The 52,526-nt window shown below is 45.6% G+C and overlaps 1 protein-coding gene across 1 annotated transcript; it reads right to left on the bottom strand.

Annotated features, from left to right (window-relative positions):
* Positions 1-41,631: 41,631 nt before the first annotated feature.
* On the bottom strand, positions 41,632-52,195 carry CKAP4 (cytoskeleton associated protein 4). Its single transcript, XM_039471937.2, has 2 exons — positions 51,471-52,195; positions 41,632-44,115 (listed from the first exon to the last, which is right to left on the bottom strand). The coding sequence occupies exons 1-2, from the start codon at positions 51,915-51,917 to the stop codon at positions 42,790-42,792; spliced, it is 1,773 nt and encodes a 590-aa protein (XP_039327871.1). The 5' UTR covers positions 51,918-52,195; the 3' UTR covers positions 41,632-42,789.
* Between the last annotated feature and the right edge of the window lie 331 nt (positions 52,196-52,526).

Below are 52,526 nucleotides of genomic sequence, written 5' to 3'. Positions count from 1 at the left end.
CGGATTCAAGCAGTTCTTTTGCCTCAGCCTCCCCAGTAGCTGAGACTACAGGCAGGTGCCACCATGCCCAGCTAATTTTTATATTTTGATAGAGACGGGGTTTCACCATGTTGGCCAGGATGGTCTTAATCTCTTAACCTTGTGATCTGCCTGCCTCTGCCTCCCAAAGTGCTGGGATTGCAGGCATAAGCCTCTACGCCCAGCTCGGGAGGGAGGCTTTCTAACCAGTATTTTAGAGATAAGCAACCGAAGCTCAGCGATTACATGTGGCTTTTCCAGGTCAGTACCTATTGTCTAACTTAAAGACCTAAGATCTTCCTGCTAATATCCACAGTCAGCTTCCACCAAATCCTGGGAACCTAGAGATATCAGTGTAGGAAGATATCTCAAACTTAGAGAAAGCTTTATTATGTACAAAATTTACCCCAGGACTATGTATACGATTAGAGAAATTTTATGTCATATTTTCATATTTTATGTCATCTAATACTGCCTGGCCCAGTGTGGGCCCTTCAACAAACACCTTTCAGATGAACAAAAAGGAACTAGTTAAAGAAATGATGGGCTTTAACTGTCGAAGGAGGTGAAGTACGTCTCCAGCTACTCAGCGTATTTGATGCCCTTTACCAAGTGCTCTAAAGAAGAGTGTATGATCATATCCTAAGGGCTTGTTATAATATTATAGGAAAAAGCTAGGTACACGATTTATGTATTATATGATCTCAATTATGTTCAAACAAACACATTTCATGTAGACAAAAAATGCAAGAAAATGTGAAGTAAGAGTTTACAGTCACTGTATTTGGCTGTCAGTTTTAGACTACTGAAGATTTAGTTTTTTCTTCTTTCCTATTTTCAATAATCATAAGTGTGGATCATTTTTATAACAAAGAGGAAACAATTTATTTAAAAGAAAACCTGGCTTTCCAGAATTCCAGTCTCAGACCATGAAGACATGGAATTGGAGCATACTGAGAAAAGTGGCCCGGCCAAACGGCCAGTCCAGCAAGCAGGCGCCAGGGAAGGGGCAGCTGCTCTGGGACAAGGGCTCACGGGAGAGAGCAGAGTTGACAACAGGGGACATCTGCAAGGGAGAAGAACATTTTTTATTAGGGTATGGTGCAGGAAGGGCCTGGGGCTAGGCAGGAAGGGGTAGCCACAGTTACACACATGGAATAAACAGATAGGCATTTATTGAGCACCTACCTCACGCTACTTCTAGGGAAACAGGAACCTAGGAGAGCCAGAGTGACACCATTTTAGAAATCAACTCCATCTTAAAACTAGCAAGGACATTCCTGCCAGTCATACGGTCCTAATATAGTTACAGTTGAGGAAACAGCTTAAACATGTCTGCAAGGACACACTCCTACAGCTACGGAAAGTCGAGGTGTCGCAGTGCCCATAACAAGTTGTGCTTTTAGGATAATTACAGTTATGCTTTGATGTATGTACACACTAACATGTCAAGAACAGTTTCCTTTAAATCAATAGAACAATCCATTTTGTCATGCTGCCTGCTCACCACAGGTAGACAGAGCTTAGTTTAGTCTTTACATAGACAAGACCCCTATATGAGAAAAATGTAAAGACAGTGTGTTCTTCCACTTGCTTTCTGAGGATGCCCCACTCTGTAACGGAGTAGCTTTCCATGAACTATCTCTTCTCACTGCACTCTGCGACTCACCTTGAATTCCTCCCTGCAGGAGATCCAAGAACGCTCTCTTGGATCAAGACCCCTTTTCCAGTAACACGATTATGTTTTCATTGTGCATTTACTATGTATGGGGCACTATGCCCATATTATCTCATTTAATCCACCCTACAATACTGTAAGTTTTATTGTTTCAGTTTGACAGTTTACAAAATAACTGATTTGGAGCCATTTTGGTGGGGGTGGGGGGTGTGCATGCCTAAGAATTGATGCCTGGCAGGAATTCCCAGACCTAACTGTCTATCAGAACCCCAGGGATACTTTTTAAAGCATAGAGACATCACACAGCTAGCAAAAGTAATATTGTCATTAAAACAGCACCGTGTAAAATGTAAAATGACTAAAAGTCACTTCTCAGAAACTGGCTTCAAAGTCATTTTTCAGAAATTAGAAAAAAATAAAACAGAAACAAGGCAGGAAAATCACAACTGATCCAAAATGAACAAAGGGAAGGTCCAGGGCTCAGCCAAAGGAGGTAGAAATGGTCAATTTATTGCAATTACACCCATTTTCCATCCTTTAATCTAGATGCACGCTGTCATTTTATTGGCTTGTCAACTTTTAGACAACTCGACCCTGTTCTTCATTTATTCAGTCACCACTGCAGCCCAGAAGGAAGCACGTGGCCCACTAACTCATTGTTTTTCCTGGGGCTCTGTTTGTTTCATTGCCCAAGGAGCTGTCCATTTCTCTACTTGGTTACTTTTCATTTTCTAACAACCCTCAATGCCACGTTTTGCGCACCACCCAGGAACACAGACTTCAGAGTCAGCCTGAAGTTTAGTTTTTAAGCCCAGCAGGGCCATAAAGGTTGACAGTTGCCTTGGATACTGGAGTTTTCAGAGTCTCGGTTTCCCAGTCTGTAAAATGGGAAGATGGGAATAACAAAATTACTCGTTATTTTTTGCATTCAATAAATGAGATTATGTATGTTAAGTAGCCAGCATATAGTAAGCACTCAGTAAGTACTGATTGCATTCCCCGACACCATGTGTGACACACATATCATTGTTTTAGCTCAGGATACCTCACTAGTTATCATTCAAAGTGCCACAGAAGATTACAAGTTCTTTAAGACTTAGAGAACACAAAAGGGGAAATAGTTCTCAAAAAAAATTAAAAAGTAAGGTTTTCTCTTTTAAGATATCAGAATGGCCGGGTGTGGTGGCTCACACCTGTAATCCCAGCACTTTGGAAGGCCAAGGCAGGCAGATCACAAGGTCAAGATATCGAGACCATCCTGGCCAACATGGTGAAACTCCGTCTTTACTAAAAATACAAAAAAAATTAACCGGACATGGTGACACGCACCTGTAGTCCCAACTACTAGGGAGGCTGAACTGGAAGAATCGCTTGAACCCAGGAGGTGGAAGTTGCAGTGAGCCGAGACTGTGCCACTGCACTCCAGCCTGGCGACAGAGCAAGACTAGATCTCAAAAAAAAAAAAAAAAAAAAGACATTAGAATTGGGAATCCTAAAAAACATGACTGGAAATGGAGCTGGATATAAATCCAGAACCTAAAGGCACTGAGAAGTTCAAAAAGAAATCTGTGTCCCTTTGCTTAACTAAGACTTTTCTAAGCTTATTTGACCATAGAAACTTTTGTCAAGTAGTACCTATTAATTTCCAAAAATCCACATGACCATAAAACACTTTGGAACTGTGGCTAATTATTTTAAGAATATTTATAGCTATCACTGGTCAAGATGACCCTGTATGTTAGGTATTTCAACAGCTTCATCTCTGCTCACACATACACTGAAGTCATTGTTGTGCATATGAGGAAACAGTCTCTAAGGCAGGTGTCCCCAAACTACGACCTGCCGGCCGCATGCGGCCCCCTGAGGCCATTTATCCGGCCCCCCGCCGCACTTCGGGAAGGGGCACCTCTTTCATTGGTGGTCAGTGAGAGGACCACAGTATGTGGCGGCCCTCCAACGGTCTGAGGGACAGTGAACTGACCCCCTGTGTAAAAAGTTTGGGGACACCTGCTCTAAGGAGCAGCTCAGCCTCACACAGGCAGGACAGTATCAGGTCTATACCCGAGTTTACCAACTCGGAAGTCTGCGGCCTTTCCCCCATACCATCTCCTCTCAATTTTGTCTAATTTCCGACCCCTTCTTCTGAAGCTAAGCTGTAGTCACTTTCTCTTTAAGTTCTATTGAATCCAGCACTTTTACCATAATGCTGTGATCACGCTGATATAGAGTGTGCCTTAGTCAGCAAAGAAGCACCACGAATCTCTCAAGGCATCATCCAGACTTCCTGTCCTTCCGGACCTTCTTTTCCAGACCATCTCATAGACGTGCTTCCAGAAACACTTAATTGGAGTCTCTAAGAGCAACCTCAGTAGAGGTAGAACTCTGCTTCGTGTGATCAAGTCGTGATTTTTCCTCAGTGTGTGACCACAGTAGGAATCAGAAAGGGGGCTCTTACGAAGCTCCATCTCAGTCACGGGTGTGTCCTTGAGCAAATCCTCAAAACTCCTGCTCCCTAGAATTCCCATGTACCAGCTAGAAAATAAACAGGGTATACCAGATAGCTAACTTTTGGGCTTCCCACCCGGCTCATAAATGATGAGATAAGCTGAATTTGCTATTTCATAGGGATTTAAGTTCTGAAGTCTAACTGCTTGGGTTGAAATCCTGGCTCTACCACTTACTTTGTGACCTTGGGCAAGTTACTTAACCTCTCTGTTCTTCAGTTCACTTATCTGTCAAATGGAGTTAAATCACAGAATTTAATTTGAAGAGCTAAGTGATTAAAACAGTGCCTGGCACATTCCAAGTGCTTAATAAATGTTATTAATATTAACCTTAGCCTGTGGCTCAGCGCTGCCTAAGAGGTTAGAAATCCCCAAATGCCCTGGTTCCTGAGCAGAGATGACCCCTCTCCCACAGAGCTCACCCTCTCCCCGCTTCTCTTCCCCTCCTCCTCCACACTCCCCTCCACTCCCCACACCTGCCCTTCTCAGCCTCAGAGTCCCTCAAGGAAGAGTCCCCAAGGAGTGTAAATGGAAGCCACCCTGCCTGAGGGGAGAGAGGCTGACCTCACACAGCTGGACCAGGCTCATAGTGACCAAATGAGCCATGCAAGGTCTGGGACAGCAGTGGGGTGACCCAAGAAATTAGCCAGGTCACCAGCCCATTCATGGCCACCTGGTGTCCTGCCCATCCCCAGCCCTCAGGGCCCCTGGGGCTATTGTGAGGGCAAAGTCCTCCTGCTCTGCTGGGCGTAGCCCCTTGGACCCCACAGAGGTTCTGGCTGCCCAGAGCTGCCCCTAGAAGGGGCTCACACCCATTGCGGGGCCTCATTCCTGCACCTGGACTCAGAGAAGAGCCAAAGCAGGAAGGGGGAGTAGGGAAGAGACATGGGCAACAGCTAGGATTTCTGCCACCAGCTGAACTATTTACGATGAAGGGCAAGCCCTGAGGAGAGGAACTGCCCAGTGCAAACACAGCTGCCTCAGACTGCCACCCCAGCCACCAAGCCCCTCCACACTTCAGCTTGCTGAGAGGATGGATGAAACGATGTGTGGAAAACTTAAAAAACAAGAGAAATACACAGTAAATCTCAGCTACTATTACCAAAAGCATTCACTTACTCCTCACAACAATGTTCTATTAGAAAGAAGTAGAAAATGTTTTATTTTCCTGATGAGGAAACTGAGGCTCACAGAGCTCCTACATTTGGGACCTGGGTTCAAACGCAGCTCCGACCCCCATGTTTATGCTGTCACCACGGCACCCTCTGTCCTGGGATTCCAGGCAGCCCCTCTTCAGCACATTCTCCTCTGGTGGAGACAAAAGCCATAGGGTTTGTCCATTCAGCCAGGATCTGGGGTGTGCCAGGCACCGTCTCAGGTGTCGGGGGTGTAGTGGGGGACAACAGACGGAGTGAGGGAGTATAATTCCCACATAAAGTGAAGATCCAAAGCTGTGCTGTCCGAAATGGAAGCCACTTGCCATAGGGGGCTCTTTAAACTTTCCCTCCATCTCTTCACAGAGTCTGGGTCAATCCTTTCACCTAAAAGAATATAGGCAGCAGGTGTTCATTTGGGGAGGTCTATGATCCATGTCATTTCCTGGCTCCAGATTATAAAACAAAACCACTTAATTAGGACAGTATCGAGTGAAAGAACAGGACAGGGCATAAGAGGAAAGGCTGATTCAGTGAAATACAATGCTTGAATGAGAAAGCCTTATGCCTCCGCAAGAATCAAGTATTTTAGGTTTTCATTCTTCAGATCCTAACTTTCATTAAAATATGAATTAATTAAAATCAAACAAATGAATAGTCCAAGTCTTCCATCACACCAGGGCCAAGTGCCCAGCAACCCATGTGGCTGGCGGCTGCGTGCCGGACAGCACTAACAGACAGCATTTCCCTATGGCCAAAGCTTCCACCGGAGGGTGTTGCTCAAGAGGATAGGAACCAAAACCATGAGCTCGGGGGACTCAAACACTGAGAGGCTCCCCTGAGGAAGTGGCATTTGAGCCAGGACTAAAGGATGGGGAAATCAAGTGGAGGAAGGTTGGGGATGGGCAGGAATGCCCTGTAGGAAGGGGAAACAGTGCCCATAAAGGTCAGCGGTAGGAGGCCCCCCTGCAACTGGAATGAAGAGAGACTGGAGTGCTTCAGGGCCCAGTCTCCCCAGGACTGGCTACCTAGGTCTGTATCCCAGCCCTAGCTCTTCCAAGCTGTGTGACCTTACATAAGTTACTTGACTCCTCTGTACCTGTCTCCCCCTGTCAAATGAGGATAATGATAGTACCTCCCTCCCAGGCTTGCTCTGATGATTGAAAGAGCCCCACACATGCTTAGCACTGGATGTGTGTTTGTTGTTAACGATTGCTGGCCCAAGATGAGGTCAAAGAGGTAGGCAGAAGTCAGACTGTGCAGGCCTTGTGGGCTGTGGAAAGAATCTGGTCTTTATCCTAAAAGCAAAAAGAAGCCTGACAAGTTTTAAGCATAGAGGCCAGAGGGTAGGCGGTAGAGAACCACAGCCCATCTGAAATGAAGGCTGCAGTGGCCTCCACGCAACACGAGCCAGGAGCTGGAGTATACAGTAATGAACTCAGCATCGCCTGGCCTTCCACAGGGCTGGAAATTGATTTGTTGTTGTTTTTTTTTTTTTACATAAAAATCTCCTAACATTTCAAAGTAGGCCTCTTATTCTCAAATTTTTAAGTACCTTGAGGAACAAACCAGGCATCCACGAGGACATCTGGTCTACCCCACAATCTGCAGCTCCTCAAACCTCAACAAACCAAAATCCATAATTAAAGTCATATCCCCAGATGAGCCAGGTGGCTCCAAGAAGAAGCCAATAGACCACCTGGAACAAAAATGGCACATCAAAAAAGCTGCCAAATTAAATCTGAACCAAACTGCTATATAATTGGGCTTGAGGATCCCAGTGCCTGAGTAAAAGAGCCCATGGATAAAAGCATAAACAAACTGAACAGTCTTTTCCTTTTTGACTTTTTGGTGGTAAAAAGAAAATATATGAAAAATCGTATTCTCTTCACTCTGAGATTGTGAAATGATTTTTTTTCTCCAACCATTCCCAGAGTCTCGGTCAATCCTTTCACCTAAAAAAATAGAGGCAGCAGGTGTTCGTTTGCAGGTCTACGATCCATGTCATTTCCTGGTTCTAGACTATAAAACACAACCATTTAATTAAGACATAGTATTGAGTAAAAGAGCAGGAGATGGCATAAGAAGAAAGACCGATTCAATGAAATGAAATGCTTGAATGAGAAAGCCTTATGCCTGAGCAAGAACCAAGTATTTTAGGTTTTCATTCTTCAGATCTTAACTTTCTTTCTTTTTTTTTTTTTTTTTTTTTTTTTGAGACGGAGTTTCACTCTTGTTACCCAGGCTGGAGTGCAATGGCGCGATCTCGGCTCACCGCAACCTCCGCCTCCTGGGCTCAGGCAATTCTCCTGCCTCAGCCTCCTGAGTAGCTGGGATTACAGGCACGTGCCACCATGCCCAGCTAATTTTTTGCACTTTTAGTAGAGACGGGGTTTCATCATGTTGACCAGGATGGTCTCGATCTCTCGACCTCGTGATCCACCGGCCTCGGCCTCCCAAAGTGCTGGGATTACAGGCTTGAGCCACCGCGCCCGGCCAGATCTTAACTTTCATTAACCATTGCTTTTTTGTAGAGTTTTTTTATTCCCAAAATATTGAGTATCTAACATGTGCCCTGGAAGCTGGAGCACTAGGAGAACTGGTAGTATTTTCTAGTTCTCCTCCAGTTGATGGGATATGCATCCTTTCACCTAAAAAGTATAGGCAACAGGTGTTCACTTGAGGGTCTATGGTCCATGTCATATGCATCCAGTCAACCAGAGGAAAACTAGTGAATACGTCGGTGATTGCTGTTACGCCAGATTAAGGGAGAGACCCTGCTAAGCAGTTGTTCTAGGTGATAAAACATTTCTAACAAAGATAATAAAGAAAAATCATGACGAGTTTTTGTATGTTTTTCTCCCTCCCCAGTCCAGTCCTCTAATCAGGAAGAAAAAGTGGGCATTGAATTTCCAAGGGAATTTTTTTTGAATACTGAGGGAGTGCTTCAGAAGAAAGAAGCTTCTAACACTTTCTCTAATACTGGACCTCCAAGCATTAAGCTTGGGAAAATGCCATTTAGAAACACTAGATTGCTTTCTAAGAAGGATGGGGTATTTTATTGGGTAAAGTTTGTTGGTTTGGATTAGCACTGAATTGACCTGAGATTGGAGCCGAGGCTTAGGGTCGCCAGCAGAGATTTAAACTCCTTTCCATCCCCCTCCACCACCCCAGCACTTCCTGCAGGTGAATGATGGAGAGGTAGGTTATGTACTGGCTTAAGGTACCTTTTTGCCCCAGTTCAGTTTTAAGAGAATTGAGTGTCTGAGTCATGATTCAGAGACATACACAGAATGCTCCCAGATCCTAGATCAAAGACATCTACTGAGTCATACTAGAGCAGAGTTATTAACCTACAGCCTGTAGACCTGTAGATAGAATTTACAGGCTCCTTGAACTTGGAAGAGATAAAGATTGTCTTAATGTTTGCTAACCTCTAACTGAAATGAAACACACTCTTCTATTATGAATGTAGGCAACAACCTCAGTGGTATTAAGAGTACCCGTGACTTTGCCAAAAACTGTAATCACAGATATTGTCATATCATATTTCATTGGTGGCAGAAACCTTGAAATCACATTGAAGTCCATTATTACATGAAAACCATGGCATTTATTAGACCTGCTGCTGGGTATTGTTATATAATGCAATAATAATGAAGCACATGTGTTACTATACCACTAATTCAGTTTTGTTGCAATATAGTTCAAGACATAAAAAGATTAATGGCCCATGAACTAGGGATGATAGCACAGTCTTTTGAATGACTGCTTGCTTGAGTTTAAAGGGCATGAATCAAACCAGGCAAAGGAAAACAGTAAGAGGATGGCATTTGAGGCTAGGGAATAGCATTTGTAAAATCACATGCTTTGCAAATACTGTAACTGTTTGGTGTGACTGCAGAGAGCCTCTGAAGCCGAAGGGAGCTGAGGGGCTTGGGAGTGTGGCTGGACCCCCATTCAGCCTGGGCCTCACCATCACAGACGGCCCCAGATTCAGACTGGACCCTAATCAACAAATGAGATTATATAAACAGTGAACTTTTACTGTGTGTGCTAAAAGTGTTACTTAACCAAAACATTGATGCCACAATTGTCCTGACCCTACACTGGTGTGCCCTCATTGTTCTTCAGGGAACCACTAGCCCACGCATCTTTTGACTTCTGAGGGAGTAAATTTGGCCAAGAGAGAAGGATTTACTGGAGGTGGGGAAAGACTTGAGTCAGCAAAGTAAACAAGAGTCGGGATTGGTCGATCTTGAAAATTATGCGTGTTTCATTTAAGTTTGTAGGAAAGTGACATAATCAGTGTAGGATTCGTTTGCTGATTTCCCTGCCCAAACTGCTTATTTCCACTCCCTTTTTTCTGCCAATAGTAGCTAAGAACCTCTCTACAACTCTTAGAGGTAGGAAGGAGGGACATGTGACACAGACCTGGACAATCAGAGCAGAGAATTCCTAAAGCCACAGTGATCGGCTTAGAAGTAAACTTATCAGAATAATTCTATCCTCTGACTATAGGGAGTGTTTCCAGGATGGATATTTACCCTAGCTGGTTCAACCAGAGTAAATCTTGGGATTTGCATGGCCACTGTTGGTGAAAAGATGGTTTTTTTAGGCTGCATTGTAACTAGAAGGACTTAGGTCTATAGAAAGCAGCTGTTTTGCTACCCTGTAAGACTGAGAATGAAATCAAACATAGCAGAGTCAAGAGATGAAGAAAGATAGGGTTATGATGCTGCTGTACCTCTGGATACAGAGGCCAGATCACCCCTGGATTGGGCCCAATCAATCACATCTTATTTTAGAAAGAGCATGCCATCTGCTGGGAGAGGAATGATCAGGGAAATCCTGCAGTAGAAGCAGGAAGACCCAGAACTTCAAATTTGAAGACTGTACAAGTCCATTTTCCTTAGGTAAGGCTGCAGTAACAAACAGTCCCAAGCTTCCAATGGCTTACAACAACAAACGCTCGTTTTTCGCTCACATCACATGTTGGCTGCAGGTTGGGACTGGCTCTGCGGCTCCACTCCAGATGTCTACAGCATTCCAGGATCCAGGCTGGGAAGCAGCTCCTATCTTAGTCTCATGGAAGAAAGTAACAGAACACTATCTGAACCACACCATGGCTTTTAAAGCTTCTGCTGAATGTGGCTCTGTCACATCTGCCCACATTCCACTAACCAAAGCAAGTCCGTGGCCAAACCCAACATCAATGGGAGTCACTGAAAGTTGTGTGGCCATGGGCAGTCATGTATAATCCTCTTACGAGAAGCACTTGGCTAACTGGAAACAATAATGTGACCCACTGCCAAGGCTTTAGACGTGATTTGGTTCAAGCATCTCATTTGAAAGATGGGGAAACTGAGGCCAGGATTAGTTAAGTAAATTGCTCACAATCACACAGCATTGCCAGTGGTAGAGCAAAGGCAAAGACCTAGGCCTCCTGCCTCCCAGTCCAGGGTTCTTCCCTGCACCCCAGGCTGCTCCCCTGCAGTTTCACTTTGGCAAGTAAGGAAAGATTGTTCACAGTTGTCCTCTTCAGTTCACTCGAGCAGTATGTTTCCTAGCACAGAGAGCTGGCTGACAGTCAGGGCAAAAGCAAAACTTCTCCAGATTCATTCTTTGAGCTTGTTTCACTTAAGGCATCAGCAAGAAGATAAATTTGGTTCGGGGTGATTGAACAGAGCCTTGGAAGCAAGCACAAGAAATGACAATACTGCAATGTTTTTAGACTTAGTGATTTGGATCTGGAATTGGGAATTTGGGGCTCCTTCCTTTCATTCTGATTTGTCTTGTTTTGCTTTGTTTTGTTTTTACCAGCTTTTAATCCCACAAAGAAGAAAAAGTAATGGCTATTGAATATCTAGAAGGAATGAGAGTGAGAGTTTTGATACATACATAATCTTTATTATACACATTTTCCTGAATAAGTAGAAATTTTAAAAAATATATTTCTTAAGTTATGTGTTTCTCTCCACCCTCCATGCTTTTTGATTATTCAAATATTTTATATACCATATTTCAAACACTCAAACACTAAGCATGTAAACTGATGATAGATGCTAAGAAGTTTGCAGCAGTTACCATCTGAACAACCCATTTACCTTGGTGAAGCAGAACTGATGGGGGCAGGGCACCCGGATCTGTGCTCAGCTTCTCAATGAGGATTCCACTGGACTCAGTGACCTGCATCCCATCCCAGAACCATTTTTAGCAAAAGCTCTCTTAATAGAGTTAAGGGGAGCCTATGTGCCCCGTGCCGAATATTGGAACCAGGTAGGAACCTTCTCCAGGTCTTCCCACCCAGACTGCTATGTCTCTGATCCAGAAGAGAGGAGGCACTAGGCGACAAGCTACTACTTGAGGGAAGTGGATAAATTCTATTCTCTTCATTGGCCTTCACCATATCGTTGCCTCTGTTCCCATGTCTCTGTTTTCCTTTCTCCCCAGTCACCATTGATTCTCTAAAGGTCTCTCTTTACCTAATTGCTTCATTACCCAGCACATTAGCTTCTCCGATGCCAAAGATAGCACTACGTGATAGACACTGTTATCTCCATTGCACAGATGACGGAAGTGAGGCTCAGATCAATTTGGGCCATGGAATTGTCAAGCCAGCATTTCATACCACATCTGTCCGACTGCATCCAAAGCCATAGATGCTGAAATTCATTCCTTCACAAATATTACAGAGCACCTACCGTCACCAAGTCCCGTGTGAAACTGGAAATAAATGGTGAACAAGATCCAGTCCTCGTGCAGCTTATTCAAACTTCACTCGGTAAATATTGTCTGAGTTCCCACCATGTGCCTGGGCCATAGTCATTTATAATCTGCTAGCAAATGCAAACAAAATTCACATGCAACTAATAGTTCAATCTGGTAAGTGCTACAATAGTAAATAAAGGGACAGGTGAGAACAGAGGAAGTGAGTGAGAGACACATTTTCCACAACTTGCCTTGTGCTGAGTTTGACAAACTTGCAATAAGCCTCCCAACCCCACTCTCTCCTGCTCTAATTTTCCCTTTGCTTAGCAGCTCATCAAAACCAGGGATGTGCAGGGATTTCGGATATACTGGTTTTTGGCATATTCTTTGCACTACAGAGAAATGTACTGGAGCAGTGCCTTAGGCCAGAATCAATTTCCTCTCCCCTCCAAGAAGTCAGGCAATGTGCTTGCTACTTAGTAATGGGAGGGAGTGAGGAGAAAGTCTGAGATCATTCTAGAGAAGTCCAGAGATGGTTCTGCAGTCAATTACTGATGATGAGTGAAAAATGAGGTCAGCTCCCTGACAGCAAGGCCTGAGAGAGGCAGCAAAATACCACAGAACCCCCATTCTCTGTAGCCCCAAGGACACACATCTAAAAATAGACATACAATATCACTTGGATCTGCCGAGGATTTCACAACTGCTGGCCCAGCACAAAATGTGTGGCTTTGGCCAAATCAAGATGCAATGCAAACCAGCCAAGAAGCAGAGCATGACCAAGATCAACATTCCCCAGGACAACAGCCACCCCTGTGTCCAGAGGGCCTTGACCACAGCAACAGAGTTCCCCACTGCCCGGAGTCCTTGTTTGACTTGCTGTGCAACTTACAGAATGTTTGTCATGCATGCCAGGGACTTTCTAAGACACTTCATTTCGGGGACATTAGGGCACGGGTATTTGTGGAAGTTTGCCCTGACAACTAGAAAATTGGTGAGAAATGTTCATGATTTTAATTTAAGGGGAAACACAACTGCGAGCATGGGATGGAGATGGAATGGGACGAGAAAACATTTGAAAGAAAATAATTACAAACACATGAGAAGGTGAAAGAGCATGGCCCAAACTAGAAATGTGTAAGAAAATAAAACAAAAATAGGAAAAGATTTGGCACTCTATTCATGGGTTTAAAACCAACTTTAAAGGTGACAATTCTACTCTACTGGCAACCGTTTATTTCTGTAATTTATGGGACATTATTTCCTGAGTGGGTAGCAGGTGCCAGAAGCTGCCCTCAACCCTTCATAAGCCTCTTCCAGCCTAATCCTGATGCTAAACCTGTGGGGCAGATACTAACATTATTCTCCTTTTTCAGATAAGGAAAGCAATCTCAACCCTTCAAAGTTTGAGCAGCCCTTAGCAGGCATCTTAGCCAGTGGTTCCTCACCTGACTTGTGCATCAGATTCACCTAGGAAACCCTAAATACTACAGATTTTAGGACCTAATCTAGACATGGAATCAGACTTGATGGGAGTAGGCCCAGGAATTGGTGTTTACAGAGCTTCCCATATGATTCTCATGTACACCTCCATTTGGAATCCACTTAACAATCCAACTTACCTCTTCACTTTTCCAGACCAGAACACTGAAGCACAGGCAATTCTAGTAACATGCCCAAGGTAACCAGCCCATTGGCTGCAGAGCCTGGGCTAGAACCTGGGGCTTGTTGTGTGGTGCTGTAGACATCAGATCATGCATCTTCCACTGTCCCAAATGGGATAAAGGTGTGGTTTCTTTCTCTCTCACTAAGTCACTAGACATGGCATTGCATTCACCCAACTCTTGCCCAAACCCTTCAACTCAACTCAGTGCAATTAAACAAATATCTGTTGAGCAGCTGCCATGAGCTACACACTGTGCTTAGTGCTGAGAATCATGCTTTCTTACCCTCATGGAGCTTAAAGTACAGCAGAAAAGAAGAACATTTTAAGGACTATAACCAGCTTAGTGAATGAACTGGGATTAGCAAAAGCAATTTGTATTTTCTCATTACTGCTCCTTCAAACCTTCTCTCTCTTTCTATTCCCCACATATCTTACATATCTTAGATGGATTCTATAGCTATTGTGGTCACTCAGGCATTAAAAAATGCCTCAGTTTTGGATGATGTATAAAGTCTCATTCATTCTAAGGTAAGGCTGCAATCTCAATAAATTAAAAGATCTTCTCCACTTTTTGGCTTAGGACTGGCTCTTGCTGAGAAGCTGCAGAGAGAAGATTGTGTGGGTTTCTGTACAGTTCTTGCCTTCCTCTCTCATTCTTTAGTCTCCTAGGGGGCCAGGGCAAGAGGCCCAAGGAGCAGGAAGGAGTGATGCGAGAGGTAAAGAAGGTGAGGAGGTCATTCAGAGCCAGGGCCATCTGTACTCATTGAATATCCCCAGTCACAGAAGTTGTCCAAATGCTGCTTATCTCTCCCATGAAGGCTTCTTCTCCACTCCCTTCTGCCATTGATAAAATTAGCCGCCTGCGATTCCCTGACACAAGCCACGCCTCCTCCAGCTGACCTAGCCCCTCCCTACCAGCATTCTATCCTACTGTTGATCTCAGCCAGAGGCCAGGAAGAGATCCAGCAGCCTATCCTAGTTAGACACTGTTGTGGTCACCTTGCCTCTCAGTGAAGATTCCCTCCTTGACCAAACTTTAACCAAGCTCCTCTGAATCCTCTCTTTGACTAGACCTCAGCCTTGGCCCATAGAACTACAGATTCTCAGCATAAATGATTTTGGACAACCCGTTTCCTCCCCACCCACATTAAAAGGCTTAAACACCAATGCAGTTTCTAACAGCTCAAACCTGAGTCCCTAGGATGACCTTAGCATCCCATCCCCCACCCCCTACCATAAAGTGCCTGCCTGAGAAAGCTTAAGGCTGCCAGGAGAATTTTTCAGTCTTTCTCCTTCAGATCCTTCAGGCATGAGTCTGCACCAGTCACTAAGCACTTCAATGCCAGGGATTTTTCCAAATGATTCTCAGAAGCCTTCCTCATCTGGCTTGGAGAAACGGGAGAGAAGCACACCCCTTTCTTCCCCTGTGAGGTGGGAAAGGGAACCACACACACATACACACACACACACACACACACACACACACGCACACACGACACTGCTACAACTTTCACAGCAGAACTGCTCACTCACTCTTCCCTCTCTCTCAATATGTCCCCTGGCCTCTCCCATTAACGTGCTCCATGTGGACGACAACCTAAAAACTTTTTTAAACAACCACTGATTTTGCAATCTCTTAGCATGTACTGCACAGATGGTCTCAACCCTTGGATACTCTGCCAAAACACCAAAAGTCAAATTTAACATCCCGTTATGTAAGAAATTACAAATTCAAAGTGGCAAGGGAATGTACAACAAGGGCATTTGGGGCCAGCTGATAGTTTGTAGGGTTCATCCCTCACATCCCTCTAGTAAGGAACCAAGACATTCTTTTTTTAGGCCTGCACAGAAACTGGATTTCCAGAGGGCAAATGAGCAGCTACTTGCTGTAGCTCAGGATTCAACCACCCCATTCCACCAAAACAACCACTGATTTGCATTGGGCAGTATATGCTTAACATTATCAATGTGCAGGTTCTGTGTAGCTATGTAGATCATAAACTCCTATGAAGGTATCCTAGGGCATCTCTAGGATGACGTGGGAAGTTTCTATATATGATGGTGGCAATGATGATGATGATGATGGTGACAATGATGTCGGTTACCCATCATGAAAATGATTAGGGATGAGAGAGCAAAGAGAAATGACTGGTTTAGATATCCTCTATTTTCTGACTATTAAAATATTGTCCAGACTTCTATATCCAATTCAAAATTTATCATTTCTGTCAATTTCGTTCCAAACACATGAAATACCTTATGAGTACCTCCTATGTGCTAAAGAGTGGATCATAGTAAGCAGCCTCCACAATAGTCCCCAATGAGCCTCACCTGAGATCCACTGCTTTGTGCAGTCCCTTTCCACATTGAATAGGGCTGACCTGTATTACCAAAAGACTATTCTGGAATTGATAGTGTGTGTGTACGCATGAGGGACCACAGACCTAGGAAATGAGCCACGCTAAGAGGGCAAAGATTCTTAACCTGGTGTGGCAGATTAAAAATGACTGTAAATTCTTCAACATCCATCCCTTGAGAAATGGAATCTATTTCATTTCCCCTGAATCTGAGCTGTCCTGTAACTGCCGTGACAAATGGAACTGATGCTATGCCAAATCTGGGTCCAGTCTTTTAAGAGGATTTATAGCATCTTCTTTGGTCTGTTGGAGGGTCCAGATCAGACCACTCATCAAACGAGTGCCACCAGGCAATTCCAGGCAACACCATGTGCAGCAGCAGAATTGCCCAGCTGAGCCCTGCCCAAACTCCTGCACACAAATTTGTGAGACAGAATAAAATACTGTTGTTTTAAGCCATCAAGTGTTGGGGTCATTTATTATGCTTCACAAGATATATCTGGAATATCTTGGAGTCCACATATTACAAAGTGCTGATGGGTAGAATTCAAGAAGCCCATAAATTTAGGGAGAAAAAAAGTTACGTCTTTATTTTCACTACTCTATAACCAAATTATGGCTTTGCGTGGGTTTTTTTTTCTTTTTTTCTTTTCATTTAGAATGTAGGCAGCAAACCACAGTAGTATTAATGGCATCTGTGACTTTGACAATGTTTTTTTATAGGCTTTTCCAAACTGCCAAATTTATTCATTGTTACACGTACATATACACATGCACTCAGGTACACATACATTTACACACACACACAGCTTAGGAACACTGGAAGAGAGGGTGAATGCCCACAAGAGAAGGTCCAGGGCAGTGGGCCAGTGTAATAGGGAAGCAGGATGATTCTGAGCATGGGAGTCTATTCCCAAACTGTCTCTGACTCTTGCCTGAGCCGCAGAACCAGGGGGCTACCCTGAGAATAGCCAAAGGAGCTGTTTTACTGAAATCACTGTGAGACCTTGAGTCTAAAGTGGCATTGACACAGCAGCTGAAACAACTCAACAGGAGCCACAGACAAGCAGAGAATGGGGCGAACATCTCCAGGCGGCTGAAAGGACTCTGTGTACACAGGCTTCAGAAACCACTGGGGATAACTCTGAACTGGTCTGTAGATCAAGAAAAAAAAAAAGAATAGAAAGATATTCTTTTCTGACAGTTCAGTGACACCATTTTCTCCCCAGTTGGAATGGCTTGGAAAACATGAATTGTTCGTATGACATAGGTGTAATTATCCATTATTCTTTGCAGGAAACCCAAAGAGGTTTAGAAACTTAACAGGAGGCATCAGAGGTAGTAAGTGGCCTAACAAAGATTTTCTCCGGAGTCCATGTGATGTGCCTTACGTTGACCCATGTCACCTCCTCTCACTCCTCCCCAAGGTTTCTTCATCTTTTCAATCACACATTGAGTTTCTAAACAGCTGTGTTTTTGCCCATCTTGTTCCCATTTGCTGGCTGTCCTTCCCCAGTTCCTCCTACCCACCCCCACCAGCAGCCCTGAAAATCCACTTTCTATGAAGCCTTTTTTTTTTTTTTTTTTTTTTTTTTTTTTTTTTTTTTTTGAGACAGAGTCTTGCTCTGTCACCCAGACTGAAGTGCAATGGCACAATCTCAGCTCAATGCAGCCTCAGCCCCCTGGGCTCAAGCAATTCTCCTACCTCAGCCTCCCAAGTAGCTGGGACTACAGGCACCCACCACCACACCCTGCTAATTTTTGTATTTTTAGTAGAGATGGGGTTTCACCGTGCTGGCCAGGCTGGTCTCCTGGCCTCAAGTGATCCACCTACCTTGGCCTCCTGAAGTGCTCAGATTACAGGAATGAGCCACCGCACCCACTCACCTTTTCCTGTTCCATCAGAAGAATTTATTGTTCTCTATGTTTCCATGATGCTTCATGCATTATAGGTTTTATCATGTTATAAAATTTGGTCTATTTTTCTGCCTGACTAGATTACTCACAGTATTATTAATAATAGTAACTAGCTATCATTTACTGAATATTTGCTAAATACAATTCCAAAGACAATAGCCCCGTAAGATAGGTACTACTGCTATCTTTTTTTACAGACATGAAAACAAAAACTCCAAGACTTGGATTAACTTGCCCAAGGTCACCCAGCTACTATTGGGCAGATCTGGGATTTGAACCCACATCTGACTCTTGGGCTTATGTTCTTAAACATTAGATTTTTAAGGCAGAGATTATACCATATCTCTCTCTGCTTTCTCTGCACCCTCTGCACCCAGCACAGGATCTAGCCTTCAGTATGTGCTCACTAAATAACCGCTGGATGAATGAGGGAATAAACGCATCATCTTTGTCTGTCTGCTGCTGCATCCCTAGCTCCAGATCTGGTGCCTGGTACAGGGGAAAGATGCTCAATAATAATTTGTCGGTTGACTGACTGAAATAAATAATCAATTTGTTTTCAGCTCTAATACCCGTGAAGACGTGGCAAGAATACAGAAATGAAATCATCCTTCTCAGATAAGAGTTATTATAACTTCTTGATTCTGAAGACTCTATTCTTTTCTGGGGCCATCGCCACCAAGGACTATTTTTTTTTAAAAGCATAGCAGAACCCACGTCCCACAGAGTTCTTGGACTGACTCCTCAGGGTTCAGGGGGAGTCAGGTGAGTGAATTAAAAAGTGACTGAGTGGGTAGTGTGTGAAGTTCACTCTAAAGTTATTTTCCAAGCCAGACCCAGAGGCCTGGTCTTGAAGCAAGCCAAAATTCATAAAAAGCAGAGTTAGCATTCTCCAGCCACTACTTCAATAAAACAATAATAATGAGTTGAAAGAATAACTGCTTCTAGGCCATTATTTATGAACCCCGGGCCAACCAGGAGGCTTCAGTGTAAAGCCTTCTAGGTGACACATGTGATAGGAAAAGATGAGGTGTGGAAACAGACGGAAAAAATGGTCTATTTGGCTCTCTTGGTGTGACCTCTCATGGTTTTGCTGGAGGTCTGGTCCCAGTCAGATGCACATGGAAGCCACTTTTCTTAACCTGGCTTTAATCAACCACTGAGGTCTCAGGAGTGCCTTTTGACCTGCCAGGTGCATGGCAAAGTGGGCACATAGAGAGGGAAGGAGAGGCCCAGAGGAAAAAAAATGCGGGTGCATGCAGTTGGGGTTTATTTTGAAATAAAACATCAGCCATGAAGTTAAATTAAATAATAGTCATAAAAGAGCCAGCCCAGGACTTGGCACAAGATTAAATGCTTAGGAGGTGTGAGTTCCCCTTCCTTCTGCAAATTATAGCTACAGTAACAGAGACCTTCACTTTGGCAATGCCTGTTCTCCAAACATGCTTAATACACTGTTAAAGGGAGAGTATAAGATTTCCAACTGCGGCATTTAGTGTCTCAGTCAGGGCTAATATTCAACCGCTTTGCCCAAAAGGCTATACCAGTTTGTTTACAATGAGCATCCATCCCAACTGGATCACATCTGTGCCTTCTAGTTAAGAAATAGTTTGAATATCACATCTGGTTCCAAGTATTCATTTATTTAATACATATATATTGAGTGCCTCTTCTATGCCAGATGCTGGTCAAACAGCAGGGAAAGACTGGATGGAAAAAAAAAAAAAAACTGGAAAATGTCTTCTCTTCATGGAGCTTACATTCCAATAGAAAAGACAAGCAGAACAGAGTACAAAACGTGGTAGGTTCAATGGTGATAAGTGCTATGGAGAAAAAGTCAGGTAGGAAAAGGCATAGCAAGTGCGGGAGTGCACTTTTTAAACTTTTCATTGGAGTACATACATGCAAGGAAAAGTGATCAAGCCAGAAGTGTAATAGATTTTCTCAAAGTGAACATACCCGATATGGTTTGGCTCTGTGTCCCCACCCAAATCTCTCCTAGAATTGTAATCCCTGCATGTTAAGGGAGGGACTTAGTGGGAGATGATTGGATCCTGGGGGCAGTTTTCTCCATGCTGTTCTCATGATAATGAGTGAAATCTGATGTTTTAAAAGTGTTTGGCAGTTTCCCCCTCGCTGTCCCTCTCTTGCCTGCTGCCATGTAAGATGTGCCTTGCTTCCACTTTGCCTTCTGCCATGATGGTAAGTTTCCTGAGGTCTCCCTGGGAATGTAGAACCATGAGTCAATTAAACCTCTTTTCTTTATAAATTACTTAGTCTTGGGTAGTTCTTTATAGCAGTGTGAAAATGGATTAATACCCATGTAACCATCACCCAGTTCAAGGCACTGAGCACAACCAGCACCTATGAGGTTCCATTTTTCAATATGGTATCAGAACCAACTCTCTTATGATGTGGGACTTGTTGTTGGGGTTGTTGCCCAAATATTTCCAGCTCACTGATTCCTGTTCTTAAGGTAGGAATGCACTTCACTGCTGCCCACCAGGTGCAGCCATTGACTTGCTCTGGTCTGTATGAGCAAAAGTGATGAGTATTACTTCTCCATGGTCTCTGTTATGCTGTGGTAAACTGTGGAATCTGTGATGCAATGGAGCTTCCATCAGCCTCAGTCCTGAGTAATTCTGTGGTGCAAAGCAGCACTGCATACCATAGAGGGCATGTAGTATGAAGACAAATACATCTTTGGTAGTTAGGTTCAATGAAATTAATGGCGTGTTACTTCGGCATAACCTAACCCAAACTGACTGAGAATCAAGAGGATAGCTCAGTAAAGATCTGAAGAGATAAAAGAGTGAATCTTCTGGAAACTCAGGGGAAGAACAACCCAGAGACAGCAAATGCAAAGTTCCTAAAACAGGAATGTGTATGGTGTATTTGAGAAGCAGCATCTGCTGTGGTCTGAATGTTTGTGTCACTCCCAAAATTCACATGTTGAAATCCTAACCACCACAGAGTGATGGTATTAGGAGGCAGGGCCTCTAGGAGGTGATTGAGTTATATGGTCAGAGTCTTCATGGATGGGATCAGTGTTCTTATAAAATAGGTCCAAGGGAATGCTTTGGCCCTTCTATCAGGTGAAGATATTGAGAGAAGATGCCATCTATGAACTGGAATGTGGACAATCATCAGACACCGGATCAGCCAGCACTTGGTTTTAGACTTCCCAGCCTCTAGAATTGTGAGAAATAAATTTCTGTTGTTTATGTCTCTTATGTTTAAGCGTCTCAGTCTATGATATTCTGTTATAGCAGCCTGAATGGACTAAGACAGTCTTAAGCAAGAATCCTCCAGAAGTAGACCCTGAGACAAGAATTTGAATGTAAGTAGCTTATTTTGGTAGGTGATCCCAGACACACTGAGAAGAGAGTGAGAAAGTGAGAACAGAATGGGAGGAAGCTGCTATAGGAAGGATTATGCAATGACCAGGTTACCACTATGGGCAACTGAGGCTCAGTACCCTGGGGACATCAGAGAGATGGCACAGAATATGCTCCAGAGTTGTCCCTGGGGTCTGAGGAGGCTGAGGCCTTATTCTTCAGCATTGGCTACCGGCTGAGGCTGTTCCCAAGTGTTAATGCCCAGGCACTCCAGACCTGCTGTGGGGTAGCCAAGAGTAGGCTAGCAGGCAGCACTCCAGGTGCCTGTCCCTGCCACAGGGTGCACCAGGCATGAAGGAAAAGGGCAGGGCACTGACAGAATCTGCTAAAAGCAACAAGGAGGCCAATGTGCCTGGAGAACAAATATATACCTATACGAAAGTGTACATTACAAGGCCCACCCAAAAAACCATCCGCAGAATCCCCAGGCTAAACAGATGATTCAAGTTCTTACCCGTTATCTAGACTATATAATACCCTATCTATTACCCCTGCTTTCCACCTTCCCCTGGTCTAATCCACTCTGCATACTCAACCAAAATGATCCAAAAATCATAAGAATCTGACAATGACACACCCCCACTCAAAATCCTTTGGCAGCATGTAGACCCTGATCCTGTAGCCACACCAGTCAGTTGACCACCCTTGCTGCTCCCTGTTCTCTCAAAACTCCATGCCTTTGTGAAGGCTATTTCCTCCAGCAAGAGTCCTAGACTATCGTCCCTCCATCTTTGTCTACCTAGTCAACTCATTCATTCAACAAATATGTGTTCAGGCATACCATGTACCAGGCTCCGGGAGACACAGCTGGAAATAATCAGGCCCGGCCCCCACCTCCCGACTTTCAGTGAGGCTTATGGGGAGTGCAGGGTAGAGACCAATAATTTTAAAAAGTAAATGAATAAGAAAATCAAAGAGTAGTAAGTTTGAGGAAACAAAAAATAACAGTGTTATGTGACAGAGTGGAAAGCAATTGGGTATTCAGGGAGGGCCTCCTGAGGAGGTGACTGGCCTGAATGGCAAGAGTGATCAGCCACGCCAGAACCAGGACACAGTGGGTGAGAAACGCAAAGGCCCTAAGCTAGGAAGGAACTTGGAGTGTTGGCATCACAGAAAGAGCACTGTGGCAGGGGCATAGCAAGTTGAAGGAGAGAGGCAGGAAATGTGCTTAGAAGGCAGGATCAGGGAATACTGGAGGCCTTTGCTGGCCACACAGCACTGGACTTTGTCTTACCGTCTTCAATTCCCGCGACACCTCTATGTGTGTCCTCCTCTATCCTCCAGAGGGTGCTGAGGAACAGAGGGATCGCTTCTCCTAGCATCCTTTACATGCACCATCTTTATGGCTGAGACCCTTAACACAAAGTTCCCCATAACTGATTTGCTTCTGGCATCTATTCTTGGCCTTGCTTCTGCCTGGCTGTGTGACATTACATAAATTATCCAACCTCTCCATGCCTACAATTTCTCCATACATGTCTGTTCCATCTGAATGTTATTGAATTAACTTAGCCTTGCAGGTAAATCAAGAAGAACAGCAGAATTTTCTCCTATCAGAAAAGTGTGTAATGAGTCTTCCCCCTTTACCACAGTCATGAAGAACATGGGCTTTGACATCAGACAGGCCTGATTTCGCATCTGGTTTCACTGCTTTCTTGGTCAAATTATTTAATCTCCCGAAGTCTAGGTCTTCTTAGTTGTAAAAAGGAGCTAATAACTGCCCCCCCTGGATAGTGCTCTGGGAATGGTTCTGTGAAGTAGGGCCTCTGATCACTTACCTTAGTCTTTGCACAAAGTGAAGCTCAGTAGATAGTTTCTACAATTTTTCATTCGATCCTTCCGACACCCTCTGGGCTTAGAATTGCTTCCTCTCCAAAAAGGCTGTGATGTGCATTGCAAGAATCCCTCAAAAGTTCACCTTCAAATCCTAGTGCAGTGGAAAAATAGGGAGTTGTAAACTAGGATCCAAATCCCATCTCGGCCACTGACTGTCTTTTCCATTTAAAGCAAATCCCCTCTTTCCTCACCACATGACTGAAAGAACTGCCTTTCAGAGCAGCCAATAGTAGGCAAAATCATGGCCCTCTCACCCTGCCAGATGTCCACATCCTAACCCCTGAAGCCTGTGAATATGTTGCCTTACATGGCAAAGGGGACTTTGCGTGTGTGATTAAGTTAAAGTCTTGGAAGAGGACATTATCATGGGTTATCCAGGTGGGCCCAAGCATCCTCATGAGGGTCTTTACAAGAATCAGAGAGGGATTTGCAAAGAGAAAAGCAAAGTGTCAGAGGAACGTCAGGCTGATCTGAAGACACTGCACTGCCAGCTCTGAGGGGCACCAAGGAATGCGGGTGACCTCTGGAGCTGGAAAGCACAAGGAAACAGATTCTCCATAGAGCCTCCAGGAGGAACGCAGCCCTGCCAATGCCTTGATTTCACCCCAGTGAGACTGATCTGGAACTCTGACTCCCAGAACTGAAAGAATAAAATGTATGTTGTAAGGCACTAAGTTTGTGATAATTAGTTACAGCAGCCAGAGGAAACTGATACAAGGCTGCTCTATGAAAGTTCTTTAAAAGTCACTCTCTGGCCGGGTGCGGTGGCTGACACCTGTAATCCTAGCACTTTGGGAGCATGAGGCAGGCAAATCACTTGATGTCAGGAGTTCGAAACCACCCTGGCTAACATGGTGAAATCCTATCTCTACTAAAAATACGAAAATTAGCTTGTGTGTGGTGGTAGACACTTGTAATCCCAGCTACATGGAAGGCTGAGGCAGGATAATCGCTTGAACCCAGGAGGCAGAGGTTGCAGTGAGCTGAGATCGCTCCACTGCACTCCAGCCTAGGTGACAGAGGGAGACTCCATCTCAAAAAAAAAAAAAGAAAAGAAAAAAACAGTCACACTCTAACTGCTTGCTTACACACATACACACACACACACACACACACACACACACACACACCATGGCCACTGCTAACATTTAAAGTGAGTGACTTGGCAGATCAGCCGGTAGTACACACTCCAGCAGAGGGGAGAAGTGTAAACCCAACACTTCAATACCCAGAAGTCAAGGGTCCCTGAACCCTCATTAGATCAGACCCAGATGTCACAGAAACTAAACTGGGAGCTTCCTATTCCCAGCCCCCTGGGAGACCCAGAGTCTGGAGAAGGTCAAGGAATTTCCCATCTTTCCAACAAACACTTATTATGCTTTCCACCCTTACTCAGAACCATAAGATTTTGTCCCAACCAGATCCATCCTGGCAAAAATGCACCATCCGCAGGAATTTAGCACAGCCGTGGCTATTTTGCATCCAACATGAAGAATACTAGGGGAAAAAACGAACCTCCTTCCAGTGGTCGCTGACAGAGTTTCACTCCATCGTCTGTAATTACCCTGTGTTACTGTTGGTGTCTTGTGTTTTTCTTTTTGTCCCCCATAAACAATGCAATTTGCCTTTGCTTTTTGAGAAAGGTCCTTGGAGAAAGTGCAAAAAAAAAAATGTTTTTCGGGCTCCCTCCCTGTAGTTTCAAACTGCTCGACTCCAGATTTTTCTGGGGAAAAGTTTCATAAACATTCTGCCACGTGAAGAGTTCTTGCCTGGCACAAGGAGCATTGTTTTTGGCAGCCAGGCGTGTTGCCGGGGTACACCTGCTAAAGGCAGCCCTCTCTCGTGCTCTGCAAAAGCTGAAGTTAGGTGAGGAAGTGGGACGTGAAGGTGGGCAGGGCAGAGAGGGGAGCCACGGGCTGGGGCTGGGGCAAAGCTTAATAGGAGACACCTGCTGGAAACAGCCTCGCAAGGGAGCCCTCAAGTCAGTTGGACACTTTTCAAGACCAGGTGCTGTGAAAACGCAGACTGAGATATAGTGATAATAAAAGGGGTAGAGTCTTGTGCAAGGAGAAGGGACAGTGGGTTCGTGAAAGCCAGTGGAAATGGAAAAAGAAGAATGGAGAGAAAGAAAAGGAAGGAAGGAAGGGAGGGTGGGAGGTACTATTAGTGTTGGGGTTATACATATTATTTTTTAGAATTTATGGCTGGGAGAAACACACACACACACACACACACACACACACACACACACACCCCACTTAAATGCTATCCTGAGAGGTCAGTGTTCTGTGGAGCTCACTTCAATTCAAGGTCTTCTTTTTTCTGGGACACTTAAGATGCCGGGGTCTCCCTCTTCATAGCTCACCCTCCATGGCTGAGTCCCCCGGGCTCTGTGGAAAGACGACTGCTCAGTTCAGGAGAGCGAGGAGCTGCTCCCTAGTCTCTTGCTTTTTGTTTCCTTCTGCAGCCCCCTCCCAGTGAATGGAGGGCCAGGGAAATGGTGCCTTGGAGAGGCAAAACCCAAGTCCCAAGTGAGCCTCTAACCACCAAAATGTGCCAGCTGCAGGCTAACCAGACCACATGGAGGAAGCTGCCAGGCTGCGAGGGTTATACACCGGGCTACGGGTCTGAGGCCTCAGTGACATGGTAGGTGACGGGTAGCCAGGGAGAAATGCAGGGAAGGAACATGTTTGAAGCTGGTGATCTTTGGCTGAGCGGATTACAGGGAGAGAAAAGGAAAAAGTGTGAGAAACAGGAGAATTTTGTCACTTTTCTATAATAAAAGGAAAAGAATGACAAAAGGAAGGGCTAGAAATAGCGGCTTTACAAAAACAGACTGATTGGCTTTATCTTTCTCATTTTCATTCTGGAAAAAACAGAAAAGGATAATAAAAATAAAAGCGATGAATAATCCTACCATCAAAAATTGTTTTGTTAACAGCCTTCCCAAAGTACAACTAGCAGACAATGAAGGGCATGTGTTTCAAGTATAGAATTTAGTAAGTTCTGATATATGTCTACACCCATGAAACCATCACCACAATAATACAATGATCATGTCCGTCTCTCCCAAAAGTTTCTCCTATCCTCTTGGAATACCTCCTTTGGAATTTTATCTTCCATGGTGGTTTATTAGCTATAACTTTTTTTTTTACAATTTTAGTGTATTTTCTAGGGTTTATAAAATACACCTTTAACTCACAGTCTACCTTCAAGTAGATAATGCTGCTTCACATATAAGAATCATACAACTGTCCTATTTTGCCCTTCCTCCCTTTTTGTGTTCTTGTTCTCATGCATTTTATTTCTATACATGTTATAAACTCCACAATAGCTTGTTACTTTCCAAATTTAAACAGTCAATTGTAGTTTACAGAATTTAAATAATGAGAATTTTCACTCAACATAATTAACAATTCTCAGGCTCCTCATTCTCTTACACAGATTCAAATGTCTACCTAGTAGCATTTTCTTTCTGCCTGGAGGACTTCCTTTAATATATTTTTTTCGTTTTTTCTTTGAAGTAGGGTCTCACTCTGTTGCCCAGGCTGGAGTACAGTGGTATGATCATGGCTCACTGCAGCTTCTACCTCCCAGGCTCACAATCCTTCCATCTCAACCTCCCAAGCAGCTGGGACAACAGGAGAGTGCCACCATGCCTGATTTATTTTTTCTTTCTTTCTTTTTTTGTAGAGACGGGGTTTCGCCATCCTGCCCAGGCAAGTCTTGAATTCCTGGGCTCAAACCATCCTCCTGCCTTAGCCTCCCAAAGCACCGGGATTACGAGAGTGTGAGGCAGTGCATCCAGCCTAATATTTCTTATAGTACAAGTTGGCTGGTGATATTAATAAATTCTTCAGCTTAATTTTGCCTTCATTTTTGAAATGAGTTGATGGTTTTTCTGTCAATATTTTAGATATATTGCCCAATTCTCTTTTACCTTATGTTGTTTCCAAGAAGATATCTGCTTTTTTCCTTCTTTTTGGTAGAAAATGCGTTTTTTCCCCTCTGGTTGCTTTTAAGATTCCCTATTTGCCACCTGTTTTATGCAATTTAATCATAATGTATCTTAGTGTCATTTTCTTCATATTTCTTGAGGTTTAGCAAGAATCTTGGATTTGTGGGTTTATACCTTTCAACAAATTTGAAAAATGTCTGCCATTGTCTCTTCAAATATTTTTCTGCCCTCCCCTCTCCTCCAGAGATTCCAATTACATGTATATTTGGCTACTTGCAGTTTTGCCACCTCTTGCTAATGTCGTTCATTTTGGGAATCTTTTTTAATGTTTCATTTCCAGTAATTTCCATTATTATGTCTTCAAGTTTATTAATCTTTTTTCTCAAATGTTTAACCTGCCATTAGCACCATCTAGAACATCATTGTTTTCACCTCTAGAAGTTTGATTTGAGTCACTTTTATAACTTTCCTATTTCTACTTATGGTGTTCAATATTTCCTCTAGCTTCTAGAATACATGGAATACATTTATAATAATTATTTTAATTCCCTTGCCTATAGCTTTTAACATCTGTGTCACTCCTAGGTCAGTTCCAATTGATTGAATTTTCTCTTGACTATGGGTTGCATCTTGCTGATGTTTTGCATCAGCCCAACATTGTGAATTTTACCTTTTTGGGTGTTCTATATATACATTTATTATTATAAATATTCTCAAACTTTGTTCTGGGACACAGTGAAGTTACCTGGGGTCAGTATGATGTTTTCAAGAATTGCTTTTAAACTTTATTGAGCAGTTTGTCTGAGGCTAATTTTCTTTTTATCTGAGTCTTCTGCCTAATGTACTGTGAAGTATGAGGTTTTGACTTTTTCACATTTACTGGTGGGAACAGAATCCTAACCCTACATGAGCTCCAAAAATTATGGCCTCTCATTATTTTTTTGTTTGTTTGTTTTTGAGACACAGTCTTACTCTGTCATCCAGGCTGGAGTGCAGTGGCATGATCTCGGCTCACTGTAATTTCTGCCCCCTGGGATTAAATGATTCTCCTGCTTCAGCCTCCTGAGTAGCTGAGATTACAGGTGCATGCCACCAATTTTTGTATTTTTAGTAGATTCGGGGTTTCACCATGTTGGTCAGGCCAGTCTCGAGCTCCTAACTTCAAGTAATATGCTCGCATTAGCCTCCCAAAGTGCTGAGATTACAGATGTGAGCCACTGCACCCAGCCACACTCCAGCCTGGACAACAGAGCAAGACTCTGTCTTGAGGGAAAAAAAAAAAAAAAAAAAGGAACATAGCCTCTGGAATGTCAGCATCCTGACTCTGCCTTTTATTACCTAAGTGACCTGGTCACATCAAGTAAGCCATATGAAACTCAACTTCCTCAGGTGTAAATGGAACTAATAGTAGAAGCTGCTTCACACACTTATGAGGGATAAATGAGCATGAAAAAAGCATGAAAATAATAACATGTAATGATCACTTATTATGTGCTTATTACTTAGTTGTTCCAGACAGGTGGGTAAATCCAGTCCCTGTTACTCTACCTGGCCAGAAACAGAAGTAGAGATCTTTTTTGTAAAATGTATTTTCTTCCAAGATTTTTTTTATCAGCATACATCAATCTGCATAATATACACATGCACGTATATATTCAACAAATATTTGTTAGGTGCCTAATAATAAATAATGTTCTAAGCACTTTACAGATTTACTTCTCACCAATACTCTGTGAGGTAGGTACTATTATAATCACCTCATTTTCCAGGTGAGGAACAGAGGCAACAAGAAGTTTAAGTGCTTGGCCCCAAGTCATACGCCAAGGTGGTCTAGCTCCAGAGCCTAAGTTTCTAGCCACGAGGCTATCCTGCCTCCACCAGCTCCAGGAACAAGTCCAAGAGTAATACCAGGACAGTGGGTAAAAGGGCCACAGCCATGAATGCAGGAATAGTCGGGAAAATGGGAAGTGTGGTAGGGCCTGAACAAGTCTCACCTACTCTATCCAGCCTTCACACTTCTGCTGCTGGTTTTGTGGTGCTGGATGATTCTGGCAGGATCTGAGGCCAATGGAGAAACAGATACCCAGAACCATCAAAAATACCCATTTGTCTCTTAATGGCAACTGAGGACACCCACTGAAATGACTCCAATGGAAAGAGGCTCTGCCCAGAGTCAGAGACTTGGGGGTGAGGGGGGCCACCAGAGGGGTTTCTGAAGCATAGCAAGGCAAGTTCAGTGGCTGCTGAGCTGAGCCAGAAAGGGTTCACCTGCTGACTTCACTTTTTATCTCTGCCAAGGAGCACCCAAGGCCACCACAGACGCTGCACCGAGCCATTTCTGGAAGGCATTCCCATCAAGAAGGAAAATAGGCTCTGCTATTACAAAATGCAGAGATGGGCAAACCACCAGTGTGTGCTCTCTGTAACTTTAATTGTTTCTTTGGGATTAAACACTCACCCCAACAAGGGCAGCAGCAGGCTATAATGTCATGCTGGATTCCAGTGGACTTGGGGTGGTTTGACAGGCTGCCCAACATGAGCATGTGACCCAGGGGAGCTGTTTTAAGGGTTTTTTTTTTTCCTCCTGGATTCACTTAGATTTGAGTCCCCAATAAAAGAAACTTCCCAGCAACACCCACCTCCACCCCCAGCCCTTGCTTCTGGTTTCTTCCTTCTATAAACCCACTTGGAATTCTTGGCTGATTCATTCCAGTTCTCTCCTGACGGGATTGCAGAATGTCAGATCTAGAAGAGGCCATCAGGAAAAACTGGGCCAAGCTTCTTAATGGCAGGTCCCAGCTACTTCCAAGCATTATGAAATAGAACCTTCCTTGGCTGCAGCTGCCCACTCCTGGGCCGCTGCACTACAGTGTCCTCTTCTGGTAGTGGATGGAAATTGCCTCTGAGTGGCATCTGATTTTCAGGACTGTCTTGTGGCTCTGATAACTTCTCAGCATAGACTTTCTCTGCAGAGGTGTCTAGGGGTTGAGTGTGTAGGCTGCCTCTTTGCAGATCTTACTCCCTCTCTCCCATGCCCCTCCCTACCTTAGCAAGCCCCAGTGCCTTCCCATGAAGGATAGGAGGAAAGTAGCCATCTGCAGAAGAATGTGGAAAGGAACTGCCTGGTGGGCTTTAGTTCTTGGCTAGAAGAGCCTCTGCTCTTGGCAAGAGAAGTCAAATTGCACAAGAAAACCCAAAGATCTTCTTTGATGTACAGAGCCATGAAGTCACAGGCCTTAAAAGAGATCGACAAAGAGCCCAAAGTTTCCATTTCTCAGGTTGACAATTTTCATGTAATTCATCTCACTCACTGTCAACACACCAAATGCTTCCAGGAGCCAGACAAGAGGCCTGAATGAATGGAGAAGCAGACGCAAGTGAGTGGTGGGAACTGTGAGAATCTAGAGGCCACAGGCCCACCTGAAGGCACTTACAATCAAAATTCTAAACTCGGCGGGGCACAGTGGCTCAGGCCTGTATCCCAACACTTTGGCAGGCTGAGACAGGAGGATTACTTGATCCCAGGAGTTTGATACCAGCCTGAGCAACATAGTGAGACACCTGTCTCTATGAAAAAATCAAAACATGAGCCAGGTGTGGTAGTGTGCACCTGTGGTCCCAGCTACAAGGGAGGCTGAAACGGGAGGATTGCTTGAGCCCAGGAGGTAGAGGCTGCAAGCGAGCTGTGATTGTGCCACTGCACTCCAGCTTGAGTGATGGAGTGAGACCCTGTCAGAAAAAAAAAATATTCTAAACTCACATTTTGCAGGCCAACTATAGGAGGGCTCATTTCACAAGCCTGGCATTTCAATTTCCTGCATTTAGTCAATTTCGAAGTACCAATAATTGAGCACTTCACTGTCATGGCCGCTGTTCTAAGCACCTCAGATGTAGTAAGCCTCACAACAACCCTATGAACTAGGCTCTAACGTTAGCATCGTTTGCATTTATAGGTGAGGAGACTGACGCAGGAAGCATGTAAGTAACCTTTCCAGTGTCAGACAGATAGAACATGCCATGCCTGGGAACTCAAATAGTAAGGCTCAAAAACCCAATTTACCCAATTTTTTTTTTGAGACAGGGTCTCACTTGGACTAGAGGGCAGTGCTGCCATCACAGCTCACTGCAGCCTCAACTTCCCAGGCTCAAGCAATCCTCCCACCTCAGCCTCCTAAATAGCTAGGTCTACAGATAAGCACCAGCACACTGGTTAATTTTTATATATTTTGTAGACACAGAGTTTTGCCATGTTGCCCAGTCTGGTCTCGAACTCCTGAGCTCAAGCAATCCACCTGCCTTAGCCTCCCAAAGTGCTAGGATTACAGACATGAGCCACTCCACCCGGCCAGAACCCAGTTTCTTAACCACAAGTATTATAAGCACAGTACAGGTACATAGCTGTATTCTGGGACATTACAGGAAGCTGATTTTATTACTATGGGAAAGGGAGTGTGGTTTAATGGACAAAAGGCAGGCTTTGTTAGAGACAAACAGATTTGAGTCTGAGTCCTGCTGCTGCCACAGACTGTATACTCTGAAAGCAAATTAGTGACCATTGCTTAGCTGCAGTGTCTGATCAGTAAATCGGAGACAACCATTTTTCCTCCCTGGGATAAATGTCAGGATGAGTGAGATGAGAAATGTGTTCCACCTAAGGCATGACATCAAACACAAATGCACAATTATGGGTGGCTGTTAATTAAGGACTAAGTATCCAACATGTGACTTGGCTGACTTAAAGAGCACCACCTGCACATCTTAACTAGCTGGATGTAGGAATGATAAAGGTCCTTAGGTATCTAAACTGCTAACAAAAGGTTCATATTAAAACCCTTTATTAATATCTAAGTTTTCAAAAGGGGCTAATTAGTGTGATAGTATACACATTACAAAAGCATTGATGTCACAGAGAAATACACACATAGGTCTTTTAAACAGTGGATTTTTCTGGTATTTTTAATAGTACAACTGGATTTTATCCCTTCTCAAACAAGAGCTAAAAATGAAGAAATTATTCCTGTGATCCCTGACTCAGACACTAGATGGCGCAAAATTCTCACTTCAATTATGTTCTCTGGGTTCCTACTGCCACCGTCAGACTGATTTGGGGCTAGTCGCCAGCTGAAAGTTCAGGGGCTTGAGCTGCTTTGGATTTTTTACTGATGCATCCTGGCATCTTCTGAAAGTAAACAGTCTTTAGATGAGGTTATCCAAGATGTCCCGCCCGGCCAACTCTTCCCATTCTACCCCAATAAATGAGAAAACATTGTGACCCAATGTGTCCTGGCCCCGGTGGGAAATACAAACAGACCCTTGGTTAAGACAGAAGCCACCCTGAACCCTAGAGATCCGCGCATCGTCCAGCCCTTCTTCCCTCAGCCTTCCTCCTGCCCACCTGAGGCTCCAAAAGAACCTTGTGTGATGATTAAAGTCAAGGAAATTTGGATCTGGAAGAGAACACGAAGATGGCTTGATCTCCCCTCGCATTTCAGATAGGAAGACAGACAGAGCCCTAGAGAAAGTGTTATTCCAGATAGCGCAGCCCAGCAGAGCAGCACTAGGACCAGAGTCCTGATTCCAGGTCATTTCCTCCATCCCTACTGTTCCTGTTATCCCACCTGGGAACTCCCTCCTGGAGTGCAAACCAAGATCAAACCAGTGAATGGAGAAAATGAAAAAGACCTAGGTTTCTGAGTTTCCATGAAGATCTCTGTGAGACAGGATGCATCCTAACACCGGCAGCTACACCCAATTGGCAATGCCTCTTTCAACACAACATCACCAGGCACTGAACACGGATCAGTGGGGTTTCCCCACAGGCCCATTACCCAACAGGTGTTGCTCCTGAGTGTTCATTGCCGTGCACGGGGGCTTGCACAGCAAGTCCCAGCTGCCACACCCCTTCCTGCCAAGAGTGGGTTTTGCTGCCTGCAGCAGCTTAACTGTCCTGATTCTTTGCTTGCTTCTGAGCATTTTGGGTCTGTGCTTAGTCCTGAAGTGGATCCAGAATGAATCATGGGGAAGAAGAGAAGACATGAGGCCCAGTCTTCTTAACCAGTTAGTTCATGAGCTTGGGTGAACAACTTCCCCTCTCTGAGGCCCAGTCTTCCCATCTGTAAAACAGCAGAATTAGATGAGCGCCTCCTCTCAGCCTCCTCTCTCTCTAATGCCTGTCACATGGCTATTTAGCTCTCATTACTATGAAAAGTCATTAATCATGTGTAAATGAAGCACTTCATGCAGTATATGTAGGCATCATTTGCTTTCTGATCTATACTAGTTTAACTATTAAAAGTATATGCTTTTAAGGGGAAGTGTTTCTTCCCCTTTTTTAAAAAAAAAGTTTAATTATGAAATATTTCTGACCTATGAAAAGATATCAGGAACATGGGGAGGGTGGGTGTGGTGGCTCACACCTGTAATCCCAGCACTTTGGGAGGCCAGGGCGGGTGATCACTTAAGCCCAGGAATTCAAGCCCATCCTGGGCAACAAGGGAAGACCTTGTCTCTACAAAAACCAAAAAATTTGCCGGGTGTGGTGGCACACGCCTATTAGTCCCAGCTGCTACTTCTCAAGGACAATCACTTGAGCCCTGAAGGTGGAGGTTACAGTCAGCCAAGATTGGCCACTGCGATGCAGCCTGGGTATATATATCACACATATTTACCATCTCCCCATATTGTGTTTATTTTTTTGAATGGAGCAAGACATTGTCGATGATGTCAATGAACATAGCGAAGTGTTTGTTATGGTATCTAAGTAGTAGATATGTGAGTGTCTTCTGGACAATTCTTTCAACTTTGCAGTTTGAATTTTCATAATAAAATATTGCAAGGAGAACAAAGGTATTGTGAGTGATATCATGAACACTTAGGTATCCCCCACTCAGCCTAAGAAATTGAATGATCTGAATTTGGATATTCAGTCTCCCAGTCATTTCCTGGTCCCTTTGCTACGGTACCTAGTATTATTTTGCGGAGTAAAATGCCATAGTTTTAAGAACTAAGGAATTTCCGAAGCGTCACACCGTGTATTTTGTCTGCACCTTATTGTTTTGCTCGGAATTTCAGTTGTGAGATTCATCCCCAAAATACAGGAGATAAGGATTTATTCATTTTTGTTGTTTTGAGGTCTATTGTATGAACAAGTGATAGTGGACTGAATGATCTTGTAGCGGCTTTCTAGGTGTTTCCACTTTTCTTTCTTCATAAGTAGCACTGCTGTGCCCATTCTCTCCATGGCTCCATGTCGCATGGTGTGTGGGAAAGGGGCCACAGCGGTGTTCAGGTGCTCTGTGGAGACACGTGGCCTCTGGCACAGGTGACCCAGGTGTTCAAACCGTGTCCTCAGGAACCTGTGTTTTGCTGTCTCTTGGTTCTGTTTTCTTCTATGCGGGCCTCATTCTCAGCGGCCTCTGCACATGTGACGGCCCTTAGCGGCCCTGGGCTTTTATGTAGCCAGCTTGGCAGTCCCGGTGGGCAGAAGGCATCCTTTCCCAGACAGTTCCAGCAGTAGTCAGAGGACCCGATGGCGACCTGTGTTCCTCTTACACAAGTCAGATCAGATTTCTCACTGGCCAAACCTGGGTCATGCAGTCAGCCCAGTCGGTCTCATTAAAACCACATGGACCGAGAGTGGGGAAGAGCTGATTCCCTAACAGAAAACAGAGAAGTAGTTTCCAATTTGAAGGAGGACTGGATGCCGGGCAGGCAACAACAACACGTGTCCAGGACCCGGCAGTCCTCATGCGGTCCCTTCACCACCACACAGGTCACCCTGCACGTGATTACGGTGCCATTTACATGTCTGTGGCCCCTGTTTGGCTGGCAACCTCTCGAGGAGGGAGACCTCATCTTTTGTCTCATCTCCTCTGAGCAAATGCAGCTCAGCGCCCAATTTATAATAAACGACAACAGGTGGAATCCATCCCTTGACCAAACACAACCCGAAGAGGGGGAAGGGCAATTCGACCCTCTGTCTCTGAGGCTTTAGGTCCTCCCTCTGTGAACCCAGCCAGAGGGGTACAAAGAAAATTTCCACTGCACCCTCTCTTTTTCTCTTGGAGTTACTGACCATCAGGACAAATGCACTGTCCAGTTCAGAAGTCCGTATGTTCTCTTTATTGAACAGCTGCTCTTCATTGAACACCTACTATGTGCCACACATTTTTTTATATATGGCGGGGCAAGATTCATCTAGATAGGAATGTTTCCAACCTTCTAGCAATATGCTGAAAACAATTGTACACTTTAATAGGGCGAATTTTATGCCATGTGATTTTTATCTCATAAAGTTGTCACTTTTTAAAGAAATACCAAGTCTTATATGGTATGATTTCATCTCTATAAAATTCAAAAATGGGCAAAGTAGTCTACAGTGATAGCAGTCAGAATAGTGGTTAGGTGAGAGGGTATTGACTCAGGAGCACAGGGAGCCCCTGGCGTGCTGGAAAAGTTAAGTATCTTCATCTGGTGATGAGGACATAGAGGTATCGTGTGCAGAAATTCATTCAGCTATATATTTCAGATGTGTGTGCCTTAAAGCATGGAAGGTATACCTTAACAAAAAGTAATCCCAAATAGTGATGTCTTATTAAGTAAAGAAACCGGTTCTAGACCAGTACAGATTTTTAATGCTTTACCATTAAAATGTAATGGTTTGCCATTAATTTTAATGGCAAAAGTGCAATTACTTTTGAATCAACCTAATAACTCAAGCTATTGAGTTCTAAACCTGGCTACCCCACTTACTAGCTATGACTAGGAAGTCCTTTGTCCAAGTTACTGAATGGCTCTGTGCCTCAGTTTCCCCATCAGTAAAATGACGAGGCTAATAGTACCTACCCTTAAGACTATTATAATGATTGAATGAGATAATCCTTGTAAAACCTTTAGAGCAGTGTCTGGCACATAGTAAATGCTCAATTTTAGTTATTTCTATTATTACTATATGGGCCAAGCACAGTGACCTCTGTGGATACAGAGACAAAAGACAGAGCCTTACTCTCATGTGGAACACAGCAGAAGCAAGCGGTCATGAGACAGACAGAGGAGCGCTTTGAGGACAAGAAGCACTCAGGGTGTGGGCTTTCGTGGGAGGAGCTCCATAATTCAGCCTGTGGTTTGGGTTGAGGGGTGCAGGGAACCTGCAAAGGCACTAAGAGTGACAGAACCAGGGACATGTGACGGGTGGTTAAGCCAATCAGGGCAGCTACAAGCAGAGTTTGCAGAAGAGGAGACTGGAGGTCAGGAAGGCAGAGCAATCAGAAAGCTTCTCAGCCACACCCTAGAGCCAGGCTGCTCCTGAGGCCAAGGGGAGAGCCTAGGGATTTAGCGGGGAGGGGACACAGGCAGATTTGCTTTCGAGACAGAGAATGCTGGTCATCCCTGGAGGATTCCCCGAATGGGAGCCAGGCTAGAGACAGGGAGGCTAGTTAGGAGGCTGTACCCATCCCTCAAGCATATACTGCAGTGTTATAATACATTGCCCTGTTTCTGTATATCTCCTCACAGCTGCGTCATGAGCACCGTGAAGGCAGGAACCATACCTGTAAAGTCATCTCCTTAGTCTGGCAAAGGGTGTGTGCTTTCTGAATGTTGTTGAATGGATACTGAGCGCATGGACAGTGTTTCTGATCTCAGTTGAGATCAGAAGCACCATGGGGGCATGGCCGGGGCTAGAGGGGTGGATGTGTCAAGGCCTTAACCCTAGGGGATGTAGAAGGAGGGGAAAGGGGAGACAACGGGTGACCCCTGAGTTTCTGGCTTAAGCAGTGAAGGGGCCAGCTATGTCATTTACTTTGAGGGGCAACAACTTTGATTTGGATACGTGTGATATTTCTAGGGGTGGGGGGACAGCAAGGTGTCCAGATATCATTGGAAAAACAGATCAGTAGCTCAGAGGTATGGTCTGAGCTAGACATAGGGATTTAATAATTTAGGAATAATTATTATCTAGGTGGCAAATTACATGAATGCATATACCAGAAAATGTCTAGAGAATGACTGCATTGTTTGGCATCTATGTTGAAATAAAAAGCGATTTAATGCATTCATTCATACCCATCCTTGTGATGAAAAGAATTTGAGATGGCACTCATCAATACACTCTTTATATTTCTTTTTAGACTTTAGCTTCCAACTCCTTCATCTTTTCCCTCTAGGTAGAAATAAATACACCTGGCACCATTGAATTTTAGCCCTACGCTCTAATTTTAGTCTTGGTAACCATCTAGCCTAGTGGTTCTCAAAGTGTAATCCCCAGACCGGCAGCATCAGAATTACCTGAAGCTTGTTAAAGATGCAGATTCTTGAGTCCCTCCCCAGACCTCCTGACTTGAAACACTGGAGCCTGCAATCGGTGTTTTCACAAGGTTTCAAGGGGACTCCAATGCATGTTACTATGTGAGAACCACTAGTCCGGCCCAAGGCCATCATTTTGCAGATGAGGAACATGAGATACAGAGAAATAAAAGATGTATTTGCCTGACATCACACATCAGCCATAGCAGGATATGACCCAGACATCTGAAGGCAGACTAAGATTGAGCTACACAGCCCAACGGAGGCAGCTATCTTCATTGCAGTGGTGGTATCAAAGAAGAAATTATGTCCTCAAGGGGTTGATTCTGCAAAGCCATCTCAAGTCACTCAGCTTCTTCAGTGTCTACTGAAAGCAGGGCCCTGTGTCAATCTCAAAAGTAAGGCATGGCCACTGCTGGAAACCATGAAAACAGCATATTTTATCAAAAAAATGTCTCACCCATCGGAGGCCTTTGGTATGAGTTAGGGTCTCGTCAGGAAACAGACATTTAGTAATTTAGTTAGGGGAATTTCGGCATGCAGAATTGTGACCCAGTGAGGCACGGTTCACTACTCAAGCCACGGTGCTCGTGGCTGCTGACTGGTCTCCTGGGCCTTTCCTCGGCTCTTCCTTTCCTTACCATCACTCCCCATTCGTTTTCCTCCGCCCTCTCTGATCATTCTCTCATGGGTTCCTTTCCTTCACATCTCCTTTAAACCATCTAAGCAATCTCATCCACTTCCTTAATTTAATAGTTAGCATCGATGAGTAATTCTGAAAGCAGGCCTATCATCCGAGCTCCAGACCTGACCATCCCATGGGCTCTGTCTGTACAGGCAACATGAGCATAACTCATCTTCTCATATCCTCTCCCAATCTGGGAGGAACATTGTGTTAGAGGCCTCTGCCTTCCTTACCCCACATGCATTCAGCAGCATCTAACCTAGCACGTCTCTGACATCCATCTGCAACCCTCATCCTCAGGGCACATTGGACCCAGCCTAGACCATTATTTCCCAATGTCCACCTGCCCCTGTCTTGCTCTCCTCCAGTCCTGCCAATGTGGCAGGCAGAAGCAGGGGCATTCTAAAACCCAGTTCTGACCATGGTTACTTGCCCCATCCCACTTTAACCCTTTCGTTCATTCCTCATAGTTCAGATCCAGACTCTCAGGGATGACACACAAGGCCTCCAGGTCCTGGCCCCATCAGCCCTCCTATTCCATCTCCACTCTGCTGCCCACCTCTGCTCCCTCTATTCCCTCCTCAAGAACCGTGCTCAGCCTCTCAACTCTCCTGACAACTTCAAACCTAGCACCTTTTCCCTGGCTACCTGACAACCCTACTTATTTTTTAGAACTGGGTTCAAGTTTTACCATCTCTTTATGTAGTCACTTCATTAAAACAAATCAGGTGGCTCACGCCTGTAATACCAGCACTTTGGTATACCACAAGGCGGGCGGATCACAAGGTCAAGAGATCGACACCATCCTGGCCAACATGGTGAAACCCCGTCTCTACTAAAAAAATACAAAAATCAGCTGGGCATAGTGGTGCATGCCCGTAGTCCCAGCTACTTGGGAGGCTGAGACAGGAGAATCACTTGAACCCAGGAGGCAGAGGTTACAGTGAGCCAAGATTGCACCACCGCACTCCAGCCTGGTGACAGAGCGAGACTCCGTCTCAAAAAAAAAAAAAAAAAAAAATTAGCGGGGCATGGTGATGCGCACCTCTAGTCCCAGCTAGTCTGGAGGCTGAGGCAGGAGAATCTCTTGAACCCAGGAGGTGGAGGTTGCAGTGAACAGAGATCCCACCACTGCACTCCAGCCTTGCAACAGAGTGAGACTCCATCTTAAAATTTAAAAAAAAAAAAAAAAATCATACACACCTGCCAATTATTGAGCTCACAAGGAAGGATAATTTCAAAATATTTAACCACTGGTAAAGCATGGGCACCCACCCATCAGAACAAGTGCAGGCCCTGGGGCAGGAGCAGAGTCTTATGGTCTCTGCTATACTAGAATATTAACCTATTAGGTGCTGGACTGTAAAGAGGTATAGTGGTCCAGACAGAGGACACGCAGGGGGCTCAGGGTAGCAGCTATTCACCAAATAGGACAAAAGTATTTCAATATTTTAACCTCTTGTATGATCCATGCATGATCACTGAAGCACATAAGGCATGCCAGATGCTGTGCTAAGCGAACCCCTCTTAACACACTACCTCATTCAGTGCTCACAACCATCGCTTATCACCACCATCATCTTCATCAATTATCGACACCATTGCCATTCTAAGTGACTTATCCAAGGCCACATGGTAAGTGGTATAGTAGTCTCCTCACCAGGGTGCTGTCAGTCCTGCCCGAGAATTTTCACTGCAGCCTCTTATCCTGGTGCTGCATCTGTAGTTTAACCAACACGTTCAGTAATTTGTGTCTATTATTTGTTTAAAGGGCAGGGCAACCTGTTTCCTGAAGGTTCCCATTACTCATGGAAGCATTCCAAGGGACTTCTCCCAGGCCCTCAAAAACCTGTTCTAACCCCCTCTAGACCAACCATGGCAGAACTGGCCACTCCTTCCTCTTGGTGCAATACACCCGGCTCTGATACCTATATTTCTTTATAACACCTACCATGTTACGTGACTGTCATACCCACTGGGCTAGTCCTGTACATTTTAATTCACTGATACTTAGCAAAATGTCTATCAGCCCAATAAATGTCTGTTGAATGAATGGACACTGTATTGAATGAATGAACAAGACTGAGCTGTATTTGGTATAAGACTCTATAACTGCCCCACCATGAGAAATATGTGAATTCCTAATATATTTATTTTCACCACTTGAACTTGTATTTATCAGACACTTGTCAATGTTTGCTTTTATAATATTAATGAGAATCTATTAAACCACCCCATAGTCAGAGATTAGCAACTGCAGAAATGACAGCAGGAGACAGAACAAGAACACACTCAGTGCAACCAACTGGCCTGAGAAGGAACTGAATTTTAATTTTTTCCATGCATGCAACTTTATGCTGTTCTGCACTCTCCAAGGTGAAAGTAGTCATTTAAAGCATACATGTCAATACTTAAGACTTTAAAAAGTAAAATGATTTGTTTTGAAATAAAAATAGAAACGTACAGATCCTGTCCTGATTTGCTAACTGCTTCGGAAAAAACTTCAACCTCCAAGTTGTGAAGCTTTGCGGATGCTGCCTCAGGGACCCAGTGACTGACAGCAATTCAGAGACGAGGGGCTCTTCAGCCAAAAAGGGGACATCAAAACACAGGACCTCAGGTCCTAGCCACCCTCTACTCCCTAGGTGGGGAAGAAGAAATCTGTTGCAGCCTCAGGCTCTGGAACAGGACAGTACATGTTCCACAAGCCAAACGGAGCTCCACTGGTGTCAGTGGACATGGACGGTGGAGGGTGCTGTCACACTTAGAGCAAGGACGAGGTTCAAAGCTTACTGCCGCTTCCTAGCAAATGATCTTGGATGAGGTTTCTCAGCCTGCTGTCCCTCTGTGAAGTGGGAAATGATTCTGTCTACCTCAGGGGACTCTAAGGAGGAATAACAGGTTATTACGCATGCTGAGCACAAGACCTGGCACACAAGTACTCAATAAACAGCATGCGCTTTTTATTAGGTGGAGGGTGGACGGCAATCCAGAGAAGGAACTGTGCCCAGGTGTGCTCTAGGGCTGAAGGTCACTAAGATGGTCTGAGACACTGGTTCTCAACCCTGGCTGGGCATCCGAATCAGAAAGGAAGCCTGTAAAATACCAGTGCCAGCCTCTTTATGCCTATTCAGTGGGCATCTGTCGAGGCAGGGCCCAGGCATTTTTTTAAAGCTCCCAGGAAGATTCTAATAAGTAGTCAGGGTTGAGATCCTGTGCTTGAAGCTAAAAGAGCTGGAGACAAATAATAATCGAACAATACACCTGCTAACAGTCCATCAAAGGAGGTCCCCAGCCCAAGAGTGAGACCATCTTGGTTTTAGAATTAAAAGAAAAAACAGCCTTAAAATTGTAAACTTACCTATTTGCTAATCCTGAATATCACATGCTAACAAAACACATCATAATTATAAAATTCTCAGAAAGCAAACCACTCTGGAAAAGTCATAACAAAGCTCAAGTGTTTATTAAGAATTAAAAATACTGTAAATAAGCCATACAGTTCATTTCACAGTAAACTAAACAAAACCTTTTTTTTCTTTTACTTTTTGGGGTTTTTTTCTTTTTTTCAATTTTTTTTTTTGGAAGGGCAAGAGAGCCATTAAAGAACGATACAGCTCAAAGGGAAGGGAGATACAGCAAACAATTACAGAAACGCAGTACACACGCTCCTCACCAACAGACGGGGCTGTCCAGACAGCAAACCTCTTCATGGACATGTTAAAATAAAGGGACTTGGCCTACATTCCCCAGGGAGACACCCCATTCCACTGTGGACAGCTCTCCTAACGCATTTGTTGAAAGAACCCAATGACACCCCTTTCTGGGATTTTAAACCTGTGCATTCCTTGGTAACCTCCGGAGAGAGAACACAGGCTGGCCAGCGGGGACAGAGGGCGCCAGGACTCTGCTGGGTACAGTGCTTCACATTCAGAACCGTCTGGATGCTTTGCATAGTTACCTCTGATATCCCAAGATGCCTCAGGAACAGAAACGACAGGCACACCATGGGAGGGAGGCGGCCCTCAAGCGGCGGATTCCTTTCAAAGAAAGACCCAGGGGATTCTCCCTTCCTCATTCCAAGCTGACAGCTATGAGCTTTAACTGGTTCAAAGTGGAAGACATGTGAGAGATATCTCATAAAAATCTCGGCCAGAAGTACAAAAAATAAAAAGTAAAATTAATTTTTCTTAGAGACAACTAGAAAGTAAAGTGTCCCCCAACCCATTTTTTTTCTAACTTGAAATCTGCCAGCCAGACAAGATTTTTGAGGTTAATCTGCTTCTGTTAATCCTCAATTGAAGCCGTTATCCTTTTTCTCTGACTAGAGACATCCCTGAAAAGCCACCTGTTATTCACAGGGGCTGCGCTTCAGGAAACCAACCAAACACAGAAGCAAAGAACTTAAGAAACCAACAATATGGTAAACATTGTAAATAAATTATCTGGGCAGGAAAATGCCATGCCTCGGTGTTCAGGTAGTGACAACTGCTCTTTAAGAGGGCACAAAAAATTGGGAGGTGGGGGACACATGGGAGAAAACCACACATTTTTTTGGTCATGAGAAGTCGGACTTTAAATCCACACCCTGCACACGCAACTCATTTAGACCTTTTCGTGAATCTTCTCCACTTTCACAAACAACCTATCCAGATCATTCCTCAGGTCATCTAGCAAACCCTTGGCTGATTCCAGGTTGTTCTCGTTGGTTTCTATTTTGACCGAGTATGCAACCAAACTGTCCACGGCAGTCCTGAGCATTTTCAAGTCTGCCTCCACTTGGCTGACTGAGGCTTTCAGGTTGTCTAGAGAAGAAAGTCTGTCCAGGAAGTCCTGAGGAGGCTGACGGGCAGCCTGGGCTTGGTCCTGACTGAGCAGCGTGTGCACCTGCTCCCGCACCTTCTGGAGCGATTCCACGGTGCTGGGGAGCTCGCCCACACTCCTCTTCAGCTCCTCCACGTCACTGTAGAGCACCAGCTGCGCCTCGCCCAGGCTCCTCACTGTGCTGGCCAGGCCATCCTGGTCTGCCTCCGAGGACCCCAGGCCTTCCAGGTGCCCCTGCAGGGCGGCCAGGCGCTGCTCATGCTCCTGGCTCTTAGACAGGAGGGACTCCAGGCTCTCAGTCTGGCGCGCAGAAGCTGCCTGCACGGAGAGCACCCCATCCTCCACGTGCTGGAGCCTGGAGTCCAGTCCCTGACTCTTTTGCTGGAGTGCCTCAAATGCTTCAGAGTGTCTGAAGCCTCCATCCTCCTTCGGTCTATAGGAGTCGGCCTTCAGCTGGTGGAGTTCTTCCTCCAGTCTGCGGATCTCCTCCGGGAGGCGGGAGACGGACTCTTCGGACCTGAGAAGCTTCTCCGTGAGGGCCTGCAGGGCAAGCCGCTCCGTGTCGGCTGCCTCCTTGAAAGCCTGCTGCTCCTGCTTGAGGCTCACCAGCTCGCGGACCTCCGTGTAGACGTCAGACTCCATAGTCTGCAGGGAGTTTCTCAGGGCCTGCATTTCCCACTCTCTGGACTTGGCTGAGGTCTGTATCTCCTTCACAGCTTCCTTCAAGGCTTTCAAATCCTGCTTGTGCCCCTCAGATTCTTCCAGGGAGGCGACCTTTGCCTTCACATCGTTGATCTCCTTCTGGCTTCTCTTCTGGACTTCCGTGAAGATGGCGATATTGTCATTGATGGATTTGGTGAGCTCCGTCAGCCGCTCTTCCACTGTGTTCTCCAGGGACGTGAAGTCCCGCTCCCGGGCGTCCTTCACCACGTGGATCCCATCCGAGAGGTCTTTGAGTATCTCATTCTGGAGTTTCTGTAGCACCTCACTGATCCGGCTGACCTCACTCTCTCCTTGCTTTACAGCTTTCTCTGTGAGGTCTTGTTTATGCTGGGAGCTTCTCAAGATGGACTCAAAAGTTCCAAATGTGGCTTGCAAAGACTGCACCTGTAATCAAAATCCAGATGTTAACTGCTGACAAGAGCTGAGTTTCATATGGTACAACTTTTTTTGTCTGCCCAGACTCCAGATCCTGTTTTTTTCCATAATGGCACGATTTTCCTTCAGAGAAACATCCTTCCACACATAGTCCATATGGTTTTGAGGACCAACCCTAGGTCCCCTCCTAGTGCTCCAGGGATGATTTATAACCCAGGCCTGACTAATTGGCTCTTTCCACCCTCCACCCCGGAGCCACTGTAATTAGCCCAGGGGTAGGCATGTGGCCTCACAAAATTCCAGGATTTCTGTTAAAACCACTGGGAAAGCAAGCCTCTTTTCCCACTGGGATTGCTGGGTATAGGATGAGGTAAGCCTGGAGTTGCTCAGAACAGCACAAGGGGCACTAATCTAACAAGCCAGCAGAGGGAAGCTGAACTGAGACATGGCAGGATCAAGTTCTGAGGACATCATGTGAATCCCTGGATACAGCTGTACCTCAAGGAATCTACTCTTGAACTTTCCAGTTTGAGCCAAACAACTCTCTCTCTTTAAGCCACTCTGGGCTGGGCTTCTGGCTCTTGCAATTTAAAGAGCCTCACAAGGGTCCAGGTCTCTGCTCACCACTTCTAACTACCTGGCTCTGAATAAGCCACTGTCCTCCCTGGATCTCAGAGTCCTTACCTGCAAAATGTGAGTGTGGACCAGATGATTCCTTAACATTCCCTAGCTTTGGGAAAGTACTATGATCTCATTTGCCATGATACATTCATTGTAAATCAATGCTACCCTAAATAAAGTCTGACCCAAGAACCACCCAGGAGAGCCAGTTCAATATACTGAGAAGCTGGACCGCACAAAGATTAATAACCTGGTAAGTTTTAGCCTGATGTGCCACATGGTGCCACCTTTAATGCTTTATTCCAAAAAAAAAAAGGGGGGGGGGGATGGGGAAAGACAGAAAACAAGAACCTGACTCTATCAAGTCCCTGGGTCTAAAACCGTCAATTCACAGAAAAATGCAGGAGAGACAGATATCATGAGGATGCAACCAGCCAATCCCACAATGTAGAAAATTCTACAGGACAAAGAACCAGCATCTTCAACAACCAAGTGGCACTTAAAAAGAAGGAAAGATAGGAAACTTACAAACAAAATTTAAGAGATTTTTTTTGATCAAATATAATGTATGGCTCATATAGAGATCCCAATTTGAATAAACCAACTGTTAACAAGATATCTTTGAGCCAGGCCTGGTGGTGTCCACCTGTAATCCCAGCTACTTGGGAGGCTCAGATGAGAGGTTCCCTTGAGCCCAGGAATTCAAGTTCAGCCTGGGCAACAGAGTGAGGTTCTGTCTCTAAAGCAACAAAAAATTTTAAAATAAATTAATTTTTTAAAGACTTTTAAAATAATCAAGGAAATGTGATTACAGAATGGGTGCCAGATGATGTTCAAAAATTACTGTACACCTTGTTAGGTATGATATGCTGTGTTTTATTAAAAGAAACAGGGAAAGGAGTAGAAAGGAAAGGAAAGGAACCCTTATCAGTTAGAAATAAATCATAAAATGCTTTGGGTAAATTTAGTATGCCAGCCAGGGATTCATTTTAAAACTAATTCCTAATTCCCTATCCCCTGGATCTGTCGGGACAACACAGGCTCTTCAGAGGCTCTAGAGCTGAACTGCCAACATTTCCTGAAGCCCTGGACCCATTTCTGCCTGGTAAATCATCTGGCTTCAGGACAGGACACTATGCCTGCACTATGGCCATTCAACACCAATGGTAGGGAGACCAGGTGAGGCACCCATAGGGCAAGAGAGTGGTTCAGAGTCAACTTCTAACTTTAGCCAAAAAAAAAATGGCCGAGTGGAGGGAGGGGTGCTGATGGAATGAAACAAGAATGGCAAAAGATCAGTAATTCTTGAAACTGGGGTACATTATATTGTTCTTTGTTCACACTTTAACACTGCTATGATAAGAAGTCAAAAAAGAAAAGAGCACAGACTCTGGAGCCAGACTGCCTAGGTTCAAATCCTAGCTTCGATGCTTCCCAGCAGTGTGATCTTGGGGAAGTTATTTAGCCTATCTGTTCCTTGGTTTCCTCAGCTGAAGGATGGGAAAACAGTACCTGACTCATACGATCGTCTGTAGTAGGATTAAGTGAATTATTAATATATCAAGTACTTAAAATGTACCCAGCTTACAGTGAATGCGCAATACATGGCAGCCATCATCATTGTGATTATGTCCCATTTCTTCTGAAGTACCTGGTGAGTCTGCAGATTCCGAGCACCACCCTCAGCCCAATGCCAAACGGCAGGAGGATAAACTGAAATGGGATGTGACAGTACATCTAGGCTCTCACCCCAGCCCTACCAGTAACCAGGTCTGTAAGCACGACGAGTCACACTCACTTTCCAAGTCCTGGCTCCTCATCTAGCAGCAAATAGGTCTCTAAAGTCCGGTCTAGCTCCATCCGTCTGTTTTAAGACAGCTTAGAATAAGGTTCTCAGGGGCTCCAGAATACTAGACAAATTCCCTGCCCAACCAAATGCAACCTGAGTCCTAAAGGACACTCTGTGAAGGTACTAAAGAGAGCCCATCTCTGAAACTAGGTTATTAAATCACAGTGTCTGCCTGTTCTAAGCATAGCACTCAGAACAGAGGTGTGAGCAAGTGACCACGGTACCTTCAACATGGCAGGCTTTCATCCAGTGTTTTCTGAAGGAATCACAGAATGAAAGGATTCAAGCAAAGCTTGATGAGCTGGTCCATGTCTCCTCTGATCCCTGTCAACCTTGACCTGGGCTGGCTCTTCATAAATGGTTAGGAAGGAGACTGGAACAGAAATTATACCCAATACCATAAAAAGAACACGGTTTTTCCCCTACGGAACGTGCTAAGAGTTGTATATCATAATGTTTAAGATAAACTTGAGAGATTTTTCAGTCAAAGATAATGTGTGGATCTTAGAGAGACCCTGATTCTATAACTCATTATAATAACTCATTATCATCAATATGCATTGGAAATATCTGTTCCCCCAACATATGTGGGATGCCCACTAAGTGGCAGACACCAGGCAAGATGCCAGAGATGAAATAATGGCTAGGATCCTTGCCCTCAAGGAGGTTACAGCCTAGGGTGAGAGGGTTGGGTGTTAGCAGTGGTTGACATTCAACGGGACACTTGCGGTGTCCGATAACTGTATGAAGGACTTGAGACACATAATCTCATTACACCCTCATCATCATGAGTTGGTGGCTCCCAACGATCTCCATTTTACAAATGAGGAACCTGGCAAGTGGTAGGCTCAAACATCAAAATCCCAAAATGCTTGATTTCAGAACCTGAGCTCTTAACTACTATGTGATATGCCCAGGCAGGGGCACTGACTTCAGAGTGCACTGAATGGCTGGAAGAGAGGCTGCCAACTCCTGAAACCCTGATTCCTTATGCAGAGAACCTAGACGAGAAAAACAAAGAAATATGATCGGGGAACTTACTCTTCCACAAGTAAGTCCGAGTCTCATTAAACTGTCTCCACCAGGCCTAAGCCTTACTCCTACCATTGCTTTATATCCTGCTGGATCTACCAGGGCAACACAGGCTCTTCAGAAGGCCTACAGCTGAACTGCCGACACTTTCTGAAGCCCGGGACCCACTTGTGCCTGCTGAACCCTCTGAGTAAGGCTAGGCCAGCCTCTCTGCCTGTGCTACAGTCATTCAGAAGATCTGAGCCATTCTCCAACAATAAGGACATCTGGAGAACAAGACATAGGTGTGCACCCAACTCCAGCTACACCACTTATGGTCTGTGTGTGACCTTGAACGAGTGACATAGCCAGTCCTCAGCTGCCTCACCTGCAAAATGGTGCTACTAAATGGTACCCACCTCAGAGGGTGGCTGGGAGAGCAGATATCATGACTAAAAAGCATTTAATAGCATGCCTGGCCTCACAGTGAATACCAATTATGAATAATACTATAAGTACACTTCCCTGCTAAGAACCAAACTCCACCCCCACCAAGTCAAAAAGAATTATAAAGGGGTTCAAACTTAGGCTGTGAGAGAACCAATCACTCAGTGCAAAATAACTTATTTACTGGCCACCCCAAAGATGCAGACAGAGTGACCACATTCTGTGGCAAATCCTACCACTGTTTTGGCCATGTTCTGGGTCTCAAGTCAATGGAATGTTTACTGAGCACCTACTATGTACTAGGCTAAACAGTGGAGTGGTTAAGAGTGTCCTAGGAGTTAGACAACAGTTTGGATCCTAGCCCAGCCACTTATTAGCTGTATAACCACTCGGTTACTTAGCCTCTCACTTTTCTCATCTGCAACAGAGGGCTGATAATACTACTTACCGCTTGGGGTTGTTGTGAGAGTCAGAAGATGATGCATTTCAAACGCTTTGCATAGTGCCTGGCACATAAGTGCATCATAAATATGAGAAATTAAATTACAGTTTTATTACACTACTAAATTAAAAGAAAAGTGGTCAGCCGGGTGCCGTGGCTCCTATCTGTAATCCCAGCACTTTGAGAGGCCGAGACAGGAGGATCGCTTGAGCCCAGGAATTTGAGACCAGCCTGGGCAACACAGCAAGACCCTGTCTCTACCAAAAATTTTAACAATAAATAGTTGGGGACATGCTGGTGCACACCTGTCGTCCCAGCTATTTGTGAGGCTGAGGCAAGAGGAATACTTGAGGCCAGAAGTTCAAGGCTGCAGTGAGCTATGATCACACCACTGCACTTCAGTCTGGTGACAGAGCAAGACCCTATCTCTACAAAAAATATGAAATTTAAAAAAAAAAAAGAGAGAGAAGTGGTCACTATTACAATGATTTTAGAGCCACGAGGATTCTTAAAAGTCTGGATGGAGCTCTCTTCTTATTGTGTGGATGGGAAAACTGAGCCCGAAAGAAGAAAGTGATCTATACACATAGCTGTGATGGAGGAGTGAGAACCAGAAAGAAGGGAGGGGCAGGGAAAAGCAGAGAAATTAACCTGGATTCCCTATTTTGGCCTCAACTTCCAACCTCCCTTCTCTCACAATTTCCTAAATGTGATTCTGCCATGAGTAGAGTGGCCACCTCCTCTCCCTCACACATGCTCAAAATAGTGCCCCTGCCAGGATGTTCATCACATTCCTTCTCTGAACATTTATCGATCACCAACTAGATGGCTGGCACTACCCTAGCCACCAGGATACAGGCGAAATTCCACACCCTCGCTCTTACTAAACTTTCACTGGAGTTAACCTCAACTGACACCTCCTTATGCGCTGCACAAATGATTAGAGTCTTTGCTCCTTCATACGCTCCCACAAAGCCTACACAGAGCCATGCAACCATCAGACGTTAATAAATATTATGACTGATTAGTAAGTAGGTGGATGAAAGTGAAGAAATAGAGGCTAGTGATTACACTCCAGCAGTATGTCTATTTTTTAAGAATGGTTTGACATTCAGATAGGCAAAGCAGCACTGCCTACTTAATTCCCTTAGAAAAGTCACCTCCCTTGGCCTGCAGCATTTAGCAGGCTCTGACTCATTCCAGTTGCTCTACCACTTTTTTATTTTTATTTTTATTTTTCGGAGACGGAGTCTTGCTCTGTCGCCCACGCTGGAGGGCAGCGGTGCAATCTCCACTCACTGCAACCTCCACCTCCCAGGTTCAAGCAATTCTCCTGCCTCCACCTCCTGAGTAGCTGGGACTACAGGCATAGGCCACCACACCTGGCTAATTTCCGTATTTTTAGTAGAGACGGGGTTTCACCATGTTGGCCAGCTGGTCGCAAACTCCTGACCTCAGATAATCCGCCCACCTCGGCCTCCCAAACTGCTGAGATTACAGGCATGAGCCACCACACCCAGCATGCTCTGCCAGTTTTAAGAGGAAATTCCTAGTCCTGCACACTCAACAAAAGTAGAAACTTGGCAGGACAGACAGTATGCTGGGAAAAGGAGGCACAGGCTCGGGAATCAGAAGTGGCGGGATTTTTTGTTTCAGTCTCGCATGCAACTTTCATTGAGCAATGACATCATGGAGGGTGAATGAGATCAAAGCGGCCATACTTGGTCTGGAAAAAACCACAGAAGGGTGGAAGCTAAGGACCTTTGCCTTGGGAGTTGGGTCCATCCATACCTGAAATGGACCCTGAAGGAACAGTGGCCTAGACATTCTCATGTGTCTGCCACTCACTAGCTGGGAACTTTGTCAACTCACTCCTCTCTCTAAACCTCAATATTCTGGTCTGGAAAATGCAATCAAAACCGTTAGCCTTACCTCCCTCCCAGGATGGCTATAAGAATTAGATACTATGTGAGTAAGCACTCTAAACATCATACAAATGTGGCTATCAGTATTATTCACCAGTATGATCTAGCATTTTTGGCCTTTCCCTTCCCCTAAAGCTGAAGTAGGGCTGGGCTCTGTGGCTCACGTCTGTAATCCCAGCACGTTGGAAGGCCCAGGCAGCGGATCACTTGAGCTAAGGAGTTCGAGACCAACCTGGCCAACATGGTGAAACCTCGTCTCTACTAATAATTTAAAAAATTAGCCGAGCGTGGTGGCGCATCCCTGTAATCCCAGCTACTCGGGAGGCTGAGGCAGGAGAATCGCTGGACCCCGGGAGGCAGAGGTTGCAGCGTGCCAAGATCGAGCCACTGCACTCCAGCCCGGGCACAGAGCGAGACTCCCTCTCAAAAAAAAAAAAAAAAAAAAAAAAAAAAAAAAAAAAAAAGCTATAGTAGGACTACTTCAAAGTCCCACCTGGGCAGGCCAGTCCAATACAGGACAAGGAACCTAAAGATAGAATTTCATTTGAACCTGCAAATGCGTAAGAATGCCAGCTCCAAGTCTATTAAAAACCCGCTCAGATGTCTCCCACTGGAAGAGCTGAGGTGGGGCCTTGCCTGAGGCTTCCAGGGATGCGCTGGCTTCCCTTCCAACCTCCTTTTCAGACAACTCTGCCCATTCAGCGGTTCCTAATCCAAAAAGAATGGGCTCCCCGAAGCCTGCCGGCTTCCTTACAGGTCACCGCTAATGCCCTGTGACAGGCCCTTGGCCCACCCTGCCAGGCCGGCCTGGCCATCCTCGCAGCGGCCCATCCCTCGGGGCCGATTCCTCCGCAGCCATTAACAAAGGGGATCTGGGGACTGCCTCGGAATGAGGGGGCCGGATAAAGGGGGGTGTCCAGGCCAGGACCCGCCAAGCAGGGGCGGCCGGCTCCTGCCTCGGGGCCTGGACAGGCAGGAATAGGAACGGGCCGGAGAGCACAAGGGGGCCCGGCCGTGGGTCCGGAGGCCGCAGTCGGCGGGGACAGTTGGGGAGGTCGGGGGTACCCACCTTCTGTTCGACGCCCTGCAAGCCCTGGCCCAGCTCCTCCCTCTGCCGGGAGAAGTCCTGGTGGCTGCGCCGGACCTGCTGGACCTCCTCCAGGACGTGGTGGACGCACCAGCCCGAGAAGGTGGCCGCCGCCACCAGGGCGAGGTAGAAGAGAAAGTTGAGCGCCCTGCCGAGCCTGCGCGAACAGGACGCCGAGGACGAGGCGGCGGCAGCGGCGGCGGAGGACTTTCCGCCGCCGCCGCCGCCGCGGTGGCTGCCCTTGCCGTGCGCCTGGTTCTGCGGGTGCTGCTGCGGATGCGGCGCGGGAGGCGGCGGCTGCTGCTGCTGCGGCGCCGGCGGCGGCTTCTTCGCCACGTCATCCGCGCCGCCCGACGGGTGGGCGCCCTTCTCCGAGGGGCTCGCGGCGCCGTGGCCGCCCTTGGAGCCCCTTTGTTTGGCCGAGGGCATGGCGGGCGCGGCGGCGGCTCGGGCCGCGGGCTGGGAAGCTAGCGAGCGCAGCGCGCGGCCCGGGAAACTTGCTGGAGCTCCCCCGGGACTGGGCGAGCGGCACGCGGGCGCTGCTGGCGTCGGAGCGGCCGAGAGGACGCGCGGCCGGGAAGGAGGCCGGGCCGACGAGGAGGGAGGAGGGGGCCTGCCTCCGCCGCGGCGCCGACCCCGCCTCCCGGGAAGGGAGGCCGAGCGAGCCGCGCCGGGAAAGTCTGCCACGCACGCCGGCCCGGCGGCCCCTCCTCCCGCCGCCACGACCCCGGAGAGGGAGGCCCGGGCGGGGTCTACGGGGGCCGGGAAGCCGGCGCGGGGGCGGTCGGGCGCGGGGCGGGGGCCCAGGGGGGCCTACGGAGGCCGCGGCGGGCGCCGATGTGGCCGCGAGGGGAGGTGAGGGGAGGCGAGGGGAGGCGAGGGGAGGCGGCCTAGGAGGGACTGGCGGCCGGGCGGGTTCCTTGGAGGCCGGGGGCGGAGGGCCGAGTCGACCCGAGCCGGGGCGGGCGGCCGAGCAGGGTCGATGGGGGCCGACATTGAGCGGCCAGGCGGGATCTGAGGGACGGAAGCCGGGGTGAC

This window comes from Saimiri boliviensis, chromosome 7 (assembly GCF_048565385.1).
Source record: "Saimiri boliviensis isolate mSaiBol1 chromosome 7, mSaiBol1.pri, whole genome shotgun sequence".
NCBI classification, from domain to species: domain Eukaryota; kingdom Metazoa; phylum Chordata; class Mammalia; order Primates; family Cebidae; genus Saimiri; species Saimiri boliviensis.
Note: the sequence above shows the minus strand (reverse complement) of the source record. Positions and strands in the feature narration are given on the sequence as shown.

Bases quoted from the DNA above. Each gene is read 5' to 3' on its own strand.
- CKAP4 (XM_039471937.2), bottom strand. From the start codon at position 51,917: ATGCCCTCGGCCAAACAAAGGGGCTCCAAGGGCGGCCACGGCGCCGCG. The intron at 44,116-51,470 runs GTGGGTACCCCC...TTTTGATTACAG, and splicing joins TGCAGGGCGTCGAACAGAAG to GTGCAGTCTTTGCAAGCCAC.